This window comes from Pecten maximus, chromosome 13 (genome assembly GCF_902652985.1).
Source record: "Pecten maximus chromosome 13, xPecMax1.1, whole genome shotgun sequence".
Classification (NCBI taxonomy): Eukaryota; Metazoa; Mollusca; class Bivalvia; order Pectinida; family Pectinidae; genus Pecten; species Pecten maximus.
This window is the reverse complement of record NC_047027.1, coordinates 31,762,883-31,834,971: the sequence shown is the minus strand read 5'-3', so window position 1 is coordinate 31,834,971 and position 72,089 is coordinate 31,762,883. Positions and strand designations below refer to the sequence as shown.

Below are 72,089 nucleotides of genomic sequence, written 5' to 3'. Positions count from 1 at the left end.
TCAGGGAGTTATCTTTAACCACTAACCAGCATTTAATCAGTAAAAATGTCTACCGACCCCGAAACATCATGATTCATGTGATCTTTTCCAGGAAATATTACTGAATCAAAACACGACTAGATTAACGAGATAAAAAGTTAAAACAATTAAACAAACAGGGAGGTATGGTACAGAGAATCTTTATAAATATAAATACAAAACAAGGAGGGATACAGCATTCTAGAACTTAATTAAATAATAAAAAAATCATTCCTTACGAAGTCAATGGTCAGGTCCCTACAATCCCTACATGCATCAATATCTTGCAATTGGTCGGTTACAGAAACGGGCGCGATATTTTGAAAACTAAAACCGTTTTAATCTCGGTAAGAGATTTGTCGTTAGTGTAGTTATTAACCAGTCTGTGTCTGGTCAATGTATAACGACATGTAAATTGATAATGTGGTGATGTTTGTAACCCGAACGTATAATCATTTATATCTTACTGCTGTAAACACTTGCCCTTTGATAACGTAAGTCGATAAGGAAGCACGTGCGAAGTACTAATAACCGGAACCAAGACTTAGCAGATTACGGAACTTCGTCGACTTATAGCACGGTCGTTGTGCAACTACAGTTCGGTGTTTTTTTCTTTAAAATTGAACAATAATGAGAAGTGAAATATTGGTGCGATGTTATAGTTTTGGGGAAAACAAGTTTTTGGGTAGATTGTTTCATGTGGTGGTGCTCAAATCATATACATGTGTACGTTAAAATACAATCTTGATCTCCGCCCCCCCCCCCTGTCCCTCGGGTGACCCCCGGGATGCCGTGAAGCCCTGGGCCCCCTGTCCCTCCGGTGACCCCCGGGATGCCGTGAAGCCCTGGGCCCCCTGTCCCTCGGGTGATCCCCGGGATGCCGTGAAGCCCTTGGCCCCCTGTCCCTTGGGTGACCCCCGGGATGTCGGGAAGCCCTGGATGCCCTGTCCCCCGGGATGTCGGAAAGCCCTGGATGCCCTGTCCCTCGAGTGACCCCCAGGATGCCGTGAAGCTCTGGGTCCCCTGTCCCTCGGGTGATCCCCGGGATGCCGTGAAGCTCTGGGTCCCCTGTCCCTCGGGTGACCCCCGGGATGTCGGGAAGCCCTGTATTGACTAACCTAGTGTTATATATAGGTCCTATCAGAGGGACTATTGTGTAGTTTACCACTCAACCTACCCATCACCTCGTGATAAATGGTCAGTTCGTGTAACAGGAAGCACTGACCAGTCAAACTGACCGTCACCACTGTTCGGAGCCCCATAACTGACCATTGAAGTGCCCAATGACGCATTGCCAGACGTAAAGCGTTTTACTGAATCGGTTACACTTAAAATAATGGCCGGGAATGGTAGGCATAGTTACTCTAGAGAGAGGGATGGCTATTGAGAGCTGGCCAGATAAAAAGCGATTTACGCGACTGACTACTTGAAATAATGGATCGTCCACGTAAGTCCTCATTGAGGTTGACATAATGAAAGCGATACGGCTCTCGTTGACTGGCAATAAAGTCTCATCAATGTTTAATTAAATTGTTGTAATGTTTGAGGCGCACAATCGAGCCTCCTCAACAAAAGAGTTCCACAGTTGTTATGGCGGTGTTAATTGGTTGGCATTGTGTAACTCGGCGCAGCGCCAGTGCGCATGAGTGGTAATTTGTTCTTTTGAAATCAAATCCGCCATGAATTGGATGAGGCTTACTAAAACCCGGACTTTGAATGAAATTTTAAATCGGTTGTACTCGACAATAGTGGACGCTGGTCAGCTGACGTAACTCGAGGAGGACACACGACCACCACATCTGTTACCAGTGAACACAATTTTAGTTAACATTATGGCGTCATAGGGGCCAGAGAACCAGAAATCTATATTTGTCCCTCCCGTGGAGACCTGACCCATGTACCGCCCCACACTGACCGCCACATACAGCTGTTGTGTGTCTCAAACCACAGGTCAAGTACTGACCGAAGTGTCTGTGCAGTATTTAGGCGGGATGAAAGGAACCGCAAAGTGTCTTGAAAGAAAACAAAAACAAAACAAAACAACGGCAAAAAAAACAACAAAAAAAAAAAACAAGAAATATCTCTAAAAATGATAAACGGCATAGTGTTAATGCTGGTGGTTATAATGTAAAACTGCTGGTGAAATAAATTAACGAACTTATTAATAAATGCGTTTCAGTACGGATAACAAAATTATATAAGTTTGAATCATTTTTGGTGATAATAAGACTGCATTTGAATCAGGAATATAATTTTATTGATGTGTCATTTTAATAGATACGTCAACTTATTCAGCTTGCATTCAATCTTAATTTTGTTTCGTCTTTAACTGCATATCTGCATATCTGCATTTTGCATTTACCGCTACATTGACCTATCACATACTTCATCTTGACCACTTACGCAACCTTTCGCGTCATATCCGGGACCAAAAGAAAATTATACGAAAAACAACGGCATTGTATCCTCTTTACATACAGTACTTAGAATATGTTTTTACATGTATATGGTTAAAACGTAATTCCTCTGGAAAATCAACCCTTCTAAAACCAGGGAAATTTTAAGACAAGGTCTTCATGAAGTAGCCGGTGAATACCTCACTTTATTACATTTTTACCAGTGAAATATCAAAAATCATTCATTCTATAAAAGTGATATTTTTCACTAGTGAACATATTTTTCACTAGTGAAAAATATCACTTTTGCTGATTTGACCAATCAAATTAATGATTAGAAAATACAAAAATAATTGACCAATCAGAAAGCCCGACATATATGTCAGCACCTGGACAGGGGGAACTACTTTTTTTGTTTACAAGTTATCGCTGTAGTCCTAGTTAGCATACGGGGTAGGTTTTTCGTTGATAAAAAAATGTAATAAACAGAATATCTAACAGTGTCTTCAGTAATACCAAATATATTTCTGCGCACTCGTGAAAAATATCAAAATATTAGCCCCACTCGTGAAATATATTTGGTATTACTGAAGACACTGTTAGATATCCTCTATGTACATTACAGATATTCCAGATAAAATGACTATGTAATGCTCTATTTACTTTTCTTATTTTAGGAACTAAAAACTATATATATATTGATTTTCAATCAATGAAGTTTTATATAATTCCTAAAAACGACTGTTTAGTATCAACGCATCACAGCATTGATTAATGACGGCCGAGTGACCAGCACGTGCTAGGCCGGACCCCGACATGATAGCCTGTGGTATTATCTGGGTAACAGGTTGTCCCCCTCCTCACTCGTCTCTCTATGATAACAATTAGCAGCACTAACTGGTCGGCGCGTGACCAATCGAGTCAGCTGATAAACGAGACTCCGGACAATCCGGCCGTGGCTACTGTCATGTCCATCGCCGTGTTTGACAGCGGTCAGCAGATTAAAGTCTAATAAATTTTCCATTTCTATAAAAGAATTTTCGTGTTGAAGACGAGAGTGCGCCTATCATTTAGACAATTACAAGGAGTCTTAACGTGTTATTACAATTGAAAAGAATTAATTTTCAGTGTCTGCAATTTTTTGATAAAGGGAATTGTAATTCTGTAGTATGTGGAGGAATCTGATAGCCTTGTGTTTAGCACCAAACGGAAACGGAGTTTGATTTGTACATAGAAGTTATTGTCAGGCGACAAGAATTAGTCTGTAATTTACATCTCTGAGGGGACGAGTTTGATCACTAACATAAACACATAACTGTTTCGGATCATTTGATATCTGATGCTATTTCTAATCGTTTTGTACTTCATGTTTAATCCGGTGTCGGATTTGACAGTAAAATTGTAATATAAAACAAACCTATCGTAACCATGACAATAATATTTATTTTACAGATACGATACAAGTTCGGCTGTTACGATGAAATCATCGATGTGGAGGAAGCGTCCGTCCGTCATTGTAACTGGATTCGTTTTGTCAAATCTTCATCAAACGTCGACGACGTCAACTTTGTGGCGGTGATCATCAAGGGCGAGCCAGTGTTCCAGGCGATCAAACACGTGACTCCAAATGATCCAATTATCGTCTTCTTTGATGCTGAAGAGGAAGCTACGAAACCGAAACCGGAAGTGGTGTCACAGGAAATACCGGAACAAGAACAATCACCGGAAATCGGTAAGTTTAACCATAAAGAGTGGGTTTTGTTGATTAGGCCCGGCTCTGATGTGTCCTTACCGCCGATTTGTTAAGTAATGGGAGGCGTGGTCAAAAGTAAATGGAGATAATTATAATCTTCGGTATCAGATATGGTCGTTCAAATAATTAATTAAAATTAATGTGTGATCGGTTGATTATTTCAGTTCCAAAAGAGGACAGAAAAGAATTGATATCGCCGATGTCCCTGGACACGAGTGCAATGTTCACGTCACCAATCACACGGGAGGATGATTGTCGGTCAAGTCTGAGTGACGTCATGAGTGAACAGGAAAGCGATAAATCAGATCAGGTATGTTGTTGTTTTAATAAGGATACACTACGTCACCTTAAAGAGCGCGTGATAAAGTTAATTAATAACAAACTCAGATGTTTTAAGGATATATCTGTGACTCCATTCAGTTTACATGTTTACCCTGATTTTGTATGTTACTGGTGTTTCTCGGAAAGTCCCAACACGTGTAAATTTATAATTTTAATTTCAGACAAAAAGCGAATCTGACACCACTACCAACAGCAGTCCAGAACAGCTAGGCCTAGTGACGTCACGGATCGGCAAGCGGAACCGCGAAAGGACATGGCTGCCGTGTGAGGTTTGCGGGAAGAAGTTCGACAGACCGTCACTACTGAAACGACACATGCGTGTACATACAGGTATGTTTATACCGTCACTACTGAAACGGCACATGCGTGTACATACAGGTATGTTTATACCGTCACTACTGAAACGGCACATGCGTGTACATACAGGTATGTTTGTACCGTCATTACTGAAACGGCACATGCGTGTACATACAGGTATGTTTGTACCGTCACTACTGAAACGGCACATGCGCGTACATACAGGTATGTTTATACCGTCACTACTGAAACGGCACATGCGCGTACATACAGGCATGTTTATACCGTCACTACTGAAACGGCACATGCGCGTACATACAGGTATGTTTATACCGTCACTACTGAAACGGCACATGCGCGTACATACAGGTATGTTTATACCGTCACTACTGAAACGGCACATGCGTGTACATACAGGTATGTTTATACCGTCATTACTGAAACGGCACATGCGTGTACATACAGGTATGTTTATACCGTCACTACTGAAACGGCACATGCGTGTACATACAGGTATGTTTATACCGTCACTACTGAAACGGCACATGCGTGTACATACAGGTATGTTTATACCGTCATTACTGAAACGGCACATGCGTGTACATACAGGTATGTTTATACCGTCATTACTGAAACGGCACATGCGTGTACATACAGGTATGTTTATACCGTCACTACTGAAACGGCACAGGCGTGTACATACAGGTATGTTTGAACCGTGGAAACATTTATTTGGGCTTGACAACAAAATCTGTCTGATTATATTTGATGGATTCCGTCTTTTATAAAACAGGCCTTGTATATAGCTCATATAATGGTCGACATCAATGATAATAGTCAACTTTAGATAATTAAAATAGATAAATAAAAACACTACCGTAGATTGTGTTAGCGTCACCTATTCTTGATTTTGGCTAAATTGGTTTTAGGTTATGATTATTTCTACATTGTAAACAATACATTTTTTATCGCAGAACAATTATTAAAGGATTTTGCAGGAGTTGATTATCTTACTATCGCCCTTCTATACAGCAAAAGCATTAAAAAACTTTTGTTAAAATTGTTCTAAATCAATGTTTTTTATTACTAATCTTTACATATTTTACATTTTAAAGCTAAAAAACAAAACAGCATGTACAGTAAGGAAACAAAATCACATTTTAATTGAGAGTGAAATTAAATTTTATCTTATTTTCAATTGTAGGTGAGAAGCCCCACGCGTGCGATGTGTGCGGTAAGGCCTTTTCCACGTCCAGCTCACTAAACACACACAGACGTATACACAGCGGAGAAAAACCTCATCAATGTAAAATCTGCGGCAAACGTTTTACCGCCAGCTCCAACCTCTACTACCACCGGATGACGCACAATAAGGTAGGTCACTCTGTTCATACTTCCGGTTAATGTTTGGTTGACACGGGAATAATTTTATTTTGCAAGATGTAATTTAAACAGACTGCTGACGGTAAAGAGGGTAACAGTTATCTGTTTTGAAAGTCAGAATATTTCAATTAAGAAAACAAAATGGTAGTCAGGTTAGACCAGAAGAGCTGTTGTATTTGCGAAATATATACCAATACTTTTGTATGATTTTTGCATACTTTCGATTCATATGAAATGCGTTTTGGGGGATAAAATTTAACATTATTCTCATTTCCACAGGAGAAACCCCACAAGTGTACTTTGTGCTCCAAATCATTCCCACCCCCGGGGACCTCCGAAGTCACATGTACGTCCACAACGGTTCCTGGCCATTCAAATGTGACATATGTAACAGAGGATTCAGTAAACAAACAAACCTTAAAAACCACCAACTACTACACTCAGGTACGTACAGATGTATAAAACGTCACAAACATCGTCACGACAGCGTGATGTGACGTAACAATCTGTGACGTTATATCTGTAAATCAAAAAGTGAACAAATCGGCAAGTGTGGATCTAGGGGCGACATTGTTTTACACAAATGACACAAAAGAGTTCCCAAATCTATGTTATGTCCGTCTTTGTTCATTCTATGTTTTAACTTGGACCGTGTTCTTTGACTTTTATACAAATTCATCGTGTTTTGAAGACAAAATTATACTAAAGGTATTATGTATTCATATAATGGTATGATGTAATAATGTAATATTATAATGTATTTATATAATTTTATGATGTATCGTTATAATTTTATAATGTATTCATATATTGTTATACTATAATGTAAAACTTTTTTTTTTAGGTGACAAACCACACGAGTGTTACCTTTGTGCCAAGAAGTTTGCTCTCCAGTGTAATCTCAAGACCCACATGAAAACTCATGAAAGTAAGCATCGTCTATTCAGTCATATATTCCAAATGGAATTAATTACAGTACATTTGTTAATTTCAAAATGAAGAAAATCATGAGGAAATATGCTAATTATATGGTACAAAAATGTCAACTTCGAGTGAAATAAATTCATGAACTTTCACCTCTGAATTATGTCAGTAAACGCCTCCGTGACTAACACGTAGATATACGTATATATGTAGACTTTAGGCAGACAAACCTGTACGTTATAGACTACTTTATATAACACGTACTTGACAATGCAATATCCGGAATTCAGAGTCCGTCCATGTCACTTAGACAATTACATATACTTCCGGTTATCGACCAGACGGATTATATAAATAAGTCATTACTCATCGTTTACATTTTCTTTCAGATGATACACAAGATGAGTGTGTACGGTGCGGAAAAGCCTTTCTAGGATCCAGCACATCGCCCACTCGGCAATGTTCGGAATGTATGAAACCGGAAAATGCCGAAAATAGCCGAAAAGTGCGCAAACAGTCATCCGATTTCAGTATATCAAGACTTACACAGTCAACACCAAAACGTTCATTAGACTCAGATCCAAGGACACTTTCACAAGACTTCCCAAGAGAGCCGTTAGGGAGTCCATCGTTTGACAGATCGCCACCATTCTACTCCCCAAAACTGATGTCATTTCCTGTATCTGCGCACGCAGCACTGTCGCCGATCTCGCCACAAAACGTCTTGTCACCCCGACATCGTGGATTCTCCCCGATTGTTGTCCGCCATTCTAGTCTGTTGAGCCCGTCCAATGAACACATGAACATGTTTGGTATCCATACTGACCAGAGACATAGTTACGGAAGTGACGTCATACCTCATAGGCCATTCTGGACCGGAAGTCTAACCCATGGATATTGAAAACGATCTGCTAAACATTGTATGTGACTGTGGATTCTAGTCAGAATCGATTAAGCCTCACTGTCATTCAGACTCTTGTGTGTTATAAACCTAGTCTCGTTAAGGACGATATTTTGATGAACACTTTTGCGGTCTTTGTTCCTGATTAACTGGAACTATTTAACATTGATTACGTGATAAGAAGCGAGGACTCTATTTTTAAAGAATATATTCCGTGTTTTGTATTGTATGACATGGCAATCCTAGGTCGAGTATATCTATTGTTCGACGCTACGACAATATCAAGTGTACCGTTTTTATGACGTCATAACGGTATGGTAGTCTCAATTGACTTATTGTATGTCGTCACGGTTGCCCCAAGTGACTTATTGTATGACGTCATGATATTCCTCGGTGTATTTCTTTGACACAAGAGGAGCTGTGCACACCTTACGCAAATATTTGTACATAGTTCCAAATTCGACTTCGCAACAATTGCATTTAGTCATGTGATGTGTATAGACCACGCCCAACTGTGATTTGATGAAGTGTGAATATTTTTTTGATGTGCTTAAGATGTCGGCCAAACTTTATGTTGTAATCTATCTCGTATCTCTCCTTTTCTGTCTCTTCTTACTAAACTTTTCTTTGTCTTTTGTAAATATCAATTTCTCGATCCGTCCATTCCTCGACTTCGTATTTTGTCTCTTTCGCTTTAACCACAAATATCTCTTGTCGTGAGGTGCCTCTCGGTTAGCCAGGAGGAAGAATATGCAAAATACAATGAACATATCACGTGATCATATTACATATGATCACATGATCAAATCGCACACATATGACACATGATCATATGGACTCTACTGCAATCCTGCACACACATACACACACATACACACATACACACACATACATATACGTGTATATGAAGGAATCGTGCAATACCCATTGTATGTTTCAAAGAAAACTTTAAATATTTGTGCAATTTATTTCCAGATGTCGATGTTTTAGAATTCCATGGACATTGTTACATGGTTTTCTCCCATTGAAATAAATGATAAATGGACTGTTATCTATTTGTTTATTATATTTTACGGTGACAATTATAGCATTGTTCGCAGAGAAATGTAAGGTTTCACTGTGAAAACGAGTGAAATTTTCACTGCAGTGAAATAAGAATACCCAAAATTGACGTATTGGGAGATGTTCTTGACGTTATTAACTGTTGCGTGGCGATTTATCCCCGCCTCTAGGTAGAAAGCATTACACACATATAATGTTATTATACTGTATAGCGCTTCAAATTCGCGGGGTCAATATTTCGCGTTTTAGATTTCACTACATGTTAATTTTACGCATTAGCATATATAATAGGAGCTGTGATCATTGTAATCAGCTACTTGGCCTGGTTGTTTATTATCAGAATGTGTACGATTTGGTTAGTTTTTCTGTTGTTTTTACTAGACAGACAGTTTTCCAGTACTCGACATTGTATTACTCAATGTCTCCTGACACATGACCAAAAGACGGATGTATTGTAGAAATGACGTCTCTGAACAGCTCGTGGATACTTTTGATCCAATATCCGAATAAATTTCACATCCAAACTTTTATTTCTCATTTGATTCAAATGTACTTTGAATTATGTCGTTGAGTTAAAGTTTCAGAAGAGCAAAATATTTCACTGGTGTATAGCATTCGCGGATTATAGTGGAAACACAAATATATCGAAACTAAAACTACCGCGAAATATAACCGCTATACAGTAATTAGACCGGCCACCAGCCCTTAAGTTTTTTGTTAGAACTGCTCCACTAAATTTTAATACTAGATTATCTCCCCTAGTTTGAAACTTAGGTGTGATCAAAATCATAAAGGTCAATTTTATTTATAATTTTAATATTCTAGAGACAGGGAACCAGTCTATACAGTAATACGCAGACAGACATTAAGATAAAATTCAGGTATGGAATCACGTGGCTCTATGGGTCGGGATTTTTGACTACATCTAAGGGATCACGTGATTCTAACTAGATCGGGGTTTCGACAATGTCTATGAAATCACGTGACTCTCTAGGTCGGGATCTCTGACAATGTCTATGAAATCACGTGACTCTCTAGGTCGGGATCTCTGATAATGTCTATGAAATCAAGTGACTCTCTGGGTCGGGATTTCTGACTATGTCTATGAAATCACGTGACTCTCTAGGTCGGGATCTCTGACAATGTCTATGAAATCACGTGACTCTCTAGGTCGGGATTTCTGACAATGTCTTTAGAATCTACGAGATATTAAAATCATTTGTGACTTTACAATAGTCTGCTTCGGTAGCTAAAGTACCAATATATATCGATTTTATTGGCCTCCAGCCGGATGGTCAAACGTGACGAGTTGGTAAGATAGATATTGGTTGGATCGACTTGAAATCTCAGATAGAATATTAGACGTAGTCAGTAGACCTAGCACCTTTGTGTAGATATTTCGTGTCTTTGGTGCGCGGAACTATCTTTTGACCCCTGTCCGCAGACTGACCGATGGCTATCTTGATCTCTACCTTCTGGATTAAATATGGAGCACGGAGGCAAGTGTGGCGACCTTACGATTGGCTGAAAATGATTGATGATGTCTCGAGGGACCAATCAGGTGAAAGTTCCCGCTCCTCTTCCCTCAATACCCTATCCATGTCCAGACCTAGCTACGTTAGTATCTGATCATGCGAATTTCTTTAAAGCGTTTTAAACGTTTTGTTTTTAACGAAAGTCATTTTTACATTAAACTTAAATCAATCAGTTAAGGGTGTATCTAGCGCGTGCATTTGTTCTCGCTTTACCAAGAATCTTTCCTAATTACCTGAAGATATGAACCCTAACCGGCCCCGCTCCCCCGGGACCGGGGATCGTAGACCTGTCGGTCCCGAGTGCTCTATGTTGAGCTGACTATCTGTTAAACATCTCCGAAAACTTGTGTGATTTTTATCACCTCATATACGTCTTTAGTTTCGCTTTATTTCAATTAACGGCGGTTAATGATGCAGCGTGACAAATCACCTCCTCTCCCAGACCCTCCCAGAACCCTATACACAGCGGGGAGCAAGTCTCTTAGCTTTGATATAAGCGACACTGAAATTCGGCAACAAGGTGGCGCTTTGTATGCTCGTGAAACGTAACCCCTCCCCAGGGAGAAATTATTAACTGTATTCAAGTTGATGCTACAAATTGGCTAATTAATCAGCGAATCGGATCGCTGTATTTGTCATATGAAAAGAAAACCAGATTCCATTTCTGATTCTACCCAGTAAACTAAGTATATTGACTGGTCACCTTTATAACAGTGACCGTGTTATTATACAGATGTACTAACGGTATAGATTTAAACACATGGTTCAATAAAAGTACTTGACCTCGGTAAATTTGATTTTTCCTAATGCAGTTTCAGACCAGGATGTCTATTATGTTCTGTTTCAAGTTTAATTAGAAATTAAAGCTGACAAGGTAACGGTCATTTTGTTGAAGGTGATTCTTAATTTGACCCTCGGCACTTGCGATGGTGAGGAAATATGGACACCCAATCACATAACCAATCAGGAGGTATTTTCTGTCAGAATTAACACCAACAGTGTCGGCCGATCACTGGAAATTCTAACCAAAGTAACGGTCAAAGAAATTTAACTTATCGAGTTGTGATAGTCTGATACATTACGTGTGTGTAAGGTAGGGGTCAGCTGGTCAAGGTATTGTGGTCAATGATCAGCTACGTAATGCGTGTCCGTTAGAACACGGGACGCCGCCACACCTTCGGAGTGCGGTGGCTGTTTGAAATTTCACCTACAGTAGGATTTCTCGATCAGGTGACTGGTGGTTTCACGGAGAATTAGACATATTATAGGATTTTTCACGAGGTTTCATTTAATTCAAAATCGATGAAAGAGTCCAGAGATTTTAGATTTAACAAGCTTATGAGCAACTAGAGCAATTAATACAAGTGTAACTCGTTTGATAAGTAACCTTAAAAAAGAAAATGAATTGCAAGATGCATTTTATCGCATGATCAAACATGTATCATCTTCACAACAATTAATTAACCCCAAATCAAAATACAATTTAAAGAGGCTTACCCGCAGACGGACCGGTAAACGGCACATCTCCGATCACTAAATAAACTTCAGTACACGTTTCTATGTGACAAAATTAGAGGCTTTCCGACTTAATTTCTTGAAAACAATTACAGAATATGTATTTAAAAGACGTTTTAAAACTCAACCTGAGAGAGGAAATGTATGGAATATAACGGCAAATCTTCTTTGTAAATCGCCGCTGCCTTTGAAGTTATCACTGTGCGGCACTGTGCACGTGCTTGTTTCTTTGATGTGTCAATCAAATTAGACTTATTGCGGGTTGCGATTAAATAAATACTATTTAAAATGAGGTTTTAATATCACTTTTCAGCGTTTTATAAGGAAAATAAAATGAAAAACTCAACAATTCCAACAATCTGTCATGTGTAAAACATCTTTTTCTATTAGCCAATTTTTCTGATCTCTCTGCGGGCAAGCCTCTTTAAACTTCATATCTTCTACTAATATCACGTGGCGGTAGTGGTGACGTCACGCCACGTCATGGTTATAAAGCTGTATAAGGCGATTCTATATTTCGTAATCTCTTTAAATACATTACGATTATATTAAGGGATTATTACACATTGATTAGATCTTTGATGTTATGAGAATATTGTAATGGTTTCATAACTTAAATACATGTACAATGCATATTTAAGTTAATCTTTATGATTTGATTACATCGCTGTGTCCGTCAATCAGTAGCCTATGTTAACGTTTCAAACGGCGAAGATAATTTTAGCTTTATGTACTTATACTGAAAAGTTTTTTAAGCCAATAAAAAGGTTAGTTACAACAGAGACATATATACAGAGAGATTGGCAGCTCTCTATTTGCCCTTGTGTTTACATAGTGGCCCCTGACCTTCCCACAATCCTTTGCGGTCACTCGGTTCAGTCTTCACTAGACGCCATATTGGAGAAAACTTGAAAACCAGACACATAATAATCGATAATTTCTATTTGAAATCATCACCAAGATCCAATTATGTGCTTTAATTTTATTAATATCAAAGTGCAGAAGTGTCATCAATATGAAATATATCACAATTTGCTGCCCAAGTGTTTGTATTTTGAGTATGAAAGTCAAGCACAACTCAGGAAAGATCGGCGGGAATCTCCAATTTTCGAAAAGTCCCTATGGGGTTTTCGATAATACGGATAAATGACAACAATGTGCATGATAATCAAGACCACATTCCATAAGTATGATAGTTTTTGGTTAATGCGGTAACTTTTGTAGTGGCCTAGATAAAACAATGTGCTTTTTGTGTGCGTTTAAAATTGACGATGTTTTGGTCGGACGTAATGGCGGCTTAATTACAAACTTGGACATGTCGAATAGGACCCAATGGATTTTCGAAAATACGGATAAATGACAACAATATGCATGATCAATAAGACTATATCCCATAAGTTTGATAGTTTTTGGTTAATGTGGTAACTTTTGTAGTGGCCAAAATAAAACGATGTGCTTTCTGTGTGTATTTAAAATGACGATGTTTTGGTCTGACGTAATAGCGGATTAACCAGAACATGTCGAATAAGTTCCAATACTACGATACACACATGCGCATAGCCCGATTTACCTGCGCTCGCGTGTGTTTGATAGGAGACAGGACGCTCTCGATAAGGGATATGCTTGAGTGGTCACGAATAAAGGGAGCCACTATCCGTACGGGGAAATAGCGATGTTACTAATCTCTCTGTATATATGTCTCTGGTTACAAGCAAAATTAGATTATTTAAATATTTATCATATAAGCTTTGAAAGGTATATGATATATTTCATAGAGAGGTAAAGATGACTTCCAAAAATGTATTTATTTGTTAAAATGCCACAATACCATATCTGTATTGTTTGTACACGTCGTTTCTAAGGAAAAATAAATCATCTCCGAAGGATATACTGGATATATTAATGTTACATGTAGAGAGAGATTTGTGAGACGACGGGTACATATCGAATTAACACTTAACCTCTGTTAAACGTCACATAACTGGTGTATCTGATGTCGGACGAGTTACAACTGTCCGGTCTAAAGTCACATAACTGGTGTATCTGATGTCGGACGAGTTACAACTGTCCGGTCTAATGTCACATAACTGGTGTATCTGATGTCGGACGAGTTACAGCTGTCCGGTCTAACGTCACATAACTGGTGTATCTGATGTCGGACGAGTTACCACTGTCCCGTCTAACGTCACATAACTGGTGTATCTGATGTCGGACGAGTTACAACTGTCCGGTCTAACGTCACATAACTGGTGTATCTGATGTCGGACGGGTTACAACTGTCCGGTCTAACGTCACATAACTGGTGTATCTGATGTCGGACGAGTTACCACTGTCCGGTCTAACGTCACATAACTGGTGTATCTGATGTCGGACGAGTTACAACTGTCCGGTCTAACGTCACATAACTGGTGTATCGATGGGGACGGGTTACAACTGTCCGGTCTAACGTCACATAACTGGTGTATCTGATGTCGGACGAGTTACAACTGTCCGGTCTAACGTCACATAACTGGTGCATCTGATGTCGGACGTGTTACAACTGTCCGGTCTAACGTCACATAACTGTTGTATCTGATGTCGGACGAGTTACAGCTGCCCCGTCTAACGTCACATAACTGGTGAATCTGATGTCGGACGAGTTACAACTGTCCGGTCTAACGTCACATAACTGGTGTATCTGATGTCGGACGAGTTACAGCTGTCCCGTCTAACGTCACATAACTGGTGAATCTGATGTCGGACGAGTTACAACTGTCCGGTCTAACGTCACATAACTGGTGAATCTGATGTCGGACGAGTTACAACTGTCCGGTCTAACGTCATATAACTGGTGTATCTGATGTCGGACGAGTTAGAGCTGTCCGGTCTAACGTCACATAACTGGTGAATCTGATGTCGGACGAGTTACAACTGTCCCGTCTAACGTCATATAACTGGTGTATCTGATGTCGGACGAGTTAGAGCTGTCCGGTCTAACGTCACATAACTGGTGTATCTGATGGCGGACGAGTTACAACTGTCCGGTCTAACGTCACATAACTGGTGTATCTGATGTCGGACGAGTTAAAACTGTCCGGTCTAACGTCACATAACTGGTATATCTGATGGCGGACGAGTTACAACTGTCCCGTCTAACGTCACATAACTGGTGTATCTGATGTCGGACGAGTTACAGCTCTCCGGTCTAACGTCACATAACTGGTGTATCTGATGTCGGACGAGTTAAAACTGTCCGGTCTAACGTCACATAACTGGTATATCTGATGGCGGACGAGTTACAACTGTCAGGTCTAACGTCACATAACTGGTGTATCTGATGTCGGACGAGTTACAGCTCTCCGGTCTAACGTCACATAACTGGTGTATCTGATATCGGACGAGTTACAGCAGGTGGCCGGTTTGGAGGCGGAAAGACTCAACTATGATTAGCTAACTTAGGACAGGGCCAGCTGACCGATTGACCACTCGGCTTTCATACGACACACCTAAAAGGACGTTTACAATGACTAGTTTGGATATTTATTTTTTAGAATAGGATTGTTTAATTTCATAAAAAAAAAACGCCAGATCAAGTTGTTTTCTGCAACCGCAGGAACTATATATCGTTTGGGGGATTCGAATATACAAGTCTCTGCTTCAGACTCTACGATTATAATTAGATTTGCTTTAAATGATTAAAAATAATGTTTTTTTTTTTTTTTTTTTTTGTGGAATCAGAAGATGAAACACGTTTACAATGCATTAAAACCTTAACACGGAACAATTCATTATCATGTGACTCTACAAACAGAGACGTTCATGTGACAATTGATCATGAATGCCTTCTCAGTGTTTTTTCTTCAATTCTTCTGGCAAAATAGGAACATCATGAAAATAACACTATTTTTCTGTAACAATCACTCGAATTATGATAAAATATTAGGTGCACGATAATGTACTTAAACATTTTTTATTCTAAAATATCTTATATTTCAATAGTATTAATTTTCTTCTTTTTTTTTCTCTCTAAATACTAATTTTCTTTTGACCTAGATATTTTTTTTTTTGATTTCCTATAAATAATTTTGTTTTTTCTAAATACTAATTTTCTATTGTCCTTACTACTAATTTTCTATTGTACTAAATACGATTTTTTATTTTCTTAGTAATAATTTTCTATTAACCTAAATACTAAATTTACTATTGTCCTAAATACTAATTTTCTTTTCTCCTAAATACTATCAAGCCGTCACTGAAATTCGATTAAATCGTGTGAGTGTGATAAAATGTTTTAACTGACCTCTATCTTTAATCTGTTATCAATGTGTTGTTTTTAATTTTGTATAATTTGAGATGATATCGGGCATTTTGATGAAATATAAAAGTATTCGTTCGGATTTCTTTAGGAGAAAAGATGATAAAACAGCCTGATATAGTGTTCCTTCCCGATAATCTATACACAGTGATTCTATGCCGGCCGAGCCCGACTTGTAAATGTTTCCAGAGACGACAATTCAACCGGTCAAAATAAATCTTTTAATTCCTTAGTCGAGACAGAAATAACAATTTTCCTGATAGAACATCTCCATAACAACCTGGAACAAGCACATTTTCGTTTTTTTACAAGGGTGACTTGTCTTCAGTCAAAATAAATCTAAATCAAATAAGCTTAAACGACGGGAAACGAATTCTTTAGCGCAGTTTTTGAAAGGCTACCTCAATCTCCTGTCGGGAGATCTATTGTCGGGTTAGGACGGCATTGGAATCAGGACCGATAACTCCCGAGGCGCGTGGGCCGGATAATAGGGACTCGTCCCATTGTCGTAAATTGAAAGTGAAAACGCCCCTTGTCGGACAAACAAACAGATGCGTGTTCATCCAACCAGAAGTCGTCTTTCAAACGGATTGACAAACAGCCAATCAGATGACATAATAGGGGTCGCACGCGACAGAGATTAACCTTTGAACTGCAGAAAAGAATTTCACTTGTGTTACAATGACATTTGGTCATTATGTGAATTTCAATCAGTTTAACATTTCAATGGTAACGACTTGATAATTAACTCATGTCTGACTTTTAAACTTTTGTTACATGCTAATATTGTTCACGGACAAAAGTAGGACAACACCCCGGGTTATTCCGAATGACCGAGGTTAAGAAAACGGATGTTCCGAGTGACCTTTTGAGACGGAACAGGTCTCGGGTATCCTGTATCTGTCGGTGAACCGGTTTTTATTGAATATTTACATTTAACTTTTTTTTGTTTTAAAAATATCATTCATTATTAAATAAATGCGTCCTTTATAGAAATGTGTTTGTTATATAGAGGCGGCCTTTATAGAAAGGTGTTTGGTATATAGAGGCGGTCTTTATAGAAAGGTGTTTGGTATATAGAGGCGGTCTTTATAGAAATGTGTTTGTTATATAGAGGCGGCCTTTATAGAAAGGTGTTTGGTATATATAGATGGCTTTTATAGACAGGTGCTTGGTTTATAAAGGTGGCCTATATAGGCAGGTGTTTGTTACAAAGAGGCGACCTTTATGTACAAGTGTATATTATATAGAGGCGGCCTTTATAGATAGGTTTTTGATATATAGAGGCGGTCTTTATAGGCAGGTGTTTGTTATATAGATGCAGCCTTTATAGATAGGTTTTTGATATATAGAGGCGACCTTTATAGACAGGTGTTTGGTATATAGAGGCGGCCTTTATAGACAAGTGTTTGATACAGAGAGGCGGCCTTTCTAGACAGGTGTTTGATATATAGAGGCGGCCTTTATAGATAGGTTTTTGATATATAGAGGCGCCTTTAAAGACAAGTACATATTTGTATATGCTTTATAGAGTCGGCGGCCTTTCTTCTTTGAGCTATTTGGAGTGATATTCATTAGGGATACTTTTGGTTTGGTTTATTTTGTTTAACGTCCTATTAACAGCTAAGGTCATTTAAGGACGGCCTCCCGTGCGTGCGACATGAATGTGTGTGGTGAGTGCGTATGTGTGTTTTGGGAGGCTGCAGTATGTTCGTGTTAAGTCTCCTTGTGATAGGCCGGAACTTTTGCCGATTTATAGTGCGACCTCACTGAAGCATACTGCCGAAGACACCCAGCAGCACACCCCACCCGGTCACATTATACTGACAACGGGCGAACCATTAGACTTATGTAATATTACGGGGGTCATGTTTATTCAAGAAGAAGAAAACAAGAGGCCAAGGGCCTCGTAGCTCTCTGGACGTTGATTTGAAATCCAGCTTGTTTGTATATACAGTTACGTGCCAATTTCAGTCTTTCAATTTTTTTTAAAATTTTGCTATATATTCTTTGTATTTTCAACTTTTTCCATGAATTTTCCTGACTTTGTGTATTGATCGTTTTAAATGAAATTTTTTACTCTGATAGAGAATTGTTTCCTGTTTCATCTCATAATATTTTCACTGCTTCCGATGTATATGACTAGTGAAATCATATTTTTTTTACAATACCTAATTTTTTGAACGCCATTTTGACGTTATTTTAGTAACGTCATATAGAGAAATGGCGTCACGGGGAAATTATCAGTGTAGACCATTCTGTATTGTTCCATAAATACTCAACGGAAAAATAAATAAATATTACGAGAAGAAACTATGGACATTTCTTCATAACATGACGAAATATTTTCAAAATCTGTTCATAAACAATGTCAGGAAATTTCATTGAAAAAATGTGGAAATGCAAAGAATATATAGCAAAGGAAGACAAATTGAAAGACTTTTGGCACGTCACTGTATTTGACCATTCTCTGCATCAATAAACAAGAGACCCAGAGGGCCTGTATTGCTCACCTAATTATTTCATGCATTATGTGTTTACATCTAGTAAGCATGTTGATTTCAGAAAATCATTTGGATAATTTTTGTTGATTTTTTGTGTAATCTCATTATACTTTCACTATTTCCCGGTGTGTATAATCATAATTCGTAATTTATTATTTTAATATGATTTTATTTCGTTACATAATTCCAAAAAAGGGCGTCACACGGAAGTTAACAATGCAGAAAAGTCCTTGCTTTCAAGAAATTAAGTTAATATTATGAGAAGACACTATGGATACTTTATAACAAATGGACAGATTTTGTCAAAATCCATTCATAAACAATTGGAAATACTAAGAATACATAGTAATGTTTCGTATCAGTTACCTCGCAAGACACTCTGTACACTGTAGCAGACGACATAATGTGTATAAAGTAACACGCAGAGCAGCAAATTTTTGCAGCGGTACAGGGAAACGTGTGTTTCAGCACATTACTATATACACATTACAGTGGGTTGATATAGGAACTTTGCCTCATAACTCCTCAGAATAACGTTCGGCATGTCCCTGTGACACCGAGTATGTCAAAAATGACACCGTAAATTGACGATTACTTGAAAATGAAAACATTAAACAACTCAAATTTCTTGTCAAATCTAGTTCGTGTCGACCCCAATCATGTGTCTTGAAATCTATTCTGACAGTCCCACTGTTTCTGATATCCTCTGTCCACAAAATTTTAATAATTCTACTTCCGGCAAAAACATGAGAATGACTGCGTAAGCTCTCCTGGACTCCTCCGTCCAGAGAGCTAAAAAGGAGAAAAGTACAACCCGTCATAACGTGGTATCGACATTACTACATACTGTGATTGACAGAAGGGAGGTAACTCAAATATGTTACTACTTACTTATTTCGACAAAAACATGCGTAACAATGTGAAATTCAGGAGAACACAGTAAAATGATCACGTATGTTCACAAACAGAGCAACAGAAGGAGCATTTGTTTGACCAGATTTGACCTTATAAAAGTACAAACATTGATTTTCTTTTGACCTTGAAATGGAACTGTAAATTTGTAATAAGAATACCTTCATTAGATACGACTTTGCTATCTGAGCATAGTCAGAAAAATGTTTCCGAGAAAGTAAGTGAAACTGTGGAGTTTGGGGTTATGTTCAAAAATCTGCATATAATACACCAAATTCGGCGGTTCTACTATTTTTCCTTAAAAAGTGTGGTAAAAAAAAAATAATGACCCTCTCCAAATTCCAGGTTATTCTATAAGGTAACCCCCCCCCCCCCCCCCCCCCCCCCCCCCCCCCCCCCCATCAAAGTTAGTCCAATAAATGTTCCATCGGGTAGAGGAGACTGATCAACCTCAAACATGACAAGGGTTCTAACAAAAACATACATGAATGAAACAACAAACAACAGAGTGATTCCCTATATATTAGTTACACTAGTATTACAGTCTATAACTTGTTTTTTTTATCTCCAGTAGTCAACCAGACAATTTCTAATGCGCTTCTTTATCCATCCAGTATGTATATCTTCTCACACTCCCTAACATGTCGAGCGATTTATCTAACAGGTATAGCGCCATGTCTACAGCAAGCAAGACAACAGCGATATTGTTTCCGCGTTCAATCAATTCAATACATTTCAATAAATAAGAGATTTATTGAAAAAAGGACACCCAGATAATTGGCTGATATCAGTAACATGTCCAGTTCATCATATTAAAGTAATTGTAAATTCCGGGTAAATGGGGACCTAAGATAAACTGACCAGTTAGTCGCTCAGAAACAAGGGGGGTAATCACTGCGCTCTTATGATATCTGCATTTTATATCTTAGGAATAAGACCACAATTAGCTTCGCTATATGTTTCATTGTAACATTAAAATTCATAATAAATTCCCAACATCTCATATGCAACTTTCCATCTCACCTGGCCAAGACCAACATCTGAGAAGCAAAATGCAAAAGTTTCAACCCAGCATGTTGGGCATTTTCTAGAGATAGCTGTCAACATGTGTCATCGACGTGGATTATATAATCCGGGTCAGGGGAAGAGGTCAACTCAGGTCTCTTCACACCGGACCCTGGAGCACAAAATACATCGTCAATATTAATATTTTACATAAAAAAACCTAGATTGACATCTCTACTATAAATCCACATTAAATTCATCAACAAAAATCAAGTTCAAAGAGGCATTTGATTTGTTTTCCTGAAATACATACATTTTTGAGGGGACTTCATTCGTGGGGCCTGAACCCGGAAGTACTTAATTGTGGTCTCAGTCATATTATAGGACACTATTTTTGTCAAAAACTTAAAAATATTTTTTTTTTTTCCAAAAATGTGAGATATTTGTATTCATGCAATGCAAACAGAATTACTCTATGACACATAAAACAGGAATTAGAGAGGTCTAAAAACACCCCCTTGACACTGACAATCAAGACACAATTCTACATAAAGTTACTATATATATTTCTGATACCATGTGATAGGACAAAAATGAAACAGATTTTTCAATAATTGAGATATTTCAATTCTGTCAACTGGTTTGTAAACTTTGATATTCTCCGCATATAGCTATATATAGTTTGCGTCCGATTTTAGATTTTAACTTTATTTTTAGAATTTGTTTTAAAATACTGTAATTTTGTTATCGGATTGATACAATCACTGCTTCAAAGCATTAATCAGGTTTCATAAAGACATGAGATAATCTAAATGCAACAATACGACTTGCAGAGACCAACAATAGTGAGTGACCACCCATAGACACACTAGCCAGCACTTGTTTACAATTACTGTTAGGCTGTCCAGCCATAGGCAGAGAAGAGGGGTGGAGGGAAGTGAAGCATAAGCTGGTTCAACTGAGCTCAGAAGAACCATACAGCAAAGTATAAACCTAAAATGAAGAAGAGAACCCTATCGCTACTAGTAGAACAGCACAAAGATCATGCGAGAGGTCCAAGTCTGCTCGGAAGTCTGACAACAGGAGAGGACAGCTAGATCCAGCAGGATCCTCTATGTTGAGAATTGTGGCCTCAGTCTTATTATAGGCAATGTATCAAATATCAAATAGGGAAAACAGGTATTGTTTCCACAGAAAAAGAGTTTTCATGACGATTAATCAATCCTCAAGTTACAATGTAAGGACGTAATCATATGCTGGAGAATCCTGAAATGACTTATCAGGATACATTGTACACACATCCCGTCTGTTCCTACTGTACACTGACGTCGTTAACTATCCGACTATATTTCATTATAAAAGTCCACCAGCAAGGAGTTAAAGTTGATAAGAGTTATCTCCCTTGCTACAGATGATACGATCTATGAAAAGCTTCCCCTGGGGTCATTCCCGTGCCACGGGGTCATACCACCTATGTAAGGTCTAAATATATCCTTCCCCGGGGGTCACCCCACCTATGTAAGGTCTAAATATATCCATCCCCGGGGGTCACCCCACTTATGAAAGGTCTAAATGTATCCATCCCCGGGGTCATACCACCTATGTAAGGTCTAAGTATATCCATCCCCGGGGTCACACCACCTATGTAAGGTATAAGTATATCCATCCCCGGGGTCACCCCACCTATGTAAGGTATAAGTATATCCATCACCGGGGTCACCCCACCTATGTAAGGTCTAAGTATATCCATCCCCGGGGTCACCCCACCTATGTAAGGTATAAGTATATCCATCCCCGGGGGTCATCCCACCTATGTAAGGTCTAAGTATATCCATTCCCGGGGGTCATCCCACCTATGTAAGGTATAAGTATATCCATCCCCGGGGGTCATCCCACCTATGTAAGGTATAAGTATATCCATCCCCGGGGGTCATCCCACCTATGTAAGGTCTAAGTATATCATTCCCCGGGGGTCATCCCACCTATGTAAGGTCTAAGTATACCCATACCCGGGGTCACCCCACCTATGTAAGGTCTAAGTATATCCATCCCCGGGGTCACCCCATCTATGTTAGGTCTAAATATATCCATCCCCGGGGTCACACCACCTATGAAATGTCTAAGTATATCCATCCCCGGGGTCACACCACCTATGTAAGGTCTAAATATATCCATCCCCGGGGTCGCCCCACCTATGTAAGGTCTAAATATATCCATCCCCGGGGTCGCCCCACCTATGTAAGGTCTAAGTATATCCATCCCCGGGGTCACACCACCTCTCTAAGGTCTAAGTATATCCATCCCCGGGGTCACACCACCTATGTAAGGTCTAAGTATATCCATCCCCGGGGTCACACCACCTATGTAAGGTCTAAGTATATCATTCCCCGGGGTCACCCCACCTATGTAATGTATAAGTATGTCCATCCCCGAGCCCCACTCGATTTGCACTCTTCTCAGAAGAGAAGCTTTCTAAGAAAATCGCATTCCGTTATATGTAAATCGAGTAAACCGGTAGAATATAACCCAAAACAAACAAGTTTTTAAGTTTTCTTAAAAACACTATGACACAAACACATGCATGTATGTGTCATAAATCCTTCTCAAGTGAAACTCATCACTCGCACACTTAAAACATGGTCGCCGTCATCTTGTCTTCCAGCTTCGAGACAGAAGAGATAGAAGATCTTCCAAAAGCAGAAGAGCTACAAATCGAGTGACCGGAAGTTATATTCTAGAAGGAGAAGAGTGCAAATCGAGTGGGGCTCGGGGGTCATCCCACCTATGTAAGGTATAAGTATATCCATCCCCGGGGTCGCCCCACCTATGTAAGGTCTAAATATATCCATCCCCGGGGTAGCCCCACCTATGTAAGGTCTAAGAATATCCTTCCCCGGGGTACCCCGTGTATATATACGACCCACGTCTCGTCAGTTATAATATTCCACCGTGTTTAGTATGCTTATCTGACTATTGACACCCACTTCCTCCATCTCCGATCATTTTATTGTGTATGTACATATCACTTTAACACAAGACGTCGTCGTTGTTCTCGTAAGTAAACTGTAAGTAACTTCAATGTCATTGACGCCATCATTCATACAATTGTATAATTCTAGAGATTTCATTGTTTTATAAATGAGTGTCATGTACAAGGATATGATACCCTAACGTAGTGGTGTGTGTTTTAGAAAATTGGTTTATTGGTTTATTTTTGTTTAACGTCCTATTAACAGCCAGGGTCATTTAAGGACGTGCCAGGTTTGGAGGTGGAGGAAAGCCGGAGTACCCGGAGAAAAACCACCGGCCTACGGTCAGTACCTGGCAACTGCCCCACGTACTCGCTACCCAGAGGTGGAGGGCTAGTGTTAACGTGTCGGGACACCTTAACCACTCGGCCACCACGGCCCCTTTTTAGAACAATCAACTGCTGTAGACAACATCACACCAACACTGGCGTTACCGGGTTTATACCAAACGAAATTTAAAATTTACGACTAATGTTTTGCTAGGTAACGTCATGATCTCAAAAAAGTTATTTTTTAAGTTGAAATGACAGATATTTGAGGCATTCAACTCACCATATAGTCAAGGAAGAGGTCTACAATCCGATTAGTGAAGATTTCACTCAGTAACATAATCACATACGGCTCTCTACGGTTTATAACATAATAATGGAATTAAGGACCCCCCCTCGGTGTTCGCCCTCCGGACCGGTGATATACATGTACATAGCTCGGGTTGTCTACGCTTCCAAAAATGAAATAATGACCAAAGGTTACATACTGGTCAAATGTGCTTTATTTCTAAATGAAACGATGTAGATTGACTGAAGGTTATTCGTTTTACATCGATATCGGAGGTGACACAATGTTCGGGGGTCAGACCTACTACTGTAATACCTCGGAGGTGACACAATGTTCGGGGGTCAGACCTACTACTGTAATCCCTCGGAGGTGACACAATGTTCGGGGGTCAGACCTACTACTGTAATCCCTCGGAGGTGACACAATGTTCGGGGGTCAGACCTACTACTGTAATCCCTCGGAGGTGACACAATGTTCGGGGGTCAGACCTACTACTGTAATCCCTCGGAGGTGACACAATGTTCGGGGGTCAGACCTACTACTGTAGTCCCTCGGAGGTGACACAATGTTCGGGGGTCAGACCTACTACTGTAATCCCTCGGAGGTGACACAATGTTCGGGGGTCAGACCTACTACTGTAATCCCTCGGAGGTGACACAATGTTCGGGGGTCAGACCTACTACTGTAATCCCTCGGAGGTGACACAATGTTCGGGGGTCAGACCTACTACTGTAGTCCCTCGGAGGTGACACAATGTTCGGGGGTCAGACCTACTACTGTAATCCCTCGGAGGTGACACAATGTTCGGGGGTCAGACCTACTACTGTAGTCCCTCGGAGGTGACACAATGTTCGGGGGTCAGACCTACTACTGTAATCCCTCGGAGGTGACACAATGTTCGGGGGTCAGACCTACTACTGTAGTCCCTCGGAGGTGACACAATGTTCGGGGGTCAGACCTACTACTGTAATCCCTCGGAGGTGACACAATGTTCGGGGGTCAGACCTACTACTGTAATCCCTCGGAGGTGACACAATGTTCGGGGGTCAGACCTACTACTGTAATCCCTCGGAGGTGACACAATGTTCGGGGGTCAGACCTACTACTGTTATCCCTCGGAGGTGACACAATGTTCGGGGGTCAGACCTACTACTGTAGTCCCTCGGAGGTGACACAATGTTCGGGGGTCAGACCTACTACTGTAATCCCTCGGAGGTGACACAATGTTCGGGGGTCAGACCTACTACTGTAATCCCTCGGAGGTGACACAATGTTCGGGGGTCAGACCTACTACTGTAATCCCTCGGAGGTGACACAATGTTCGGGGGTCAGACCTACTACTGTAGTCCCTCGGAGGTGACACAATGTTCGGGGGTCAGACCTACTACTGTAATCCCTCGGAGGTGACACAATGTTCGGGGGTCAGACCTACTACTGTAATCCCTCGGAGGTGACACAATGTTCGGGGGTCAGACCTACTACTGTAATCCCTCGGAGGTGACACAATGTTCGGGGGTCAGACCTACTACTGTAGTCCCTCGGAGGTGACACAATGTTCGGGGGTCAGACCTACTACTGTAATCCCTCGGAGGTGACACAATGTTCGGGGGTCAGACCTACTACTGTAATCCCTCGGAGGTGACACAATGTTCGGGGGTCAGACCTACTACTGTAATCCCTCGGAGGTGACACAATGTTCGGGGGTCAGACCTACTACTGTAATCCCTCGGAGGTGACACAATGTTCGGGGGTCAGACCTACTACTGTAATCCCTCGGAGGTGACACAATGTTCGGGGGTCAGACCTACTACTGTAATCCCTCGGAGGTGACACAATGTTCGGGGGTCAGACCTACTACTGTAATCCCTCGGAGGTGACACAATGTTCGGGGGTCAGACCTACTACTGTAATCCCTCGGAGGTGACACAATGTTCGGGGGTCAGACCTACTACTGTAATCCCTCGGAGGTGACACAATGTTCGGGGGTCAGACCTACTACTGTAATCCCTCGGAGGTGACACAATGTTCGGGGGTCAGACCTACTACTGTAATCCCTCGGAGGTGACACAATGTTCGGGGGTCAGACCTACTACTGTAATCCCTCGGAGGTGACACAATGTTCGGGGGTCAGACCTACTACTGTAGTCCCTCGGAGGTGACACAATGTTCGGGGGTCAGACCTACTACTGTAATCCCTCGGAGGTGACACAATGTTCGGGGGTCAGACCTACTACTGTAATCCCTCGGAGGTGACACAATGTTCGGGGGTCAGACCTACTACTGTAATCCCTCGGAGGTGACACAATGTTCGGGGGTCAGACCTACTACTGTAATCCCTCGGAGGTGACACAATGTTCGGGGGTCAGACCTACTACTGTAATCCCTCGGAGGTGACACAATGTTCGGGGGTCAGACCTACTACTGTAATCCCTCGGAGGTGACACAATGTTCGGGGGTCAGACCTACTACTGTAATCCCTCGGAGGTGACACAATGTTCGGGGGTCAGACCTACTACTGTAATCCCTCGGAGGTGACACAATGTTCGGGGGTCAGACCTACTACTGTAATCCCTCGGAGGTGACACAATGTTCGGGGGTCAGACTTACTACTGTAATCCCTCGGAGGTGACACAATGTTCGGGGGTCAGACCTACTACTGTAATCCCTCGGAGGTGACACAATGTTCGGGGGTCAGACCTACTACTGTAATCCCTCGGAGGTGACACAATGTTCGGGGGTCAGACCTACTACTGTAATCCCTCGGAGGTGACACAATGTTCGGGGGTCAGACCTACTACTGTAATCCCTCGGAGGTGACACAATGTTCGGGGGTCAGACCTACTACTGTAATCCCTCGGAGGTGACACAATGTTCGGGGGTCAGACCTACTACTGTAATCCCTCGGAGGTGACACAATGTTCGGGGGTCAGACCTACTACTGTAATCCCTCGGAGGTGACACAATGTTCGGGGGTCAGACCTACTACTGTAATCCCTCGGAGGTGACACAATGTTCGGGGGTCAGACCTACTACTGTAATCCCTCGGAGGTGACACAATGTTCGGGGGTCAGACCTACTACTGTAATCCCTCGGAGGTGACACAATGTTCGGGGGTCAGACCTACTACTGTAATCCCTCGGAGGTGACACAATGTTCGGGGGTCAGACCTACTACTGTAATCCCTCGGAGGTGACACAATGTTCGGGGGTCAGACCTACTACTGTAATCCCTCGGAGGTGACACAATGTTCGGGGGTCAGACCTACTACTGTAATCCCTCGGAGGTGACACAATGTTCGGGGGTCAGACCTACTACTGTAATCCCTCGGAGGTGACACAATGTTCGGGGGTCAGACCTACTACTGTAATCCCTCGGAGGTGACACAATGTTCGGGGGTCAGACCTACTACTGTAATCCCTCGGAGGTGACACAATGTTCGGGGGTCAGACCTACTACTGTAATCCCTCGGAGGTGACACAATGTTCGGGGGTCAGACCTACTACTGTAATCCCTCGGAGGTGACACAATGTTCGGGGGTCAGACCTACTACTGTAATCCCTCGGAGGTGACACAATGTTCGGGGGTCAGACCTACTACTGTAGTCCCTCGGAGGTGACACAATGTTCGGGGGTCAGACCTACTACTGTAATCCCTCGGAGGTGACACAATGTTCGGGGGTCAGACCTACTACTGTAATCCCTCGGAGGTGACACAATGTTCGGGGGTCAGACCTACTACTGTAATCCCTCGGAGGTGACACAATGTTCGGGGTCAGACCTACTACTGTAATCCCTCGGAGGTGACACAATGTTCGGGGGTCAGACCTACTACTGTAATCCCTCGGAGGTGACACAATGTTCGGGGGTCAGACCTACTACTGTAATCCCTCGGAGGTGACACAATGTTCGGGGGTCAGACCTACTACTGTAATCCCTCGGAGGTGACACAATGTTCGGGGGTCAGACCTACTACTGTAATCCCTCGGAGGTGACACAATGTTCGGGGGTCAGACCTACTACTGTAATCCCTCGGAGGTGACACAATGTTCGGGGGTCAGACCTACTACTGTAATCCCTCGGAGGTGACACAATGTTCGGGGGTCAGACCTACTACTGTAATCCCTCGGAGGTGACACAATGTTCGGGGGTCAGACCTACTACTGTAATACCTCGGAGGTGACACAATGTTCGGGGGTCAGACCTACTACTGTAATCCCTCGGAGGTGACACAATGTTCGGGGGTCAGACCTACTACTGTAATCCCTCGGAGGTGACACAATGTTCGGGGGTCAGACCTACTACTGTAATCCCTCGGAGGTGACACAATGTTCGGGGGTCAGACCTACTACTGTAATCCCTCGGAGGTGACACAATGTTCGGGGGTCAGACCTACTACTGTAATCCCTCGGAGGTGACACAATGTTCGGGGGTCAGACCTACTACTGTAATCCCTCGGAGGTGACACAATGTTCGGGGGTCAGACTTACTACTGTAATCCCTCGGAGGTGACACAATGTTCGGGGGTCAGACCTACTACTGTAATCCCTCGGAGGTGACACAATGTTCGGGGGTCAGACCTACTACTGTAATCCCTCGGAGGTGACACAATGTTCGGGGGTCAGACCTACTACTGTAATCCCTCGGAGGTGACACAATGTTCGGGGGTCAGACCTACTACTGTAATCCCTCGGAGGTGACACAATGTTCGGGGGTCAGACCTACTACTGTAATCCCTCGGAGGTGACACAATGTTCGGGGGTCAGACCTACTACTGTAATCCCTCGGAGGTGACACAATGTTCGGGGGTCAGACCTACTACTGTAATCCCTCGGAGGTGACACAATGTTCGGGGGTCAGACCTACTACTGTAATCCCTCGGAGGTGACACAATGTTCGGGGGTCAGACCTACTACTGTAATCCCTCGGAGGTGACACAATGTTCGGGGGTCAGACCTACTACTGTAATCCCTCGGAGGTGACACAATGTTCGGGGGTCAGACCTACTACTGTAATCCCTCGGAGGTGACACAATGTTCGGGGGTCAGACCTACTACTGTAATCCCTCGGAGGTGACACAATGTTCGGGGGTCAGACCTACTACTGTAATCCCTCGGAGGTGACACAATGTTCGGGGGTCAGACCTACTACTGTAATCCCTCGGAGGTGACACAATGTTCGGGGGTCAGACCTACTACTGTAATCCCTCGGAGGTGACACAATGTTCGGGGGTCAGACCTACTACTGTAATCCCTCGGAGGTGACACAATGTTCGGGGGTCAGACCTACTACTGTAATCCCTCGGAGGTGACACAATGTTCGGGGGTCAGACCTACTACTGTAATCCCTCGGAGGTGACACAATGTCATAGCTCTTTTTACGGTTATAATTATACCATTCCGGACTATTTAGATATATATCCTGGGAGACTGGCAATCCAGGAATTGAAATCATTACGTACTTTTATTTAAATATCAGTATATTTGTTTGTACTACTTTACATCGACGACATATCTGGTTGGGAGTAAAACATGCTGAATGTAGATTACTTAATTAGATGGACGCAGACCGACCCGTTTCTAATATCGGGTGATTTTAAACATCCTACTAAATCCCGGATTGGTAGCCACCGCAAAAAAGGACAGAAACCAGATATTGTTTACAACAGGTGATAGCTTGTTTTTCAAAGATGAGATTGGCATGATTGAAAGATACGGGACTGAAAAACGGCCGTTCATTGAGTATAAAGATATCATTCCTGACCCAACGGTCTGGGGTGGCTGATAATTAAATACACGTCATAGAAGATTTGTATTAATATGAGATGCACGTAATAAAATTGTAAGGGGATATAGTTTGTAAAGAATAATCACAGAAAGGAGTCACAGCTAATAGAATGACTGGCAAGTCTGTAAATAGTTTATCATCGTAACACGACTTGGTTTTAGAATGACTGACTTGTCTATAAATAGTTTATCATTATAACACGACTTGGTTTAGAATGACTGACTTGTCTATAAATAGTTTATTATCGTAACACGACTTGGTTTAGAATGACTGACTTGTCTATAAATAGTTTATCATCGTAACACGACTTGGTTTAGAATGACTGACTTGTCTATAAATAGTTTATCATTATAACACGACTTGGTTTAGAATGACTGACTTGTCTATAAATAGTTTATCATTATAACACGACTTGGTTTAGAATGACTGACTTGTCTATAAATAGTTTATCATTATAACACGACTTGGTTTAGAATGACTGACTTGTCTATAAATAGTTTATCATCGTAACACGACTTGGTTTAGAATGACTGACTTGTCTATAAATAGTTTATCATTATAACACGACTTGGTTTAGAATGACTGACTTGTCTATAAATAGTTTATCATTATAACACGACTTGGTTTAGAATGACTGACTTGTCTATAAATAGTTTATCATCTATAACACGACTTGGTTTAGAATGACTGACTTGTCTATAAATAGTTTATCATTATAACACACGACTTGGTTTAGAATGACTGACTTGTCTATAAATAGTTTATCATCGTAACACGACTTGGTTTAGAATGTCTATAAATAGTTTATCATCATAACACGACTTGGTTCAGAATGACTGACTTGTCTATAAATAGTTTATCATCGTAACACGACTTGGTTTAGAATGTCTGGTATGTCTATAAATAGTTTATCATCGTAACATGACTTGGTTTGGAATGTCTATAAATAGTTTATCACGGTAACACGACTTCCGGTCCGTGTTGCAATACAAGTTAGAAATTTAGAGTAAACAGTTGAGTAGAAGAGGTTCGCTAGCCCCTTAATCTATTTCATCAATTTTGGATATTTAATATATATTTGTGTAAATTGGAGAAAACGTGATTTTTTCCCGGATTATACAATGTTTAGTTTTTAATATGTAACGTATACCTGGGATACACCGGCATGGTCACCAATCCGAGTGGCGACTCCACGTGGTGTTTCATCGGCTTGTATTTACAATGTGTAGATATGTACTTGTCTATATAGATATATGTACTTGTCTATATAGATATGTACTTGTCTATATAGATATGTACTTGTCTATATAGATATGTACTTGTCTATATAGATATGTACTTGTCTATATAGATATGTACTTGTCTATATAGATATCTACTTGTCTATATAGACAATTTCGTATCTATATAGACAAGTAGACATCTATATATTATAACACGACATGGTTTAGAATGTCTATAAATAGTTTATCATCATAACACGACTTGGTTTAGAATGACTGACTTGTCTGTAAATAGTTTATCATTATAACACACGACTTGGTTTAGAATGACTGACTTGTCTATAAATAGTTTATCATTATAACACACGACTTGGTTTAGAATGACTGACTTGTCTATAAATAGTTTATCATTGTAACACGACTTGGTTTAGAATGACTGACTTGTCTATAAATAGTTTATCATTATAACACGACTTGGTTCAGAATGACTGACTTGTCTGTAAATAGTTTATCATTATAACACGACTTGGTTTAGAATGACTGACTTGTCTATAAATAGTTTATCATTATAACACACGACTTGGTTCAGAATGACTGACTTGTCTGTAAATAGTTTATCATTATAACACACGACTTGGTTTAGAATGACTGACTTGTCTATAAATAGTTTATCATTATAACACACGACTTGGTTCAGAATGACTGACTTGTCTGTAAATAGTTTATCATTATAACACACGACTTGGTTTAGAATGACTGACTTGTCTATAAATAGTTTATCATTATAACACACGACTTGGTTTAGAATGACTGACTTGTCTATAAATAGTTTATCATTATAACACACGACTTGGTTCAGAATGACTGACTTGTCTGTAAATAGTTTATCATTATAACACACGACTTGGTTTAGAATGACTGACTTGTCTATAAATAGTTTATCATTATAACACACGACTTGGTTCAGAATGACTGACTTGTCTGTAAATAGTTTATCATTATAACACACGACTTGGTTTAGAATGACTGACTTGTCTATAAATAGTTTATCATTATAACACACGACTTGGTTTAGAATAACTGACTTGTCTATAAATAGTTTATCATTATAACACGACTTGGTATGTACTTGTCTATATAGATATGTACTTGTCTATATAGATATCTACTTGTCTATATAGATACGAACTTGTCTATATAAATATCTACTTGTCTATATAGAAATCTACTTGTCTATATAGATATGTACTTGTCTATATAGATGTCTACTTGTCTATATAGATATGTACTTGTCTATATAGAAATCTACTTGTCTATATATATATGTACTTGTCTATATAGATATCTACTTGTCTATATAGATATGTACTTGTCTATATAGATATGTACTTGTCTATATAGATATGTACTTGTCTATATAGATATATGTACTTGTCTATATATATATGTACTTGTCTATATAGAAATCTACTTGTCTATATAGATATGTACTTGTCTATATAGATATGTACTTGTCTATATAAATGTTTACTTGTCCCCATGTAGCCCCGACTTGTTACCACAGTACACACATACATAACATGTTGATATTTGTATCTAGATTCAATTTCAACATTATGCATGCGACTTGTTTTTTTGTTGTTTTTTTTTTAGTTTCAAGAAAAGTTGGTTAATTAGGTAATTTAACACATGTACGGCGTTTCCACTCCGAGCTTACATGAATATTAAAATGTACACCATCTGGAATATCAACTTCCTACGATGGCCGAAAACGCACAAAAATGATACTGGTTACAAGTTTTCCTTTAACGAAAGATGTACGTATATATTTTGTGTCAAAAACAGATTTCTACTATAGCATATTTATTTTTTCACGTTAAATTTTTTGTCAAAAACGTGCAGTTAGTACATATTTTTGTTAACGAAATCAGACACTGTTTTGTCATGTGTTGATAGACGGATACGATGACTGTCTAGAGTCGATGTTACAGGTAAAATATACATATAATTACGTACACAGGTATGTATCATAAAAAGCAATTTTAGCAACATTACTGATATTAGATATTGATACAGTTCTAAGATGATTTAGATTATGAAACATACACCTGGTTTGGTGCAGTTATTATAGTGCTACCTCACTGAACATACACCTGGTTTGGTGCAGTTATTATAGTGCTACCTCACTGAACATACACCTGGTTTGAATCAGTTATTATAGTGCTACCTCACTGAACATACACTTGGTTTGGTGCAGATATTATAGTGCTACCTCACTGAACATACACCTGATTTGGTTCAGTTATTATAGTGCTACCTCACTGAACATACACCTGGTTTGGTGCAGTTGTTATAGTGCTACCTCACTGAACATACACCTGGTTTGGTGCAGTTATTATAGTGCTGCCTCACTGAACATACACCTGGTTTGGTACAGTTATTATAGTGCTACCTCACTGAACATACACCTGGTTTGGTGCAGGTATTATAGTGCTACCTCACTGAACATACACCTGGTTTGGTGCAGTTATTATAGTGCTGCCTCACTGAACATACACCTGGTTTGGTGAGGTGTTGTCTTACGTCCTATCGAACTCCCCATAAGCACGGGATACATACATATACATTAACAGTATGTCTGATTTATATTTTGTCAGGCTGTGGTATGTTTGTCTCCTTGTGATAACGCGGAATTGATGCCGATATTATAGTGCTACCTCACTGAAACATACACCGACATCTGTATAACCATTGGATAGTCTTTTGGGGTTATATCCAACCTAGTGACAATGCAGATTATATAATAATAATACATGCACAAAGGAAGCAAGCTCAAAATAGTTTACTGAACAAGTATATTTGATTGATTTTGATTCACGTTTCAGAGCTTCTGTGCTGAATCACATTTCAGAGTTTTCTATATGGTGATTCACCTTTCAGAGTTTCCTATATGTTGATTCACATTTCAGAGTTTCCTATATGGTGATTCACATTTCAGAGTTTCCTATATGGTGATTCACCTTTCAGAGTTTCCTATATGTTGATTCACATTTCAGAGTTTCCAATATGTTGATTCACATTTCAGAGTTTCCAATATGTTGATTCACATTTCAGAGTTTCCAATATGTTGATTCACATTTCAGAGTTTCCAATATGTTGATTCACCTTTCAGAGTTTTCTATATGTTGATTCACATTTCAGAGTTTTCTATATGGTGATTCACCTTTCAGAGTTTCCTATATGTTGATTCACATTTCAGAGTTTTCTATATGTTGATTCACATTTCAGAGTTTCCTATATGTTGATTCACATTTCAGAGTTTCCAATATGTTGATTCACATTTCAGAGTTTCCAATATGTTGATTCACATTTTAGAGCTTCTGTGCTGAATCACATTTCAGAGTTTTCTATATGTTTATTCACATTTCAGAGTTTCCTTTATGTTGATTCACATTTCAGAGTTTCCAATATGTTGATTCACATTTTAGAGCTTCTATTTTGATTCACATTTCAGAGTTTCCTATATGTTTATTCACATTCAGAGTTTCCTTTCCCGTTTTTTTCGTGGATTCACATGTTACAAACGTCAAAGTAAGTGCAGGGAATCTTACATACAGAGTATACACAAATGATATTTACGGTTTAAATTCCAAACAGATTTGTGAATATTAACGTTACTAAGTTGACGGGATTTGAACGTCATGATTGCTCAGCCCGAACCTTGTTACCATATCAGCCCGAACCTTGTTACCATCTCAGGAAAGCCGCATGGATTTGACACTGAAATAAATAAAATGTCAATAAATAAATCTATAGGAAAGGATGATTATTGTCAAAGATGATAAAAACTAGTAGGAACATTATGGATTTATATCATTAAACAAAGTTGTGTTCTTATCGATATTAAACAATGTACAACCATATGTAAACTACCTGTTCAATTAAACAATCAAAATATACTATATAGATAAAATACATGTTCAATTAACCAATCAAAATATACTATATAGATAAACTACATGTTCAATTAACCAATCAAAATATACTATATAGATAAACTACCTGTTCAATTAAACAATCAAAATATACTATATAGATAAAATACATGTTCAATTAAACAATCAAAATATACTATATAGATACAATACATGTTCAATTAAACAATCAAAATATACTATATAGATACAATACATGTTCAATTAAACAATCAAAATATACTATATAGATTAAATACATGTTCAATTAACCAATCAAAATATACTATATAGATAAAATACATGTTCAATTAAACAATCAAAATATACTATATAGATAAAATACATGTCCAATTAAACAATCAAAATATACTATATAGATACAATACATGTCCAATTAAACAATCAAAATATACTATATAGATAAAATACATGTTCAATTAAACAATCAAAATATACTATATAGATAAACTACCTGTTCAATTAACCAATCAAAATATACTATATAGATAAAATACATGTTCAATTAAACAAACAAAATGTAATATAAAGATGAAATGTTCAATTAACCAATCAAAATATACTATGTAGATAAACTACATGTTCAATTAAACAAACAAAATGTAATATAAAGATAAACTACATGTTCAATTAAACAAACAAAATGTAATATAAAGATAAAATACATGTTCAATTAAACAAACAAAATGTAATATAAAGACGAAATGTTCAATCAAACACCGACAAAGTACATATTATGATTATCCCCTTCCCTCTCATAGCTAAATATAGATTGATTGCATTGTCTTTACATTTATGTATGTCTGTTGAATGTCCAAGTTCATCAAATTCTAACTCTATCAAATCATCCGCGGGATCACACAAACATTTATTTCCTTCCGAAATTACCTTTTGTTTTGAGTGAGTGTTTTGAGTTAGGGTTTCGAGTTAATGTTTTGAGTTAATGTTTTGAGTTAGGGTTTTGAGTTAATGTTTTGAGTTAATGTTTTCAGTTAGTGTTTTGAGTTAGGGTTTTGATTGGAGTCCCCAAAAAACATCTGACTTTTTGTATATTGTTGTTCTTACCTTTTCTTGCAGATCCCGTAATAAGATTGGTCGCACGGGGCATCGTTCCAGTCGGCAAAGCTTTCTCCATTCAAAATGACACAGTCCTCTACCCCATTAGAATTGCTAGGTTCACCCGAGGCCCAGTTTGTAAAGCCGAAACTTTGACCTGTTCTCACCCAAACCCAGCGGCCCTCATTGTCCATATCTGTCCCCCCTAGGAAGTAGTACCTAAGGACAGCGGGATGCTCTGGAAGAGAGTTCAGCGTGAAATAATTTCTACCTTAAACTTCTTGTTGTAATTGTATAATGATAAAATTGGTTTGTATATCGACTTCCTAATAACTAATTCATATATACACTAATATGATCAGCTCATCAAATATACTATACCGTTGTCTAGGGAACACCAACATACAGGGTCATATGGGGACTGTTGTCTAAGGAACACCAACATACAGGGTCATATGGGGACTGTTGTCTAAGGAACACCAACATACAGGGTCATATGGGGACTGTTGTCTAGGGAACACCAACATACAGGGTCATATGGGGACTGTTGTCTAAGGAACACCAACATACAGGGTCATATGGGGACTGTTGTGTAGGGAACACCAACATACAAGGTCATATGGGGACTGTTGTCTAAGGAACACCAACATACAGGGTCATATGGGGACTATTGTGTAGGGAACACCAACATACAGGGTCATACGGCGACTGTTGAGTAGGGAACACCAACATACAGGGTCATATGGGGACTGTTGTGTAGGGAACACCAACAGACAAGGTCATATGGGGACTGCTGTGTAGGGAACACCAACATACAGGATCATATGGGGACTGCTGTGTAGGGAACACCAACAGACACGGTCATATGGGGACTGTTGTGTAGGGAACACCAACATACAGGGTCATATGGGGACTGTTGTGTAGGGAACACCAACAGACAAGGTCATATGGGGACTGCTGTGTAGGGAACACCAACATACAGGATCATATGGGGACGGCTGTGTAGGGAACACCAACATACAGGGTCATATGGGGACTGCTGTGTAGGGAACATCAACATACAGGGTCATATGGTGACTGGTGTGTAGGGAACACCAACATACAGGGTCATATGGGGACTGTTGTCTAAGGAACACCAACATACAGGGTCATATGGGGACTGTTGTGTAGGGAACACCAACATACAGGATCATATGGGGACTGGTGTGTAGGGAACACCAACATACAAGGTCATATGGGGACTGTTGTCTAAGGAACACCAACATACAGGGTCATATGGGGACTATTGTGTAGGGAACACCAACATACAGGGTCATACGGCGACTGTTGAGTAGGGAACACCAACAGACAGGGTCATATGGGGACTGTTGTGTAGGGAAAACCAACATACAGGGTCATATGGGGACTGTTGTGTAGGGAACACCAACAGACAAGGTCATATGGGGACTGCTGTGTAGGGAACACCAACATACAGGGTCATATGGGGACTGCTGTGTAGGGAACATCAACATACAGGGTCATATGGTGACTGCTGTGTAGGGAACACCAACATACAGGGTCATTGGGGACTGGTGTATAGGGAACACCAACATACAGGGTCATATGGGGACTGGTGTGTAGGGAACACCAACATACAGGGTCATATGAGAACGCGAGTCAAGGAGACACCAACAGTCAGGTTCAAAATGACAAGTTACTAGCTCGACACCAACTGGTCAAGGTCATATCTGGACGAGTATCATGGACGAATACCAACAGGTCAAGGTCATATCTGAACGAGTATTCAAGACAATACCAACAGGTCAAGGTCATATCTGAACGAGCATGCAGGACGATACCAACAGGTCAAGGTCATATAAGGATCAGTATCTGAGGAGGAAGTAATGGAGGCAGTATTAGAAGGAAATACTTCTATAAAACACTAAACACAAGTGTTGCACGGGACAACTGATCAATGATATCTTAAAGGGCCGTCACTATAAAGACCTCCCTTTAGGATAACGATGGGTGTTTGTACATTGGTCGTATGTTTACACACTGGTCGTATGTTTACACACTGGTCGTATGTTTACACACTGGTCGTATGTTTCCACACTGGTCGTATGTTTACACACTGGTCGTATGTTTACACACAGGTCGTATGTTTACACACGAGTCGTATGTTTACACACTGGTCGTATGTTTCCACACTGGTCGTATGTTTACACACTGGTCGTATGTTTACACACGAGTCGTATGTTTACACACCTGTCGTATATTTACACACTGGTCGTTTGTTTACACACCTGTCGTATATTTATACACTGGTCGTATGTTTACACACTGGTCGTATGTTTACACACTGGTCGCATGTTTACACACAGGTCGTATGTTTGTACAATGGTTGTATGTTTACACACTGGTCGCATGTTTACACACTGGTCGTTTGTTTACACACTGGTCGTATGTTTACACACTGGTCGTAGGTTTACACACTGGTCGTATGTTTACACACTGGTCGTATGTTTACACACTGGTCGTATGTTTACACACTGGTCGTATGTTTACACACTGGTCGTATGTTTACCTACTGGTCGTATGTTTACACACTGGTCGTATGTTTACACACGGGTCGTATGTTTACACACTGGTCGCATGTTTACACACTGGTCGTATGTTTACACACTGGTCGTATGTTTACACACTGGTCGTATGTTTACACACTGGTCGTATGTTTACACACTGGTCGTATGTTTACACACTGGTCGTAGGTTTACACACTGGTCGCATGTTTACACACTGGTCGTATGTTTATACACTGGTCTTATGTTTATACACTGGTCGTATGTTTACACACTGGTCGTATGTTTACACACTGGTCGCATGTTTACACACCTGTCGTATGTTTACACACTGGTCGTATGTTTACACACTGGTCGTATGTTTACACACTGGTCGTATGTTTACACACCTGTCGTATGTTTACACACTGGTCGTATGTTTACACACTGGTCGCATGTTTACACACTGGTCGTAGGTTTACACACTGGTCGCATGTTTACACACCTGTCGTATGTTTACACACTGGTCGTATGTTTACACACTGGTCGTATGTTTACACACTGGTCGTATGTTTACACACCTGTCGTATGTTTACACACTGGTCGTATGTTTACACACTGGTCGTATGTTTACACACTGGTCGTATGTTTACACACTGTTCGTATGTTTACACACCTGTCGTATGTTTACCTACTGGTCGTATGTTTACACACTGGTCGTATGTTTACACATTGGTCGTATGTTTACACACGGGTCGTATGTTTACACACTGGTCGTATGTTTACACACGGGTCGTATGTTTACACACTGGTCGTATGTTTACACACTGGTCGTATGTTTACACACTGGTCGTATGTTTACACACTGGTCGTAGGTTTTCACACTCGTCGTATGTTTACACACTGGTCGTATGTTTACACACTGGTCGTATGTTTACACACTGGTCGTATGTTTACACACTGGTCGTATGTTTACACACTGGTCGTATGTTTACACACTGGTCGTATGTTTACACACTGGTCGTATGTTTACCTACTGGTCGTATGTTTACACACTGGTCGTATGTTTACACACTGGTCGTATGTTTACACAGGTCGTATGTTTACACACTGGTCGTATGTTTACACATCGTCGTATGTTTACCTACTGGTCGTATGTTTACACACTGGTCGTATGTTTACACATCGTCGTATGTTTACACACTGGTCGTATGTTTACACACTGGTCGTATGTTTACACACGGGTCGTATGTTTACACACGGGTCGTATGTTTACACACTGGTCGTATGTTTACACACTGGTCGTATGTTTACACACTGGTCGTATGTTTACACACTGGTCGTATGTTTACACACTGGTCGTATGCTTACACACTGTTCGTATGCTTACACGTACCCCTTTTCTGGATGTCTCTCATGTGGTACTTGATAAATCGATTTTCCTGAAATCCAGTGACGTCAACGAGGTCTGTGTCCATGGCCTGACAGAGGTCCTACATAACATATGAAACATATTTACTTTCCCCCATTAATACCATCTGATGATAAGATAACTGTACAATACGGCTACACTGTTTCAGAACTCGACAATCGCGATAGTGTCTGCTAAATGTGCTGCAAGAAGATCGTAGAAAGATGCTAAACAGATGTTAGACTGCCCCAGAAACAAATAGCCAGGAGCAAACAAAACTACAGTCAAACTTCGATGTTTCGAAGTTCAAGGGACTAAAAGAAAAACTTCGAAACAGCGGGACTTCGAATTATTCATGGTTGACAATAGATCGATGTTTTCTTGATAATGACCATACATGTTAACGTTACATGTCCTCGGTGTCTTCGTGATGATCGTCGCCTGTCAGGCTCAAAAGTTAATTTCATTAATTATACCTAAGCATTTTATTAATTAAACAAACTATGTATCGGTTACAAAACACTTATATCGCGTTTAACAGATAAAGCAAAAGAAGTACAATGCACACTTACGTAAGTCGTTAGGCTTTTCTGCTAAAGACACGTGCGGTTACGTTATGTGCATATAAAATACGGAATGCCGATCGGTTGGAGAATGCATGATTGAATGACAAATAATCGATTTACTTGGATATTTATGTATAAGTTTGCAATGTGACACTTATGAATGAAGACATCGCTAAAGTTCGATACAGCGAGAAATTCGAATCAACGAAGTTCGAATCATCGAGGTTTGACTGTAGTTATACTTCCTTTTCACTATACCTTTCATCGGCGATATTTTGTCAAGGAGTAATGCTCAGAAATCACGTTGCTGCAATGACGTTACATTTAAACGATGATTACAGTGTTAACCAAGCTAACTGATCTGATTAGAAAATAAAAGACTTCCAAGAAAAGATCAAAGTTATTTGACTTAGAAGTGCAAGTCTGTTCGTAACTGGTTTAGTGGTGACATATTGAGACTTGGTGTCGACCAGTTTCTGTCTGGTTTAGTGGTGACACATTAAGACTCAGTGTCCACCAGGTTCTGTCTGGTTTAGTGGTGACACATTAAGACTCAGTGTCCAACAGTTTCTGTCTGGTTTAGTGGTGACACATTAAGACAAATTCGCCATATTGTTTACTTTACGAGGTGATATCTAGGCTTCTCGCTAAGAATAGTGGATTAAAAATGTGTTGCTTCTCGAAACAACAAATTGAAATAAAAACCGAATAAAAATTGCCTATGCCCCCTTTTGATCGATGTGTCGTAATGTGAAGAAAGTCTTAGATTTGAACCTTGAATTAAAGGAAGATGCGTGTTGACTAAATTGAAAAACTTCCTTACTTACATTCAGATATGTTCCTAAACAGAAAAATTAAGTCGAGGAATATTGATGAACATGGGTCACGTTGAGCGTGCACAACTGCGATTAAATCACATTGTAATTGTTTGTTTTACGGATGTGACCAGAAGTGTACGGCCCACTTTAGTGTTTCCGTTCGAGTAATATTTCCGTGTTTCTGCATCAGATACGGTGAATGATATTACCATATTATGAAAAACAACATCAATGAAAAAATAACAGTTTGGTTAAAGATATTCAGAAAATAAAATCAATACTAATAATAATTAAACTTTGTACAAAGAATTATTTTAAAACAAAATTGATCAAGAAAGAATGAATCAAAACAATATCAATGAAGAAACTTTAAAGGGTTGAAATCAATTATCAACAAAGTATTTTTTGTCAATTTAATCTGAGTGTATCCCTTCAAAATGACTTATTATTATATTTACTCGAGCTGCCTGCCAGGTGGTCGCTGTACGAGAGTACCAGTAACAGTGATCCTCAAAGTAAACCCATCCATCTCCACATGTCAAAATCACCAATTCTACAACACAATACATGTCAACATTACCACCACTACAACATAATACATGTCAAAATCACCAATTCTACAACACAATACATGTCAACATCACCACCACTACAACATAATACATATCAACATCACCACCACTACAACATAATACATGTCAACATCACCACTGCTACAACATAATACATGTCAACATTACCACTACAACATAATACATGTCAACATCACCACTACAACATAATACATGTCAACATCACGACTCGTACAACACAATACATGTCAACATCACCACCACTACACCATAATACATATCAACATCACCACCACTACAACATAATACATGTCAACATCACCACCACTACAACACAATACATGTCAACATTACCATCCCTATAACATAATACATGTCAACATCACCACCCCTACAACATAATACATGTCAACATCACCACCCTTACAACATAATACATGTCAACATCACCATTACTACAACATAATACATGTAAACATCACCACCACAACATAATACATGTCAACATCACCACCACTACAACATAATACATGTCAACATCACAACCCCTACAACATAATACATGTCAACATCACAACCACTACAACATAATACATGTCAACATCACCACCACTACAACATAATACATGTCAACATCACCACCACTACAACATAATACATGTCAACATCACCACCACTACAACATAATACATGTCAACATCACCACCACTACAACATAATACATGTCAACATTACCACCACTACAACATAATACATGACAACATCACTACCACTACAACACAATACATGTCAACATCACCACCACTACAACATAATACATGTCAACATCACCACCACAACATAATACATGTCAACATCACCACCACTATGACATAATACATGTCAACATCACCACCACTACAACATAATACATGTCAACATCACCACTACTACAACATAATACATGTCAACATCACCACCACTACAACATAATACATGTCAACATCACCAGCACTACAACATAATACATGTCAACATCACCACTGCTACAACATAATACATGTCAACATCACCACCACTACAACATAATACATGTCAACATCACCACCACTATAACACACTACATGTCAACATCACCACCACTATAACACAATACATGTCAACATCATCACCACTACAACATAATACATGTCAACATCACCACCACTATAGCATAATACATGTCAAAATCACCAATTCTACAACATAATACATGTCAACATTACCACCACTACAACATAATACATGTCAACATCACCACTACAACATAATACATGTCAACATCACCATCACTACAACATAATACATGTCAACATCATCACCACTACAACATAATACATGTCAACATCACCACCCCTACATCATAATACATGTCAATATCACCACCACTACAACATAATACATGTCAACATCACCACCACTTACAACATAATACATGTCAACATCACCACCACTACAACATAATACATGTCAACATCACCACAAGTACAACATAATACATGTCAACATCACCACTACAACATAATACATGTCAACATCACCACCACTATGACATAATACATGTCAACATCACCACCACTACAACATAATACATGTCAACATCACCACTACTACAACATAATACATGTCAACATCACCACCACTACAACATAATACATGTCAACATCACCAGCACTACAACATAATACATGTCAACATCACCACTGCTACAACATAATACATGTCAACATCACCACCACTACAACATAATACATGTCAACATCACCACCACTATAACACACTACATGTCAACATCACCACCACTATAACACAATACATGTCAACATCATCACCACTACAACATAATACATGTCAACATCACCACCACTATAGCATAATACATGTCAAAATCACCAATTCTACAACATAATACATGTCAACATTACCACCACTACAACATAATACATGTCAACATCACCACTACAACATAATACATGTCAACATCACCATCACTACAACATAATACATGTCAACATCATCACCACTACAACATAATACATGTCAACATCACCACCCCTACATCATAATACATGTCAATATCACCACCACTACAACATAATACATGTCAACATCACCACCACTTACAACATAATACATGTCAACATCACCACCACTACAACATAATACATGTCAACATCACCACAAGTACAACATAATACATGTCAACATCACCACTACAACATAATACATGTGAACACCACAACCACTATAACATAATACATGTCAACATCACCACCATTATAACATAATTCATGTCAACATCACCACTACTACAACATAATACATGTCAACATCACCACTACAACATAATACATGTCAACATCACCACTACTATAACATAATACATGTCAACATCACCACCACTACAACATAATACATGTCAACATCACCACCACTACAACATAATACATGTCAACATCACCACCACTACAACAAAATACATGTCAACATCACCTCCACAACATAATACATGTCAACATCACCACTACAACATAATACATGTCAACATCACCACCACTACAACATAATACATGTCAACATCACCACCACTACAACATAATACATGTCAACATCACCACCACTACAACATAATACATGTCAACATCACCACCCCTACAACATAATACATGTCAACATCACCACTACAACATAATACATGTCAACATCACCACAACTACAACATAATACATGTCAACATCACCACCCCTACAACATAATACATATCAACATCACCACCACTACAACATAATACGTGATGTTATCATCGCTTTTAAAAATGGACATTTTCTTGCTGTTAAGAAAATTTGATAAGTTTAATAATCCCCCAACCCCCTATCCCTTTCCTAAAGTAGTCTTGACACGATTACAATTATCAATTATTTTATCATTTAAGAGTGATTCCCATTCCTACGTTACCATATATGATGTGATTCCCATTTCTATGTTACCATGTATCATCTGATTCCCATTCCTACGTTACCATGTATAATCTGATTCCCATTCCTACGTTACCATTTATAATCTGATTCCCATTTCTATGTTACCATATATAATCTGATTCCCATTTCCACGTTACCATATATAATCTGATTCCCATTTCTATGTTACCATATATAATCTGATTCCCATTTCTACGTTACCATATATAATCTGATTCCCATTTCTACGTTATCCTGTACAACCTGATTCCCATTCCTACGTTATCCTGTACAACCTGATTCCCATTTATACGTTACCATATATAATCTGATTCCCATTCCCACGTTACCATATATAATATGATTCCCATTCCCACGTTAACATATATAATCTGATTCCCATTCCTACGTTACCATATATAATCTGATTCCCATTCCTACGTTACCATATATAATCTGATTCCCATTCCTACGTTACCATATATAATCTGATTCCCATTCCTACGTTACCATATATAATCTGATTCCCATTCCCACGTTACCATATATAATCTGATTCCCATTCCTACGTTACCATATATAATCTGATTCCCATTTCTACGTTACTATATATAATCTTATTCCCATTTCTACGTTACCATATATGATATGATTCCCATTTCTACGTTACCATATATGATATGATTCCCATTTCTACGTTACCATATATAATCTGATTCCCATTTCTACGTTACCATATATAATCTGATTCCCATTCCTACGTTACCGTGTATATTCTGATTCCCATTTCCATGTTACCAAATATAATATGATTCCCATTTCTACGTTACCATATATAATATGATTCCCATTTCTACGTTACCATATATAATCTGATTCCCATTCCTACGTTACCGTGTATATTCTGATTCCCATTTCCATGTTACCAAATATAATATGATTCCCATTTCTACGTTACCATATATAATATGATTCCCATTTCTACGTTACCATATATAATATGATTCCCATTCCTACGTTACCATATATAATCTGATTCCCATTTCTACGTTACCATATATAATATGATTCCCATTTCTACGTTACTATATATAATTTGATTCCCATTTCTATGTTACCAGATATAATCTGATTCCCATTTATACGTTACCATGTAACATCTGATTCCCATTTCTACGTGTAACCCTGGTAAATACTAGCCGCAATATACCGCTCGGCTAGAGACATCTTCTCTTTAGCTCGATCAGTTGAGCGTAAGACTAGTAAGCCAGAGGTCCCGGGTTCGATCCCTAGTGGAGGCAGTGATTTAAATTTAATTAATCATGCGTTCTGTTACATTGGCGCCCATGTAGGGACTCGGGAATGATACTCATCGCTGCTTGCGAAAGCATCGCTGTTACCCCTGGAAACTCGAGGACGAGTTCTTTCCTGGAGGGGGAGTATGTGACCCTGGTAAATACTAGCCGCAATATACCGCTCGGCTAGAGAGATCTTCTCTTTAGCTCGATCGGTTGAGCACAAGACTAGTAGGCCAGAGGTCTCGGCTTCGATCCCTAGCGGAGGCAGTGATTTAAATTTATATAATTCCTGCGCTCTGCTACATTGGCGCCCAACGTTGGATTGGTGATGCCTTCACAAGCAGCGACGATTATCATTCCCGATGTCCCCACATGGGCGCCGATGTAACAGAGCTCAGGAATTATATTTTAAATCACTGCCTCCGCTAGGGATCGAAGCCCGGGACCTCTGGCCTACTAGTCTTACGCTCAACCGATCGAGCTAAAGAGAAGATCTCTCTAGCCGAGCGGTATATTACGGCTAGTATTTACCAGGGTTACATACGTTACCATGTATAATCTTGTGCTCGTTTCTAATGACATACTGTGGTTACCTTTGAGAGAAGACATGAGTTCCTCGTACTGTTGTAGATACTTAGTATTCGACTGGACCAGTCCATGTATCTCGGTTATATGTTCTGTGAAGTCGATCACCTGTGAGTCCTGGCTCCCTCCCTGTACGTCAGGCGTTATTTGTTGAAAACTTAAACATATCTTCAGAAACATCAACAATATCGGTGAAAATTCCATTCTAGAGACAGAGGCTTTACGAACCTTTCGTGTAAGTTTCTTTAAAGGGAAGATTGGTTAAGTAGGTGGGCTAATTATTTCTGGTTGATAGTGTAGTATTGACAGGATTATATGAAACACGCCATCACTGTACACACTGTAGTGGTCGATAAGTGCCACATTTCCTGTTTCGATGAAGTCTGTACGTGGTGGATTACTACACCAGGGACAATATCTCTGACGACAACTTCCGGGAAATAATACAATGTTTGGAAGGATTCATAATGGCCGATGTCGTTTTGACAATGTCGGTTGTGTAATGTTACATAGCCAACAGGTCAGCGTATAGCCGACGATGGATACTTTCTCGATCCTGATTAATAGTTCGGCTCTATAATCAGAAACCATCTCTTGGTTTTCCACAAAATTACCCGCCCTAGCTATGGTTGGTATTCTGGTCTACAGAAATTATCGTCAGAAGATTGATTAAAAAAAAACATGAAATTACCTTTTTTTATCACACAGATGTATGCGCGGGGACATGATTGATATATACAAGAAACATACGACTACTAATGGCGAATCTTTATAAAATCACGGACAGATGTATAAAGTACCGAGGGTGAAATATACTGGACTATGGCACAGAAATCCATGATAGACTTGTTTTATTACATAATCACTAAAACACAATTATAATCACCGAACTCTCGACTTTCCTGTCGGCCTAGAAGTCGCCATGACGGTCGTCTGGAAGTGTTGACATCTGAGTGACTTAGACGCTGGAAAGGGTAGGACTAAACTCCGAAACGTCATAGGTGTTCAATAGTTTGCACTTGACCAAATTCCAAAGCGCCATAGGAAGGTGTTCAATAGTTTGCACGTGACCAAACTCCGAAACGTCATAGGTGTTCAATGGTTTGCACGTGACCAAACTCCAAAGCGTCATAGGTGTTCAATAGTTTGCACGTGACCAAACTCCAAAACGTCATAGGTGTTCAATAGCTTACACGTGACCAAATTCCAAAGTGTCATAGGTGTTCAATAATTCGCACGTGATCGTGATCGTGCTATAGCTGATAATATGCCTTATGTATGTAGTTAAGGGATATCAAACGCTTTATGTAATAAAACCATATATATAAGTCTATGGCCATAGAATAAAACGTTATTCGTAGCATATCAAACATTGAGTTGAATTTTAAAAATGTAATTCTGATTCTATAGTTACTATTTTTTTCACTTGTTGAAATTATCAGTTGTTTGTCTGATGTACTGAAACAAACACAAGGAAATAAAGAATCTATTGTTGTGGATCTCTTGCGGAAGTGACTCATTTTGGAAAATTGTTAGGTATGAACGAGGCGTCGTTTAGGTGTTTACTCCATTGCAACAAACAAACTCTGATCTAGAGAATCATGATGAAGTGTGTTCTGCTGCTTTTGGTTTTGATAGACATCACTCATCAACAACACATTCTGCCCGAACACAGAAGGAGTCACTGCAGTGCCCTTAGGTCCGCGGACATCATGGAATACGCCATGCCCGTGATTCAGCGCATTCAGGAAAATTACGAGAAGCTCAGACGTGAACATGAAGAAATACTGGTCAAACTGAATGGTAAATATTACAGGTTGGCATGGGGTGGTATATTAACATCTGTTTATAAACTTAAACATCATTATAATTTCATACATAATTTGTCGTCCAAGAAAACTCGTTGGCACGATTGGCAATTTTAGTACAGCTCTGAAGGATAAGTAAATTTATTCTTTTCTGTGATTTTTAGAGCCGTCAATACCACGGTAACAGTTCAAAAAGTGCCCAAAGATTGCAAAATATTATGACATTTGACCCAAAATACCTTCTCTACACAATTTTTTTTTCCTGAGACCTATTCAAAATTAAATATCTCTGTCATCAAGACAGAATTAATCTTGTTTTGACATATGTGGTAAATGATGTTTTCCTGCTATCTTACCTTTTCTTTGGCTTCCATATTTCGCTATACCACAATACCACAAGAAATGTACCCACACAAATATTTTCATCAAACAGTACCACAAGAAATGTTCTTTCTTGAAGTTGGAATACCGTTGACCTGTCTAGAGGGCTAGGTGTATCACGGCTCTCACCATGTCCTTTGTTGTAGGTGGGATACTGTTGACCTGTCCAGAGGGGTGGATGTATCACGACTCTCACCATGTCCTTTGTTGTAGGTGGGATACTGTTGACCTGTCCAGAGGGCTGGGTGTATCACGACTCTCACCATGTCCTTTGTTGTAGGTGGGATACTGTTGACCTGTCCGGAGGGATGGGTGTATCACGACTCTCACCATGCCCTTTGTTGTAGGTGGGATACTGTTGACCTGTCCAGAGAGATGGGTGTATCACGACTCTCACCATGCCCTTTGTTGTAGGTGGGATACCGTTGACCTGTCCGGAGGGATGGGTGTATCACGACTCTCACCGTGTCCTTTGTTGTAGGTGGGATACTGTTGACCTGTCCAAAGGGATGGGTGTATCACGACTCTCAACATGTCCTTTGTTGTAGGTGGGATACTGTTGACCTGTCCAGGGGGATGGGTGCTTTACGACCAAAGCTGTTACCTAATATGCCTTATGTATGTAGTTAAGGGATATCAAACGCTTTATGTAATAAAACCATATATATAAGTCTATGGCCATAGAATAAAACGTTCTTCGTAGCATATCAAACATTGAGTTTAATTTTTAAAATGTAATTCTGATTCTATAGTTACTATTTTTTTCACTTGTTGAAATTATCAGTCGTTTGTCTGTTGTACTGAAACCAACACAAGGAAGTAAAGAATCTATTGCTGCGGATCTCTTGCGGAAGTGACTCATTCTGGAAATTGTTAGGTATGAACGAGGCGTCGTTTAGGATTTTACTCTATTGCAACAAACAAACTCTGATCTAGAGAATCATGATGAAGTGTGTTCTGCTGCTTTTTGTTTTGATAGACATCAGTCATCAACAACACATTCTGCCCGAACACAGAAGGAGTCACTGCAGTGCCCTTAGGTCCGCGGACATCATGGAATACGCCATGCCCGTGATTCAGCGCATTCAGGAAAATTACGAGAAGCTCAGACGTGAACATGAAGACCTACTGGCCAAACTGAATGGTAAATATTACAGGTTGGCATGGGGTGGTATATTGACGTCTGTTTTATATACTGGTCAAACTGAACGGTAAATATTACAGGTTGTCATGGGGTGGTATATTGACGTCTGTTTTATATACTCATACATCATTATTATTTCGTACATAATTTGTCGGACCAGAAAACTCCAAAGGTTTATCGAGGAATCTTAATATCAAGCTAAATCCAGAATAAATTCCATTTCTGGTAAAACGGTTGCTCTGATGACTTCATGAATCGCAGGCAAAACATGGATACTTAAGATAAAACGGACCACGACGAGACTGTATCCATAGATAATCTGAAAAATATGGCACATGTTTTAGATATGTGAACATTGACAGTTGATCCTACATATTTTTCTCTAATAAAGTATATATATTTCTAAAGTTTATAACATTTGCAATTTTGATACAGCTCTGACGGATAAGTGAACTTATTTTTTCTGTGATTTTTAGAGCCGTCAATACCATGGTAACAGTTTAAAAAGTACTCAAAAATTGCAAAATATTATGAAATTTGACCCAAAATGGCACAATTCTCTACCCATGTTTTTCCCTGAAACCTATTTAAAATTTAAAATCTTTTTCCTAAAGACAGAATTAATCTTGTTTTGACATATGTTGTAAATTAAGTTTTCCTGCTATCTTACCTTTTCTTTTGGCTTCCATTTTTCGCTATACCACAATACCACAAGAAATGTACCCACAACAATATTTTGATCAAACAATACCACAAGAAATGTCCTCTGTTGAATGTGGGATACTGTTGATGTCCAGAGGGATGGGTGTATCACGACTATCTCAATGTCCTTTGTTGTAGGTGGGATACTGTTGATGTCCAGAGGGATGGGTGTATCACGACTTTCTCAATGTCCTTTGTTGTAGGTGGGATACTGTTGACCTGTCCAGATGGATGGGTGTATCACGACTCTCACCATGTCCTTTGTTGTAGGTGGGATACTGTTGACCTGTCCAGAGGGATTGGTGTATCACGACTCTCACCATGTCCTTTGTTGTAGGTGGGATACTATTGACCTGTCCAGATGGATGGGTGTATCACGACTCTCACCATGTCCCTTTATTGTAGGTGGGATACTGTTGACCTGTCCAGAGGGATTGGTGTATCACGACTCTCACCATGTCCTTTGTTGTAGGTGGGATACTGTTGACCTGTCCAGAGGGCTGGGTGTATCACGACTCTCACCATGTCCTTTGTTGTAGGTGGGATACTGTTGACCTGTCCAGAGGGCTGGGTGTATCACGACTCTCACCATGTCCTTTGTTGTAGGTGGGATACTGTTGACCTGTCCAGAGGGATGGGTGTATCACGACTCTCACCATGTCCTTTAATTGTTGTAGGTGGAATACTGTTGACCTGTCCAGAGGGATAGGTTGTATCACGACTCTCACCATGTCATTTGTTGTAGGTGGTAAACCGTTGACCTGTCCGGAGGGATGGGTGTATCACGACTCTCACCATGTCCTTTGTTGTAGGTGGGATACTGTTGACCTGTCCAGAGGGATGGGTGTATCACGACTCTCAACATGTCCTTTGTTGTAGGTGGGATATAGTCGACCTGTCCAGAGGAATGTATGTATCACGACTCTCACCATGTCCTTTGTTGTAGGTTTAATACCTTTGACCTGTCCAGAGGGATGGGTTCTTTACGACCAAAGCTGTTACCTTTTTAGTCTTTGGAGGTTCGCATCATGGCTAGCAGCAAGGGTAGGTATACCACTTTACCTAGTCGATAAGGACATGACAGAAGTATACTAAGGCGATAGGAAAGACATTCTGGTCACTCTTCTAATAGAAATATCCCGAATTTGTCGTTTGCAAGGATATTACACTATATCTGGTTAAAAAAAATCAGTTACCATGGGGTATCTACTTGATCTTGATGTTTTATCATTTCTCGGTTGCTATGGTGGCTATTTGGATCTTTGTGTTTTATCATTTCTCGGTTGCCACGGTCTCCGTATAGATCTTTGTGTTTGTTCTTTTCCCGGTATCCATGGTGTTTTATAGATCTTTGTGTTTGTTCTTTTCCCGGTTTCCATGGTGTTTGTATAGATCTTTGTGTTTGATCTGCTCTCGGTTTACATGGTGTTTGAATAGATCTTTGTGTTTGCTCTTTTCTCGGTTTCCATGGTGTTTGTATAGATCTTTGTGTTTGTTCTTATCCCGGTTTCCATGATATTTGAATAGATCTTTGTGTTTGCTCTTTTCCCGGTTTCCATGATGATTGCATAGATCTTTGTGTTTGCTCTTTTCTCGGTTTCCATGGTGTTTGTATAGATCTTTGTGTTTGCTCTTTTCCCGGTTTCCATGATGTTTGTATAGATCTTTGTGTTTGCTCTTTTCTCGGTTTCGATGGTGTTTGTATAGATCTTTGTGTTTGCTCTTTTCTCGGTTTCCATGGTGTTTGTATAGATCTTTGTGTTTGCTCTTTTCTCGGTTTCCATGGTGTTTGTATAGATCTTTGTGTTTGCTCTTTTCTCGGTTTCTATGGTGTTTGTATAGATCTTTGTGTTTGCTCTTTTCCCGGTTACCATGGTGTCTGTATAGATCTTTTTGTTTGATCTTTTTCCAGTTACCATGGTGTCTGTATAGATCTTTGTGTTTGATCTTTTCACGGTTACCTTGGTGTTTGTATATATCTTTTTGTTTGATCTTTTCCCGGTTACCATGGTGTCTGTATGGATCTTTGTGTTTGCTTTTTTCCCGGTTTCCATGGTGTCTGTATAGATCTTTGTGTTTGCTCTTTTCTCGGTTTCTATGGTGTTTGTATAGATCTTTGTGTTTGCTCTTTTCCCGGTTACCATGGTGTCTGTATAGATCTTTTTGTTTGATCTTTTCCCAGTTACCATGGTGTCTGTATAGATCTTTGTGTTTGATCTTTTCACGGTTACCTTGGTGTTTGTATATATCTTTTTGTTTGATCTTTTCCCGGTTACCATGGTGTCTGTATAGATCTTTGTGTTTGATCTTTTCTCGGTTAACATGGTGTCTGTATAGATCTTTTTGTTTGATCTTTTCCCGGTAACAATGGTGTCTGTATAAATCTTTGTGTTTGATCTTTTCCCGGTTACCATGGTGTCTGTATAGATCTTTGTGTTTGATCTTTTCCCGGTTACCATGGTGTTTGCATATATCTTTGTGTTTGATCTTTTCCCGGTTACCATGGTGTCTGTATAGATCTTTGTGTTTGATCTTTTCCCGGTTACCATGGTGTCTGTATAGATCTTTGTGTTTGATCTTTTCCCGGTTACCATGGTGTCTGTAGGGATCTTTTTGTTTGATCTTTTCCCGGCAACCATGGTGTTTGCATATATCTTTGTTTTCGATCTTTTCCCGGTTACCATGGTGTCTGTATAGATCTTTGTGTTTGATCTTTTCCCGGTTACCATGGTGTCTGTATGGATATTTCGATCGTAGTTTTGATCTTTTCTCGTTATTTAATTCTTACTGTTATCCAGCTGGTATCGTTGCCATCTTTGTACCTGCTGGTAGGTTTTAGAATCAACGTTTGAGTGTTTTGGAAAATAAGCATGAATTTATCTGTAGTAATTGATGGTTTCTATGTCAGTAATATAAACTCCTGGTTTTTCTTGACATCAGTGAAATCACATTGTAGTGCATGTTTTAGGAATTAAGACAATAATAATGAAGGTATGTTTATCTTCTTATTCATTGTATCATTATTTTTGGATTGATAACAAGGACTACTGCCAATCTAAGGATGCTTACCTTGCGGAGATCAGGAGCGACCCAGAAAATGAGTTCGTGAAGACACAACTGAGAAAAATGGTCATGAAAGGTCGGTGTACATAAAAGTAGCCTACTAAAAAAACTCACCCATATTCAAACTTCACGACAGGGTAACATTCCTACAGATCTAGACATTATCACATGGTAATGATATAAATACCACGAAAAGAAAAAAGAGAAGTTTTTATTACAGAGTTAAAGTCCTCTCAGTGTATAAATGTATTAACTCGCTCAGTAGGCGTCGGTTGTTTTTTCTTGCATTTAATTGAATCGGTGTTGTTTGTATTTTATTGAGTCGGTGTTGTTTTATTTTATTGAGTCGGTGTTGTTTGTATTTTATTTGAGTCGGTTTTGTTTGTATTTTATTGAGTCGGTGTTGTTTGTATTTTATTTGAGTCGGTGTTGTTTTATTTTATTGAGTCGATGTTGCTTGTATTTTATTGAGTCGGTGTTGTTTGTATTTTATTGAGTCGGTGTTGTTTGTATTTTATTTGAGTCGGTGTTGTTTGTATTTTATTTGAGTCGGTGTTGTTTGTATTTTATTGAGTCGGTGTTGTTTGTATTTTATTGAGTCGGAGTTGTTTGTATTTTATTGAGTCGGAGTTGTTTGTATTTTATTGAGTCGGTGTTGTTTTATTTTATTGAGTCGGTGTTGCTTGTATTTTATTGAGTCGGTGTTGTTTGTATTTTATTGAGTCGGTGTTTTATTTCATTGAGTCGGTGTTGTTTGTATATTAATTGAGTCGGTGTTGTTTGTATTTTATTGAGTCTGTGTTGTTTGTATTTTATTTGGTCGGTGTTGTTTGTATTTTATTGAGTCGGTGTTGTTTGTATTTTATTGATTCGGTGTTGTTTGTATTTTATTGAGTCGGTGTTGTTTGTATTTTATTAAGTCGGTGTTGTTTTTATTTTATTTGAGTCGGCGTTGTTTGTATTTTATTGAGTCGGTGTTGTTTGTATTTGATTGAGTCGGTGTTGTTTGTATTTTATTGAGTCGGTGTTGTTTGTATTTTATTGAGTAGGTGTTGTTTGTATTTTATTTGAGTCGGTGTTATTTGTATTTTATTGAGTCGGTGTTATTTGTATTTTATTGAGTCGGTGTTGTTTGTATTTTATTGAGTCGGTGTTGTGTGTATTTTATTGAGTTTTTGATGTTTGTATTTTAATTGAGTCGGTGTTATTTGTATTTTATTGAGTCGGTGTTGTTTTATTTTATTGAGTCGGTGTTGTTTGTATTTTATTGAGTAGGTGTTGTGTGTATTTTATTGAGTTTTTGATGTTTGTATTTTAATTGAGTCGGTGTTATTTGTATTTTATTGAGTCGGTGTTGTTTTATTTTATTGAGTCGGTGTTGTTTGTATTTTATTTGAGTCGGTTTTGTTTGTATTTTATTGAGTTTTTGATGTTTGTATTTTAATTGAGTCGGTGTTATTTGTATTTTATTGAGTCGGTGTTGTTTGTATTTTATTGAGTAGGTGTTGTGTGTATTTTATTGAGTTTTTGATGTTTGTATTTTAATTGAGTCGGTGTTATTTGTATTTTATTGAGTCGGTGTTGTTTTATTTTATTGAGTCGGTGTTGTTTGTATTTTATTGAGTCGGTGTTGTTTGTATTTTATTGAGTCGGAGTGTTTGTATTTTATTTGAGTCGGTTTTGTTTGTATTTTATTGAGTCGGAGTTGTTTGTATTTTATTTGAGTCGGTGTTGTTTTATTTTATTGAGTCGGTGTTGTTTGTATTTTATTTGAGTCGGTTTTGTTTGTATTTTATTGAGTCGGAGTTGTTTGTATTTTATTGAGTCGGTGTTGTTTGTATTTTATTGAGTCGGTGTTGTTTGTATTTTATTGAGTCGGAGTGTTTGTATTTTATTTGAGTCGGTTTTGTTTGTATTTTATTGAGTCGGAGTTGTTTGTATTTTATTTGAGTCGGTGTTGTTTTATTTTATTGAGTCGATGTTGCTTGTATTTTATTGAGTCGGTGTTGTTTGTATTTTATTGAGTCGGTGTTGTTTGTATTTTATTTGAGTCGGTGTTGTTTGTATTTTATTTGAGTCGGTGTTGTTTGTATTTTATTGAGTCGGTGTTTTATTTCATTGAGTCGGTGTTGTTTGTATTTTAATTGAGTCGGTGTTGTTTGTATTTTATTGAGTCTGTGTTGTTTGTATTTTATTTGGTCGGTGTTGTTTGTATTTTATTGAGTCGGTGTTGTTTGTATTTTATTGAGTCGGTGTTGTTTGTATTTTATTGAGTAGGTGTTGTTTGTATTTTATTTGAGTCGGTGTTATTTGTATTTTATTGAGTCGGTGTTATTTGTATTTTATTGAGTCGGTGTTGTTTGTATTTTATTGAGTCGGTGTTGTTTGTATTTTATTGAGTACGTGTTGTGTGTATTTTATTGAGTTTTTGATGTTTGTATTTTAATTGAGTCGGTGTTATTTGTATTTTATTGAGTCGGTGTTGTTTTATTTTATTGAGTCGGTGTTGTTTGTATTTTATTTGAGTCGGTTTTGTTTGTATTTTATTGAGTCGGAGTTGTTTGTATTTTATTTGAGTCGGTGTTGTTTTATTTTATTGAGTCGATGTTGCTTGTATTTTATTGAGTCGGTGTTGTTTGTATTTTATTGAGTCGGTGTTGTTTGTATTTTATTTGAGTCGGTGTTGTTTGTATTTTATTTGAGTCGGTGTTGTTTGTATTTTATTGAGTCGGTGTTGTTTGTATTTTATTGAGTCGGAGTTGTTTGTATTTTATTGAGTCGGAGTTGTTTGTATTTTATTGAGTCGGTGTTGTTTTATTTTATTGAGTCGGTGTTGTTTGTATTTTATTGAGTCGGTGTTGTTTGTATTTTATTGAGTCGGTGTTGTTTTATTTTATTGAGTCGATGTTGCTTGTATTTTATTGAGTCGGTGTTGTTTGTATTTTATTGAGTCGGTGTTGTTTGTATTTTATTTGAGTCGGTGTTGTTTGTATTTTATTTGAGTCGGTGTTGTTTGTATTTTATTGAGTCGGTGTTGTTTGTATTTTATTGAGTCGGAGTTGTTTGTATTTTATTGAGTCGGAGTTGTTTGTATTTTATTGAGTCGGTGTTGTTTTATTTTATTGAGTCGGTGTTGTTTGTATTTTATTGAGTCGGTGTTGTTTGTATTTTATTGAGTCGGTGTTGTTTTATTTTATTGAGTCGGTGTTGTTTGTATTTTAATTGAGTCTGTGTTGTTTGTATTTTATTGAGTCGGTGTTGTTTGTATTTTATTTGAGTCGGTGTTGTTTGTATTTTATTTGAGTCGGTGTTGTTTGTATTTTATTGAGTCGGTGTTTTATTTCATTGAGTCGGTGTTGTTTGTATTTTAATTGAGTCGGTGTTGTTTGTATTTTATTGAGTCTGTGTTGTTTGTATTTTATTTGGTCGGTGTTGTTTGTATTTTATTGAGTCGGTGTTGTTTGTATTTTATTGAGTCGGTGTTGTTTGTATTTTATTGAGTAGGTGTTGTTTGTATTTTATTTGAGTCGGTGTTATTTGTATTTTATTGAGTCGGTGTTATTTGTATTTTATTGAGTCGGTGTTGTTTGTATTTTATTGAGTCGGTGTTGTTTGTATTTTATTGAGTAGGTGTTGTGTGTATTTTATTGAGTTTTTGATGTTTGTATTTTAATTGAGTCGGTGTTATTTGTATTTTATTGAGTCGGTGTTGTTTTATTTTATTGAGTCGGTGTTGTTTGTATTTTATTTGAGTCGGTTTTGTTTGTATTTTATTGAGTCGGAGTTGTTTGTATTTTATTTGAGTCGGTGTTGTTTTATTTTATTGAGTCGATGTTGCTTGTATTTTATTGAGTCGGTGTTGTTTGTATTTTATTGAGTCGGTGTTGTTTGTATTTTATTGAGTAGGTGTTGTTTGTATTTTATTTGAGTCGGTGTTGTTTGTATTTTATTGAGTCGGTGTTGTTTGTATTTTATTGAGTCGGTGTTGTTTTATTTTATTGAGTCGGTGTTGTTTGTATTTTATTGAGTCGGTGTTGTTTTATTTTATTGAGTCGGTGTTGTTTGTATTTTATTGAGTCGGTGTTGTTTGTATTTTATTGAGTCGGTGTTGTTTTATTTTATTGAGTCGGAGTTGTTTGTATTTTATTGAGTCGGAGTTGTTTGTATTTTATTGAGTCGGTGTTGTTTTATTTTATTGAGTCGGTGTTGTTTGTATTTTATTGAGTCGGTGTTGTTTGTATTTTATTGAGTCGGTGTTGTTTTATTTTATTGAGTCGGTGTTGTTTGTATTTTAATTGAGTCGGTCTTGTTTGTATTTTATTGAGTCTTTGTTGTTTGTATTTTATTTGGTCGGTGTTGTTTGTATTTTATTGAGTCGGTGTTGTTTGTATTTTATTGATTCGGTGTTGTTTGTATTTTATTGAGTCGGTGTTTTTTGTATTTTATTGAGTCGGTGTTGTTTGTATTTTATTGAGTAGGTGTTGTTTGTATTTATTTGAGTCGGTGTTATTTGTATTTTATTGAGTCGGTGTTATTTGTATTTTATTGATTCGGTGTTGTTTGTATTTTATTGAGTCGGTGTTGTTTGTATTTTATTGAGTAGGTGTTGTGTGTATTTTATTGAGTTTTTGATGTTTGTATTTTAATTGAGTCGGTGTTATTTGCATTTTATTGAATCGGTGTTGTTTGTATTTTATTGAGTCGGTGTTGTTTTTATTTGATTGAGTCGGTGTTGTTCGTATTTTATTGAGTAGATGTTGTTTGTATTTAATTTGAGTCGGTGTTGTTTGTATTTTATTGAGTAGGTGTTGTTTGTATTTTATTGAGTCGGTGTTGGTTGTATTTTATTGAGTAGGTGTTGTGTGTATTTTATTGAGTTTTGATGTTTGTATTTTAATTGAGTCGGTGTTGTTTGTATTTTATTGAGTCGGTGTTGTTTGTATTTTATTGAGTCGGTGTTGTTTGTATTTTATTGAGTCGGTGTTGTTTGTATTTTATTGAGTAGGTGTTGTGTGTATTTTATTGAGTTTTTGATGTTTGTATTTTAATTGAGTCGGTGTTTGTTTTTTATTGAGTCGGTGTTGTTTGTATTTTATTGAGTTGGTGTTGTTTGTATTTTATTGAGTAGGTGTTGTGTGTATTTTATTGAGTTTTTGATGTTTGTATTTTAATTGAGTCGGTGTTGTTTGTATTTGATTGAGTCGGTGTTGTTTGTATTTTATTGAGTAGGTGTTGTGTGTATTTTATTGAGTTTTTGATGTTTGTATTTTAATTGAGTCGGTGTTGTTTGTATTTTATTGAGTCGGTGTTGTTTGTATTTTATTGAGTAGGTGTTGTGTGTATTTTATTGAGTTTTTGATGTTTGTAATTTAATTGTGTCGGTGTTGTTTTTATTTTATTGAGTCTCTGCTGTAAGTTGGTGTTCGTTTTATCTGCAGGTAAGGGAGTTGTTTAGTGACATACATTGATTAAATTACCGCTGTATTTCTTGTCTAGATGTCCCCATGATTGACAGGAGTTACTATCTAGGTGGTACGGATGAGGGTCACGAGGGTGACTGGATTTGGGCCAGGACTGGGGAGAGTATCATCTATAATAATTTTATACCACCAGAACCTAACAGTTACAAATCATTGCCTGAAAACTGCCTTACGATGTTTGCATTTCTTAACTATACCTGGAATGATGACCTTTGTGATTCGCCGCAATATGCAATATGCAAAACCAGGTAAATTCTTCACTATAATATATGTATGATCATATAGGTTCCATTCCTCGAGACATCAAGAAGACTAACATCGGGTTTTACCTAATGTACAATAGTATTGATAAAATAAATCTTACATAAACATGAAAAATATGATAGTTTTTCTTGTAATAAGTATTGATATTATGTTCAGTTTGAATTCATTTCATTGATCATATTTTCAATAAAATTGGTTGTTTGAGGATGGCTGGAAACCTTTCCACATTCTTGAGAATAAACTATTTCGCATGTGCAAGCTCCCGAAGCTAAATCTGTATATAACATCAACCGTAGTTGTACATTGTTTTCTGAGCCTTACATTGTTTTCTGAGCCTTACATTGTTTTCTGAGTTTTACATTGTTTTCTGAGTTTTACAATGTATATTGTTTTCTGAGCTTTACATTGTTTTCTGAGCTTAACATGGTTTTCCGAGCTTTACATTGTTTTTTGAGCTTTACATTGTTTTCTGAGCTTTACATTGTTATATATGGTTTACATTGTTTTCTGAGCTTTACATTGTTATCTATGGTTTACATTGTTTTCTGAGCTTTACATTGTTTTTTGAGCTTTACATTGTTTTTTTAGCTTTGCATTGTTTTCTGAGCTTTACATTGTTTTCTGAGCTTTACATTATTTTCTGGGCTTTACATTGTTTTCTGAGCTTTACATTGTTTTCTGAGCTTTACATTGTTTTCTGAGCTTTACATTGCTTTCTGAGCTTTACAATGTTTATTGTTTTCTGAGCTTTACATTGTTTTCTGAGCTTTACAATGTTTATTGTTTTCTGAGCTTTACATTGTTTTCTGAGCTTTACAATGTTTTCTGCGGTTTACATTGTTTTCTGAGCTTTACAATGTTTATTGTTTTCTGAGCTTTACATTGTTTTCTGAGCTTTACATTGTTTTCTGAGCTTTACAATGTTTATTGTTTTCTGAGCTTTACATTGTGTCTTCGCTTGAGTTTTATTTTTCTCTTTCAGAGCCCACTTTTGAAGAAGACGAAGAAGACATTATTTCGGAATAACACGTGTCATTTTCTGACTATTACTCTGAAGCAACTTTAGGAACTATGTTAGTTCCACATCAAGTATATAAATCATTGAATCTGCTTGGCGAGGATGTTGTTTGTATAGAGGATATGTAACAGTGTCTTCAGTAATACCAAATATATAGAGGATATGTAACAGTGTCTTCAGTAATACCAAATATATAGAGGATATCTAACAGTGTCTTCAGTAATACCAAATATACAGAGGATATATAACAGTGTCTTCAGTAATACCAAATATATAGAGGATATGTAACAGTGTCTTCAGTAATACCAAATATACAGAGGATATGTAACAGTGTCTTCAGTAATACCAAATATACAGAGGATATCTAACAGTGTCTTCAGTAATACCAAATATATAGAGGATATCTAACAGTGTCTTCAGTAATACCAAATATATAGAGGATATCTAACAGTGTCTTCAGTAATACCAAATATATAGAGGATATGTAACAGTGTCTTCAGTAATCCCAAATATATAGAGGATATCTAACAGTGTCTTCAGTAATACTAAATATATAGAGGATATCTAACAGTGTCTTCAGTAATACCAAATATATAGAGGATATGTAACAGTGTCTTCAGTAATACCAAATATATAGAGGATATGTAACAGTGTCTTCAGTAATACCAAATATATAGAGGATATGTAACAGTGTCTTCAGTAATACCAAATATATACAGGATATCTAACAGTGTTTTCAGTAATACCTAATATATAGAGGATATGTAACAGTGTCTTCAGTAATACCAAATATATAGAGGATATGTAACAGTGTCTTCAGTAATACCAAATATATAGAGGATATGTAACAGTGTCTTCAGTAATACCAAATATATAGAGGATATCTAACAGTGTCTTCAGTAATACCAAATATATAGAGGATATGTAACAGTTTCTTCAGTAATACCAAATATATAGAGGATATGTAACAGTGTCTTCAGTAATACCAAATATATAGAGGATATCTAACAGTGTCTTCAGTAATACTAAATATATAGAGGATATGTAACAGTGTCTTCAGTAATACCAAATATATAGAGGATATCTAACAGTGTCTTCAGTAATACCAAATATATAGAGGATATCTAAGTGTCTTCAGTAATACCTAATATATAGAGGATATGTAACAGTGTCTTCAGTGATACCAAATATATAGAGGATATCTAACAGTGTCTTCAGTAATACCAAATATATAGAGGATATGTAACAGTGTCTTCAGTAATACCAAATATATAGAGGATATCTAACAGTGTCTTCAGTAATACCAAATATACAGAGGATATCTAACAGTGTCTTCAGTAATACCAAATATACAGAGGATATGTAACAGTGTCTTCAGTAATACCAAATATATAGAGGATATCTAACAGTGTCTTCAGTAATACCAAATATACAGAGGATATATAACAGTGTCTTCAGTAATATCAAATATATAGAGGATATATAACAGTGTCTTCAGTAATACCAAATATACAGAGGATATCTAACAGTGTCTTCAGTAATACCTAATATGTCTCACGACTTGGGCGAACATTTTGATATTTTTACGAGTGCGCAGATGAAGATATTTTTATATATTCTGTTTATTTCATTTTTATAGCAAAATATACTGGGTCAGCTTTTAATTTCCCCACTGTCGCTTATAAGCAGTGTTTCAATCGGTCAGATAAAAAAATCACTAGTGAGAAATATCATTTTATAGAATGGATGATATTTACTGGTTAAAATGTAGAAATATAATAAATCAGACTGTGTTGATAAGGACAATTCTACCACAATACCCTGTGTTTTTCATCTCTCAGACCATCAGTTAATCATTACAGCTGTTGATTAACAATCTGTTTATACCGCACGTGGTATAAACTCTGTACGCATTTTGATTGGCTAACACGGTGAACTTTGACCCAAGCCGCTAAAGCTCGTGTCTTTTGTAACTTTTAAAAAATAACTTACGAATGTGAAATAAATTCCATATCCAACAAACACTCGTTGTGTAACCTCTATTTATAGTAAAACACTAAACCTGTAGGATTCTACTACATCAAAACACAATCTACTTGGTTATCCTATTTCATCGCCTTTACATCACAAAGATTTGAGATAGGACTTTGAGCCATTTTTCTTGTTACTTATAGTTGACATCCCAGTACTGGATATGATGGAATTTCTAAATATTTACATTTAGAGAAACATTTCAAGAAACACCCACAGAGGGGCTCAATATTTTGAACGGCAGAAAAGAGTTGGCGATGTATGTAACCCTGTGTACTTAATCCTTTCCCCATTATAAATGTGTAACATTGCAAACAACGATGTGAGACTCCTGGGTTAGTTTAACATCTGTTGTTTTATAGATTTGACACTGGGTTAGTTAGCATATGTTGTTTTGTAGATTTGACACTGGGTTAGTTAACATCTGTTGTTTTATAGATTTGACACTGGGTTAGTTAACATCTGTTGTTTTATAGATTTGACACTGTGTTAGTTAACATATGTTGTTTTGTAGATTTGACACTGGATTAGTTAACATCTGTTATTTTGTAGATTTGACACAGGGTTAGTTAACATCTGTTGTTTTGTAGATTTGACACTGGGTTAGTTAACATCTGTTGTTTTATATATTTGACACTTGGTTAGTTAACATCTGTTGTTATAGATTTGACACTAGGTTAGTTAACATCTGTTGTTTTGTAGATTTGACACTGGGTTAGTTAACATCTGTTGTTATAGATTTGACACTAGGTTAGTTAACATCTGTTGTTTTGTAGATTTGACACTGGGTTAGTTGACATCTGTTGTTTTGTAGATTTGACACTGGGTTAGTTTATCCCTGATGTTTTGTAGATTTGACACTGGGTTAGTTTATCCCTGATGTTTTGTAGATTTGACACTGGGTTAGTTAACATATGTTGTTTTGTAGATTTGACACTGGATTAGTTAACATCTGTTGTTTTGTAGATTTGACACTGGGTTAGTTAACATCTGTTGTTTTGTAGATTTGACACAGGGTGAGTTAACATCTGTTGTTTTGTAGATTTGACACTGGGTTAGTTAACATCTGTTGTTTTGTAGATTTGACACTGGGTTAGTTAACATCTGTTGTTTTATAGATTTGACGCTGGGTTAGTTAACATCTGTTGTTTTGTAGATTTGACACTGGGTTAGTTAACATATGTTGTTTTGTAGATTTGACACTGGATTAGTTAACATCTGTTGTTTTGTAGATTTGACACTGGGTTAGTTAACATCTGTTGTTTTGTAGATTTGACACAGGGTGAGTTAACATCTGTTGTTTTGTAGATTTGACACTGGGTTAGTTAACATCTGTTGTTTTGTAGATTTGACACTGGGTTAGTTAACATCTGTTGTTTTATAGATTTGACGCTGGGTTAGTTAACATCTGTTGTTTTGTAGATTTGACACTGGGTTAGTTAACATCTGTTGTTTTATAGATTTGACACTGGGTTAGTTAACATCTGTTGTTTTGTAGATTTGACACTGGGTTAGTTAACATCTGTTGTTTTATAGATTCGACACTGGGTTAGTTAACATATGTTGTTTTGTAGATTTGACACTTGGTTAGTTAACATGTGTTGTTTTGTAGATTTGACACTGGGTTAGTTAGCATAAGTTGTTTTGTAGATTTGACACTGGGTTAGTTAGCATATGTTGTTTTGTAGATTTGACACTGGGTTAGTTAGCATATGTTGTTTTGTAGATTTGACACTGGGTTAGTTAGCATATGTTGTTTTGTAGATTTGACACTGGGTTAGTTAACATCTGCTGTTTTGTAGATTTGACACTGGGTTAGTTAACATCTGTTGTTTTATAGATTTGACACTGTGTTAGTTAACATCTGTTGTTTTATAGATTTGACACTGGATTAGATTTTAGCTGTTGTTTTATAGATTTGACACTGGGTTAGTTAGCATATGTTGTTTTGTAGATTTGACACTGGGTTAGTTAGCATATGTTGTTTTGTAGATTTGACACTGGGTTAGTTAGCATATGTTGTTTTGTAGATTTGACACTGGGTTAGTTAGCATATGTTGTTTTGTAGATTTGACACTGGGTTAGTTAGCATATGTTGTTTTGTAGATTTGACACTGGGTTAGTTAACATCTGCTGTTTTGTAGATTTGACACTGGGTTAGTTAACATCTGTTGTTTTGTAGATTTGACACTGGGTTAGTTAACATCTGTTATTTTGTAGATTTGACACTGGATTAGTTAACATCTGTTGTTTTATAGATTTGACACTGGGTTAGTTAACATCTGTTGTTTTATAGATTTGACACTGGGTTAGTTGACATCTGTTGTTTTGTAGATTTGACACTGGGTTAGTTAACATCTGTTGTTTTGTAGATTTGACACTGGGTTAGTTTATCACTGATGTTTTGTAGATTTGACACTGGGTTAGTTAACATCTGTTGTTTTGTAGATTTGACACTGGGTTAGTTAACATCTGTTGTTTTGTGGATTTGACACTGGGTTAGTTGACATCTGTTGTTTTGTAGATTTGACACTGGGTTAGTTAACATCTGTTGTTTTATAGATTTGACACTGGGTTAGTTAACATCTGTTGTTTTGTAGATTTGACACTGGGTTAGTTAACATCTGTTGTTTTATAGATTTGACACTGGGTTAGTTAACATCTGTTGTTTTTGTAGATTTGACACTGGGTTAGTTAACATCTGTTGTTATAGATTTGACACTGGGTTAGTTAACATCTGTTGTTTTATAGATTTGACACTGGGTTAGTTTATCACTGATGTTTTGTAGATTTGACACTGGGTTAGTTAACATCTGTTGTTTTGTAGATTTGACACTGGGTTAGTTAACATCTGTTGTTTTGTAGATTTGACACTTGGTTAGTTAACATCTGTTGTTTTGTAGATTTGACACTGGGTTAGTTAACATCTGTTGTTTTGTAGATTTGACACTGGGTTAGTTAACATCTGTTGTTTTGTAGATTTGACACTGTGTTAGTTAACATCTGTTGTTTTCTAGATTTGACACTGGGTTAGTTAACATCTGTTGTTTTCTAGATTTGACACTTGGTTAGTTAACATCTGCTGTTTTGTAGATTTGACACTGGGTTAGTTAACATCTGTTGTTTTCTAGATTTGACACCGGGTTAGTTAACATCTGTGGTTTTGTAGATTTGACACTGGGTTAGTTAACATCTGTTGTGTTATAGATTTGACACTGGGTTAGTTAACATCTGTTGTTTTGTAGATTTGACACTGGGTTAGTTAACATCTGTTGTTTTGTAGATTTGACACTGGGTTAGTTAACATCTGTTGTTTTATAGATTTGACACTGGGTTAGTTAACATCTGTTGTTTTATAGATTTGACACTGGGTTAGTTAACATCTGTTGTTTTATAGATTTGACACTGGGTTAGTTAATATATGTTGTTTTGTAGATTTGACACTGGATTAGTTAACATCTGTTGTTTTGTAGATTTGACACTGGGTTAGTTAACATCTGTTGTTTTGTAGATTTGACACTGGGTTAGTTAACATCTGTTGTTTTGTAGATTTGACACTGGGTTAGTTAACATCTGTTGTTTTATATATTTGACACTGGGTTAGTTAACATCTGTTGTTTTGTAGATTTGACACTGGGTTAGTTAACATCTGTTGTTTTGTAGATTTGACACTGGGTTAGTTAACATCTGTTGTTTTATATATTTGACACTGGGTTAGTTAACATCTGTTGTTTTATAGATTTGACACTGGGTTAGTTAACATCTGTTGTTTTATAGATTTGACACTGGGTTAGTTAACATCTGTTGTTTTATAGATTTGACACTGGATTAGTTAACATCTGTTGTTTTATAGATTTGACACTGGGTTAGTTAACATCTGTTGTTTTATAGATTTGACACTGGGTTAGTTAACATCTGTTGTTTTATAGATTTGACACTGGGTTAGTTAACATCTGTTGTTTTGTAGATTTGACACTGGGTTAGTTAACATCTGTTGTTTTATAGATTTGACACTGGATTAGATTTTAGCTGTTGTGAATAAAGTTCTCCAATATCTGAATCCAGAATGATTCATTTTTTTATATTAAACTCTACAATTGCAGAGATACGGGTTTTTTTATTTTGATACTTTAAAAAAGGGGTACATGCGATTTTAGATAAAATTCTAGAAATGTGTAATGCGTTCGACAACTTCATGATATGATTTATAATGAAAAAAACTAACACTAACCCGTCTTCCTTTCCTGATGTCACTGTACCGTCAATAAGTTCTCCTGTCGGATTTTATTATACTATATTGTGTTAGGTGTGAACCAAAATATGAAAAAACACCCCGTCAGTGACCACTAATCACTATCCTGTCAGTAATCATTATCCTGTCAGTAATCACTATCCTGTCAGTAATCACTATCCTGTCAGTAATTACTATCCTGTCACTATCTTGTCAGTAATCATTATCCTGTCACTATCCTGTCAGTAATCACTATCCTCTCAGTAATTACTATCCTGTCACTATCTTGTCAGTAATCATTATCCTGTCACTATCCTGTCAGTAATCATTATCCTGTCAGTAATCACTATCCTGTCAGTGATCACTATCCTGTCACTATCCTGTCAGTAATCACTATCCTGTCACTATCCTGTCAGTAATCATTATCCTGTCACTATCCTGTCAGTAATCACTATCCTGTCAGTAATCACTATCCTGTCACTATCCTGTCAGTAATCACTATCCTGTCACTATCTTGTCAGTAATCACTATCCTGTCAGTAATCACTATCCTGTCAGTAATCACTATCCTGTCACTATCCTGTCAGTAATCACTATCCTGTCACTATCCTGTCAGTAATCACTATCCTGTCAGTAATCACTATCCTGTCACCATCCTGTCAGTAATCACTATCCTGTCAGTAATCACTATCCTGTCAGTAATCACTATCCTGTCACTATCCTGTCAGTAATCATTATCCTGTCACTATCCTGTCAGTAATCACTATCCTCTCAGTAATTACTATCCTGTCACTATCTTGTCAGTAATCATTATCCTGTCACTATCCTGTCAGTAATCATTATCCTGTCAGTAATCACTATCCTGTCAGTGATCACTATCCTGTCACTATCCTGTCAGTAATCACTATCCTGTCACTATCCTGTCAGTAATCATTATCCTGTCACTATCCTGTCAGTAATCACTATCCTGTCAGTAATCACTATCCTGTCACTATCCTGTCAGTAATCACTATCCTGTCACTATCTTGTCAGTAATCACTATCCTGTCAGTAATCACTATCCTGTCAGTAATCACTATCCTGTCACTATCCTGTCAGTAATCACTATCCTGTCACTATCCTGTCAGTAATCACTATCCTGTCAGTAATCACTATCCTGTCACCATCCTGTCAGTAATCACTATCCTGTCAGTAATCACTATCCTGTCAGTAATCACTATCCTGTCACTATCCTGTCAGTAATCACTATCCTGTCAGTAATCACTATCCTGTCAGTAATCACTATCCTGTCAGTAATCACTATCCTATCACTATCCTGTCAGTAATCACTATCCTGTCACTATCTTGTCAGTAATCACTATCCTGGCACTATCTTGTCAGTAATCACTATCCTGTCACTATCTTGTCAGTAATCACTATCCTGTCAGTAATCACTATCCTGTCACTATCCTGTCAGTAATCACTATCCTGGCACTATCTTGTCAGTAATCACTATCCTGTCACTATCTTGTCAGTAATCACTATCCTGTCACTATCCTGTCAGTTATCACTATCCTGTCACTATCCTGTCAGTAATCACTATCCTGTCACTATGTTGTCAGTAATCACTATCCTGTCACTATCCTGTCAGTAATCACTATCCTGTCAGTAATCACTATCCTGTCAGTAATCACTATCCTGTCAGTAATCACTCTCCTGTCAGTAATCACTATCCTGTCACTATCCTGTCAGTAATCACTATCCTGTCACTATCTTGTCAGTAATCACTATCCTGTCACTATCCTGTCAGTAATCACTATCCTGTCAGTAATCACTATCCTGTCAGTAATCACTATCCTGTCAGTAATCATTATCCTGTCAATAATCACTCTCCTGTCAGTAATCACTATCCTGTCAGTAATCACTATCCCGTCAGTAATCACTATCCTGTCACTATCCTGTCAGTAATCACTATCCTGTCACTATCCTGTCAGTGATCACTATCCTGTCACTATCCTGTCAGTAATCATTATCCTGTCAGTAATCACTATCCTGTCACTATCCTGTCAGTAATCACTATCCTGTCACTATCCTGTCAGTAATCACTATCCTGTCAGTATCCTGTCAGTAATCACTATCCTGTCAGTAATCACTATCCTGTCAGTAATCATTATCCTGTCACTGTCCTGTCAGTAATCACTATCCTGTCACTATCCTGTCAGTAATCACTATCCTGTCAGTAATCACTATCCTGTCACTATCCTGTCAGTAATCACTATCTTGTCAGTAATCACTATCCTGTCACTATCCTGTCAGTAATCACTATCCTGTCAGTAATCACTATCCTGTCAGTAATCACTATCCTGTCAGTAATCACTATCCTGTCAGTAATCATTATCCTGTCAGTAATCACTATCCTGTCAGTAATCACTATCCTGTCAGTAATCACTATCCTGTCACTATCCTGTCAGTAATCACTATCATGTCAGTAATCATTATCCTGTCAGTAATCATTATCCTGTCACTATCCTGTCAGTAATCACTATCCTGTCAGTAATCACTATCCTGTCACTATCCTGTCAGTAATCACTATCCTGTCACTATCTTGTCAGTAATCACTATCCTGTCAGTAATCACTATCCTGTCAGTAATCACTATCCTGTCACTATCCTGTCAGTAATCACTATCCTGTCACTATCCTGTCAGTAATCACTATCCTGTCAGTAATCACTATCCTGTCACCATCCTGTCAGTAATCACTATCCTGTCAGTAATCACTATCCTGTCAGTAATCACTATCCTGTCACTATCCTGTCAGTAATCACTATCCTGTCAGTAATCACTATCCTGTCAGTAATCACTATCCTGTCAGTAATCACTATCCTATCACTATCCTGTCAGTAATCACTATCCTGTCACTATCTTGTCAGTAATCACTATCCTGGCACTATCTTGTCAGTAATCACTATCCTGTCACTATCTTGTCAGTAATCACTATCCTGTCAGTAATCACTATCCTGTCACTATCCTGTCAGTAATCACTATCCTGGCACTATCTTGTCAGTAATCACTATCCTGTCACTATCTTGTCAGTAATCACTATCCTGTCACTATCCTGTCAGTTATCACTATCCTGTCACTATCCTGTCAGTAATCACTATCCTGTCACTATGTTGTCAGTAATCACTATCCTGTCACTATCCTGTCAGTAATCACTATCCTGTCAGTAATCACTATCCTGTCAGTAATCACTATCCTGTCAGTAATCACTCTCCTGTCAGTAATCACTATCCTGTCACTATCCTGTCAGTAATCACTATCCTGTCACTATCCTGTCAGTAATCACTATCCTGTCACTATCCTGTCAGTAATCACTATCCTGTCAGTAATCACTATCCTGTCAGTAATCACTATCCTGTCAGTAATCATTATCCTGTCAATAATCACTCTCCTGTCAGTAATCACTATCCTGTCAGTAATCACTATCCCGTCAGTAATCACTATCCTGTCACTATCCTGTCAGTAATCACTATCCTGTCACTATCCTGTCAGTGATCACTATCCTGTCACTATCCTGTCAGTAATCATTATCCTGTCAGTAATCACTATCCTGTCACTATCCTGTCAGTAATCACTATCCTGTCACTATCCTGTCAGTAATCACTATCCTGTCAGTATCCTGTCAGTAATCACTATCCTGTCAGTAATCACTATCCTGTCAGTAATCATTATCCTGTCACTGTCCTGTCAGTAATCACTATCCTGTCACTATCCTGTCAGTAATCACTATCCTGTCAGTAATCACTATCCTGTCACTATCCTGTCAGTAATCACTATCTTGTCAGTAATCACTATCCTGTCACTATCCTGTCAGTAATCACTATCCTGTCAGTAATCACTATCCTGTCAGTAATCACTATCCTGTCAGTAATCACTATCCTGTCAGTAATCATTATCCTGTCAGTAATCACTATCCTGTCAGTAATCACTATCCTGTCAGTAATCACTATCCTGTCACTATCCTGTCAGTAATCACTATCATGTCAGTAATCATTATCCTGTCAGTAATCACTATTCTGTCAGTGATCACTATCCTGGCACTATCCTGTCAGTAATCACTATCCTGTCACTATCCTGTCAGTAGTCACTATCCTGTCAGTAATCACTATCCTGTCACTATCTTGTCAGTAATCATTATCCTGTCACTATCCTGTCAGTAATCATTATCCTGTCAGTAATCACTATCCTGTCACTATTCTGTCAGTGATCACTATCCTGGCACTATCTTGTCAGTAATCACTATCCTGTCACTATCTTGTCAGTAATCATTATCCTGTCACTATCCTGTCAGTAATCATTATCCTGTCAGTAATCACTATCCTGTCACTATCCTGTCAGTAATCACTATCCTGTCAGTAATCACTATCCTGTCAGTAGTCACTATCTTGTCAGTAATCACTATCCTGGCACTATCTTGTCAGTAATCACTATCCTGTCACTATCCTGTCACTATTCTGTCAGTAATCACTATCCTGTCACTATCCTGTCAGTAATCACTATCCTGTCAGTAATCACTATCATGTCAGTAATCACTATCCTGTCAGTAATCATTATCCTGTCACTGTCCTGTCAGTAATCACTATCCTGTCACTATCCTGTCAGTAATCACTATCCTGTCAGTAATCACTATCTTGTCAGTAATCACTATCCTGTCACTATCCTGTCAGTAATCACTATCCT

At 38.1% G+C, this 72,089-nt stretch overlaps 3 protein-coding genes across 3 annotated transcripts in view; 2 read left to right on the top strand and 1 right to left on the bottom strand.

The window, feature by feature from the left end:
* LOC117341174 (zinc finger protein 436-like) overlaps positions 1 to 9,065 on the top strand; it is a 15,285-nt gene extending 6,220 nt beyond the window's left edge. Inside the window, 8 exon segments of the mRNA XM_033903018.1 lie at positions 3,867 to 4,146; positions 4,332 to 4,477; positions 4,671 to 4,839; positions 6,011 to 6,180; positions 6,469 to 6,508; positions 6,511 to 6,633; positions 7,034 to 7,117; positions 7,503 to 9,065. Of these exon segments, the coding sequence (XP_033758909.1) occupies positions 3,867 to 4,146; positions 4,332 to 4,477; positions 4,671 to 4,839; positions 6,011 to 6,180; positions 6,469 to 6,508; positions 6,511 to 6,633; positions 7,034 to 7,117; positions 7,503 to 8,014 (1,524 nt within the window). The 3' untranslated portion in view covers positions 8,015 to 9,065.
* A 25,206-nt stretch (positions 9,066 to 34,271) lies between these two features.
* LOC117341322 (perlucin-like protein) lies at positions 34,272 to 47,576 on the bottom strand. The gene is made up of 5 exons (XM_033903173.1): positions 47,259 to 47,576; positions 42,279 to 42,373; positions 40,422 to 40,518; positions 36,495 to 36,723; positions 34,272 to 35,214 (listed from the first exon to the last, which is right to left on the bottom strand). Exons 1-5 carry the CDS (start codon positions 47,452 to 47,454, stop codon positions 35,190 to 35,192), a joined length of 642 nt encoding a protein of 213 aa, XP_033759064.1. The 5' UTR covers positions 47,455 to 47,576; the 3' UTR covers positions 34,272 to 35,189.
* Positions 47,577 to 48,737: 1,161 nt separating this feature from the next.
* Positions 48,738 to 61,202, top strand: LOC117341504 (C-type lectin domain family 17, member A-like). The gene is made up of 6 exons (XM_033903374.1): positions 48,738 to 49,053; positions 50,419 to 50,583; positions 52,232 to 52,329; positions 54,328 to 54,424; positions 59,845 to 60,076; positions 61,075 to 61,202. Exons 1-6 carry the CDS (start codon positions 48,852 to 48,854, stop codon positions 61,085 to 61,087), a joined length of 807 nt encoding a protein of 268 aa, XP_033759265.1. The 5' UTR covers positions 48,738 to 48,851; the 3' UTR covers positions 61,088 to 61,202.
* Positions 61,203 to 72,089: the final 10,887 nt, after the last annotated feature.

Coding starts and splice junctions, on each gene's coding strand:
- LOC117341322 (XM_033903173.1), bottom strand. CDS start 47,454: ATGGAATTTTCACCGATATTGTTGATGTTTCTGAAGATATGTTTAAGT. Junction 40,519..42,278: donor CCACCTGGCAGGCAGCTCGA/GTAAATATAATA, acceptor TATGTTATGTAG/GACCTCTGTCAGGCCATGGA. Junction 36,724..40,421: donor GAGAGACATCCAGAAAAGGG/GTACGTGTAAGC, acceptor ACTCTCTTCCAG/AGCATCCCGCTGTCCTTAGG.
- LOC117341504 (XM_033903374.1), top strand. CDS start 48,852: ATGATGAAGTGTGTTCTGCTGCTTTTGGTTTTGATAGACATCACTCAT. Junction 50,584..52,231: donor CCTACTGGCCAAACTGAATG/GTAAATATTACA, acceptor CCTTTGTTGTAG/GTTTAATACCTTTGACCTGT. Junction 52,330..54,327: donor CATCATGGCTAGCAGCAAGG/GTAGGTATACCA, acceptor ATTGATAACAAG/GACTACTGCCAATCTAAGGA.